The 60,948-nt window shown below is 45.1% G+C and overlaps 1 protein-coding gene across 1 annotated transcript; it reads right to left on the bottom strand.

The window, feature by feature from the left end:
- Positions 1-557: 557 nt before the first annotated feature.
- PAOX (polyamine oxidase) lies at positions 558-24,733 on the bottom strand. Its single transcript, XM_075288375.1, has 7 exons — positions 24,410-24,733; positions 22,381-22,864; positions 20,837-21,030; positions 20,148-20,403; positions 12,599-12,711; positions 5,686-5,843; positions 558-1,885 (listed from the first exon to the last, which is right to left on the bottom strand). The coding sequence occupies exons 1-7, from the start codon at positions 24,651-24,653 to the stop codon at positions 1,736-1,738; spliced, it is 1,599 nt and encodes a 532-aa protein (XP_075144476.1). The 5' UTR covers positions 24,654-24,733; the 3' UTR covers positions 558-1,735.
- Between the last annotated feature and the right edge of the window lie 36,215 nt (positions 24,734-60,948).

The raw sequence follows: 60,948 nt of genomic DNA, 5'->3' as shown, positions 1-60,948 counted from the left end.
AGAAGTTAGAAGACACCACTGGAACAAGACGCCGTGAATACCTCGTTGCAGAAGAAGATGGAGGCGGCACTGGAGAGTTCTCTGGCAGCATTGAGGACGCCCCCAGTGCTGTTTGAGCTGGGGGCCTGCCTCCAGTGCTGTGAGAGAGCTAATTTGCATACCGAGAAAAACCGGGATTGCAGGCGAACGGCGGCGCGGAGAAGACAAGGAAAGGTAGGAGACGAATAGCCTTTCTTAAGGCTATTACGACATGTTAGGGAGAAAAAAATGTGTTTAAAAGATAGGATCCCTTTAACGGTTTTGGAAATCACAGTGTGTCCGCTACATGTATTTTTCCATAGAATGGGCATGGGATTGACTAAAATCCCATCCACATTGCTTTGACTGTAAAACGCCACTTTTTTTCCACCGAGTTTATGCCCCCTGGGGCCCCTGACCATAGTTTTTCTTCCCTTATTAAAGCTAAGGGAAAAAACGTTCATTGGCTTTTCATTATGGAGTCACTTTTGTGAGACTAGAAAGATATCTATGTAGAGATAAATAAAACACTAATGATATAAGAATTTGAAGAAACATTTGTTTTATTTTAATAAACAACTGATATACAAATATAATGCAAATCTACTACAATTCAGTGCACTGTCATCTTTTCTACTGTAGTATATGTGCTGGTTGCTGCAGAGATAATAGTGGCATTAGTTTCGGCACCAATATCACTGCATTGACAGAGGGGCTGGCCTCACCACTGAGCCTCATCACTGGACAGTGAGAAATGCTCTCCTGATGTTTCACTTCCATAGCCTTGTGCTATCAGGTGGGGTGTTCCTCACTGCCCAACTTGAATTCAGCGTACTTGAAATTTTAGCCTGAAGATGCACCAAATCTATTTAGAGCTGCATGCAAATTTTGACGCATCTTTAGATGATGTTAAGGGGGCTGCCCTCTAGAGGGCAGCATACAGAGGCACTGTTCTCCTAATTACATCCTGGAGAATAGATTTGCATATTTTTTATCCAGAATCCCTAGCGGAGCAGGAATGACTTGTAAGTCTCCGTACTGCCTATGTAGGCACACACTCTCCCTAATGTGTATGATTACCCCCTGACCCTGGTCTATAGTCTCTCACTCTGTCAAATCAGTATCCCTGCGCTATGCTGAGGAGGTCCAAAAGACCTGAACAGCGCTGTCCATAGCTGGAAATCTGTTCCTTTTGGGATAGAAATACTAATTTGGCAATAAACTCCGCATCATGTTAGTAGGCTTATTAACTGAGTCATGCATGATATTAAGGGGGCTTCCCTCTAGAGAGCAGCATACAGAGGCACTGTTCTCCTAATTACATCCTGGAGAATAGATTTGCAAATTTTTACCCAGCATCTTTAGATAGTAACCAACCTGTAAGTAAAACCTATGCAGATATAAGATGGTGTAGATTTGTGCTATAAGTTTCTGCCATGAATTACAGTATATGTATTAGATGGAGCCTTGCTGCAACCCTCCTACAAACTCTTTTTTAAAAAGTGACAATGGTGGTTCAAATGTATCCATTTGCACAAATTTTTGTACAAAGATGACTAGTGCAAAAATTAGTGCCAGATAACTGATATAAACAGCTTAATAAATTCTCCCCTGTATTTTTCTCTTGCATTACTATATCAATATATTTTTGGCATAAAAATTATTGCTGTAAGATAATAAAAAACATGGATGCACTTTTATCAATGACTGTAGCTCTTCAGAGCTTAGCTTCGCTAACAGTGGCTCTTAGTTCTGGATATCTATCAATCAGACGCTGTGCTTCCCTCCAACCGGTCATGAGGGCTCCATGTGTTGTCGAATAGTAGTTTCTTTGTGTGGCTTCTCCAGCAAAAAGAACCTGTATTGGCTAAGGAAGACATAGAATTAAGACTAAGCATATATAACAAGCTATTCTACTTGTATGATACTGAAAATACATTGGTCATTAAAGAGGTTGTCCAGCATAAAATGATAATTTAATACTAAACTGAACACCCTCCCCCTGCCTAACTTCTAACTTACTTACCGTATATACTCGAGTATAAGCCGACCCGAATATAAGCCGAGGCCCCTAATTTTACCACAAAAAACTGGGAAAACTTATTGACTCGAGTATAAGCCTGGGGGGGGGGGAATGCAGCAGCTACTGGAAAATTTCAAAAATTAAAATGGCCAGAGTTTTTGGGTGCAGTAGTTGCTGGGTGCTGGGGAAGGGGAGGGGGTGTTTTGGTTGTCTGTCTGCCCCTTCCCTGAGCTTGAGGACTGGGGTTTTTCCCCCTACTTGGAATTCAGTCTGGCTGAATATAGGGGATCTGCAGTGCTCCTTTTAACTCCTTCCCGATGGAACAGGAGCACTGCAGATCCCCTATATTCAGGAGACCGGGCACCGTCAGACACAGGGATACCTAATGTGTATGTGTTTCACAGTCATTTTCTACTTTTATATGTATTCTAGGGAAAGGAGTGAATTATTATTATTTTTTCATTTTTATTTAAAGCTTCGTTTTTTCCCACTATTTTATGGCAGATTCTATACATTGATATCGCGGCTGGTCATAGACCAGCTGACTCGAGTATAAGCCGAGGGGGGCTTTTTCAGCACAAAAACTGCTGAAAAATTCGGCTTATACGCGAGTATATTACCAAAAATGTATATTCACCCAGATTGCCGGGGTGGTCATGTGGCCACCCCAGGTACATTTTCTGATTTTTCAGTGACATGCTAGAGGAGAAGGACAGAAGGATCTCCTGGGCCCAGAAGATTCAGAAAGGAAGACAGGTAATTATGATGGGATGGGGGAGTGGGCTGAGTTAGTTAGGTGAGGCTAGTAGGGGGATCTGAGTGAAGAGCAATGTATCATGGTAGTTGCAGTATAAGAGAGCAGGAAACTACCTCTGTAAACAAATGCAGAGTATGCCAGTAGCTCCCAGAGAAACCCAGAAATCACTCAAAACACTGCTAAAGGGATTTGGTTGCACAATATTAACTCAATAATAGCACTAACAGACCATTTAAAAAGCAGATTTTTTTGTCGGGAAAACACCTTGAGGAATTTTAATTTGCGTCAGGACAGGAGCTTTAAGAACGCTTTCTAAGTCACCTATGAAAATGCATACATTTTATGAAAACACATGGTTTTTCTGTTAATTTATAGCTAAAGGGTTTGTCTAGATGTAACTGACTTTTGGTTATTAAATATACAGATGTAATAGGAGACAGAATGTCTACACATGGTCCATAACATTAACACTTTAGAACTACTGGGATATCCTTGTGTGATAATGAGGTATAAGAGCAAATAGCCCAAAGGCACAAAATTCTTTTTACACACGTATGACATCACAAGGGCACGTATCCAGTGCTGGAATTTGGATGTTGTCACACTGAGAAATTTTGTAATAAAATATGTGTTATGAGAAACTGCATACATGCATACATGCTATGTCGTTGGAGTGTGGGAGGAAACCCGTCGTTTTATTGAAGATTGCGCAGCGTTTGAAATTGGTAAATAGGTATTTGTGGATGTACTCATAACATGTATTTATGAATTTGTGAACATATAATTTATGAATATTATTTTTCATATTACAGCTGCCCTTACATAGGGCAAATATTGTGAGGGGTATACAGGGCTGAACCTTTCCCCTTCGCCACCCGAGGCGAACGACAGAAAGCCGCCCCCCCCCCTGGAAGGAGGGGGCGGAGTGAGGGGGCATGGCTAAGCGAAGGGGCGGGGCTTAGCAGCGTTCACAGGCAGAGAGCAGGCACGGAGATGACCTGCTCTCTGCCTGAGCGTGAGGGGAGGCTGCTGGAGCAGCGCTGCTTCAGTGGCCTCCCCAATCCACCGCTCGGTGCTAAGCCAGTCCAGGACAGCTTGTCCTTCACTGGCTTAGGTAATCAAAAATGCCGCCCTCCCTGGGGCCCTGACATAGCGCCGCCTGAAGCACTCGCTTCAGGTCGCCTCATGGGAGGTGCCGCGCTGGGGGTATAGTGTATAATGTGCAGCCCATTTGTTTTCTTCTAAACTGTTGGAGCAGGTTAAATATTATATAGTTGACTACGGAGAGTACTGAAGGTATATATCCAACACATAGCTTGAGCCGAGTTCATATCTGCCTATCCATTGTTCTCATCTGTCAATGGAGCAGAACAATGGACTAGCAGACGGCTAAAAAAAGGTCAGGAACTCCATTGACCACAATGGCTTGTTTTTAAGTTGAAAGTGGTGAACGAAAGAGCAGAATGATGCTCTTAAACCTCTATTATTCCATCGCACAGGGGTTCAAAACTGGCCTGTGTGTCTTAATGAATTCCCCTTGGTGCGATTTTGGCTATGGATTGATAGATGATATTATTAAATATAGTGCTGCTATTCATTTACAATATGATATTGAGTTACAGTATGCTATAATAACATTATTGAGTCACAGTACATTGCTGTTTTTCAGTTTACAGTGTTGCGGTGTTATCCAGTTACAATATGGCAGTACCAGATTCTGGTACTGCATCGTGAGCCCTGCAAATCCCAATAGAACACAGTCCACATCACTGAACACCAGGACCTAGATTAGCCACCATGGCAACAAAAGTGATGTCCAATAAAAAACAATAGGATTGCTTATCTTCTTCATTATGGCGCCAGTACATGGGCATTAGTGACCGTGGGTAATGCTTATGTTTTTCTGCTATTTGCTGGGCTGCACCTGGACTTGCCATTGCTTGGAGATGCAAGTCCAGTTACAGCCCAGCAATTAATGGTGGACCATAAATGTTACCTGCATCTGTCACGTGTAAAAGAACCCTAACACTGGCGAATCATGCCGATAACTGGCAGCTTTTAATGGGCTTTCTTAATGTTGTAATATACTTTATTAGTAAATGTCTCCTTTCTGTGAAATTCTGCATTTCTTTATTTTTTCCATTGCTTCTCTATTGAACGCCGTTACCTGCTTATTATTGAGTACATTGTGAATTAAAGCTTAAAGGGGCTCTATCACTGGGAAAAGTCATTTTTAACTAATCACATCCTTGCATAGTCTTTAGAAAGTCTATTCCACACCTACCTTTAGTATGTAGATTGCTGCAGTGGTCTCTGAATAAGTCTGTTTTTATTCATATGCTAATGAGCTTCCAGCCAGCACAGTAAGTTCCCAGCAGCACTCGTCTCTCCTATCTCCTATGAGTCATCATCATCATCAGCCTGTGCTATGCTCATAGGAAACAACAGGAGAGGTGTGCATGATGTATCGTGCACCAGTCTAATTAGCATATGAATAAAAACAGACTTATTCAGAAACCACTGAGGCAATCTACAGACTAAAGGTAGATGTGGAATAGACTTTCTAAAGCCTATGCAAGCATGTGATTAGTTAAAAATGACTTTTCCTAGTGATAGAGCCCCATTAATGTGCATTTTGTTAGTATCATTTTATCATTTGATGCCTCGTTTTTTTTTTCCTACAGAAAATACATACAACGTTAAAAATATACATATATCTTGATTGATTTTACACAATTAATGATAATACTAAAAGATATAAATGTGTCCATTGATCCTTTTTTGCTGGCTTTTAATTTATTTTAAATCTAGTTTTCTTTACTTTCTACATAAGTACAGACTCAAGTACAGACTCAATAAAAATTAGCAGTGATACAACATACGTTACCTTTAGAGCTTCTTTGTCTGTAGGCAGCGGCTCTGCTAGGTTGTTCACATCTATACCAGAGCTGCCCACTGCTACATAGCTGTAGGAGCCACCAGTGTATGGCTGACTATGCCACTGAGAACGCAGAATGCTTATTGGTGGAGGCAGCTCAGGATTCCCTAGATTAAGTGAGAAACAATCATCTTACTTATGTGTTTCTGAAACAATGCTGAATGTATAAAAGAATTATTACATTGTATTAAAAATGAGTTACACAGAGACATGGTAACATAACGTCCACTGTCATGAGGCTGTTGACATGCTTTTCTCCTTCATGGAACAACATTTGTGTCCTACATAAACATTTATTGTATACCAAAGGCCAAAAACTCACAGCAACATTTAGGCTTATGCCCCATATTGCAAAAACGCAGCATTTTTGCAGTGGCAAAAAATGCTGTATTTAACAGTATCTGCAAAATGGATGGGATTGTGGATAATCTTATCCACACATTGCAGAAATAATCTGCAATGGAAAAAATTATAGTTACTCTAAGGTTAAGTTCAGACGAAGGGTTTTTGGACCGGATTTTGAGGCGGAGGCTGCTTGCTTCTTTTTTCCGCTAGCTAGGAGCGGGCTAGGAGCTAAGTCATTGGATTTAGTCGGTTATTGCACAAAGGAGCAATCACCAGCTTTTAAGCAGAAAAAACAGCACAAGGATTACAGCCACAATGCTGCCATAGATAAGTATAAGGAAAATGTTTGTACTCGTACCGTGTTAGCCAGTGGTTATGAAATATTAAAAAAAAAAAAAACTTGCAAGTCTTCAGTAGGTGATACCTTTTTTAATGGCTAACTCATAATGATGACATAATATAACGTTTCGAAGCTTACTCTGGGCTTCTTCTTCAGATATATCTAAAACACTTTCTGCAGGCTGCATATTTATGCACAACTGGACACATAGGGATAGGATTATAGGAGGGAAGAGGCTTATTACTATATACATATAAAAACAAATAATCAATTCCCAGTTGCCAGATTCTTTATCTTTATGGCTGTCTTAGTTCAGTGATTTGTATAGAATGACATGAACCCATGTGATGTATTCATATCCAGAGTCTTAAATAGGGTCATGCACTTGTATTCATAAATAAGTCGCTGTTTTCTTGATTTAAAATTCCCTCTTAAAATCAAAATTTTCATGTCATTGGTGATATTATGATCTTCCTGGCAGAAATGTTTTGGCACGGGAAGGTCTATTCTCTGTTGTTTAATTGTATGGCGATGTGAATTAATTCTCATTCTGAGTTTCTGGCCGATCTCTCCAACATACAGATTTTCAGTGGAACATTTGGTGCACATTATCAAATACACTACATTAGGTGTGTTACAGGTGAACGTACCTGGGATTTTATATTCCCTGTTAGAGTTTGGTATCTCTATCCTGTCAGTGGTCAAGAATTAATTCACATCGCCATACAATTTAACACCCTCACCCATTTTCTTCACCCTCCCCTCGACTCCTTTATAGTAACCTATTCACTGCCTCCACATCAGCAGTACGTCTTGGAAGATTCCATTACAGAGTACATCAAGAAAGGGGCCTTAGAGAAGGTTACCTCTTCAGCGCTCGGTTTAGGGGTCTACTCCCCAGTTTTCCTTGTCCCGAAACCTTCAGGAGACTGGAGGATGATAATAGAATTAAGATATTTAAACCGATTCTTGAGAAAGAAAGTGCTTCAGGATGGAATCAGTAACTTCCATAACCTTTTTTCTTCAAAGTTATGGTCACATTAGATCTAAAAGACTCCTACCTGCATATACCCATTTTTCCACCGCACAGAAAGTACCTAAGAATTGCCGTAGATTTCAAGTGTGGAAGTGTTTTACTACCGACCCGTCTCTAACCTCCCCTTCATCTCTAAACTATCTCTCTGCTAACTCTCTGCTGGACCCCTTACAATCTGGTTTCCGTGCTCTGCAATCTACCGAAACAGCTCTCACAAAAGTCTCCAATGATCTCCTGATGGCTAAATCCAATGGCGATTTCTCTCTTCTTATTCTTCTGGACCTCTCTGCAGCTTTTGACACTGTTGACCATCAACTTCTCCTCACTATGCTCCGCTCAGTCGGCCTCAACGACACTACGCTCTCCTGGTTCTCCTCTTATCTCTCAGACCACACTTTCAGTGTATCATTCTCAGACTCTGTTTCCTCCCCTCTTTCCCTTGCTGTTGGGGTTCCTCAGGGCTTGGTCCTCGGCCCCCTGCTTTTTTCTCTCTACACAGCCCCTATTGGACAAACCATTGCAAGATTTGGCTTCAGGTACCATCTCTATGCTGATGACACCCAATTATACACATCTTCCCGTGACATCACCCCTGCACTCATACAGAACACCAGTGACTGTCTTTCTGCTGTCTCTAATATCATGTCCTCGCTCTATCTGAAACTAAATCTCTCTAAGACTGAACTACTACTGTTTCCACCATCTAATAGATCTGTCCCTGATATATCCATTGCAGTCTCAGGCCTTACTATAACTCTTAGGCAGCAGACCCGCTGCCTCGGGGTCATGTTTGACGCAGACCTTTCCTTCACCCCTCATATCGAATCACTCGCACGTTCATGTCACCTCCACCTCAAAAACATCTCCAGAATACGCCCTTTCCTTACCAGAGATACACTAAAGACACTTATTGTCTCTCTGATTCATTCTCGCCTTGACTACTGTAACTCCTTACTAATCGGTCTTCCCCTCACTAAACTCTCCCCTCTACAATCCATTCTGAATGCAGCGGCCAGGCTCATCTATCAGGCTAGACGCTACAGCGATGCCACCGGTCTGTACCAGTCGCTACATTGGCTGCCTATTCATTATAGAATAAAATATAAAGTTATTACTCTCATCCACAAGGCTCTCCATAATGCCGCACCTCCCTACATTTCCTCCCTCATCTCTGTCTACCGCCCAACCCGTGTTCTCTGCTCACTCAATGACCTAACACTTACCTCCTCTATCATCAGAACCTTCCACGCTCGTATACAAGACTTCTCCCAAGCTGCACCCCTTCTCTGGAATGCTCTACCCCGGACAATCAGATTAACTCCCAATTTCTACAGCTTTAAGCGCAAACTAAAGACACATCTCTTCAGACAGGCCTATCACAATTCCTAATGTCAACCCTTCCGTACTACAATTAGAATCCCTAAATTTTAACCCTCCTCTGTCCCTGCTCCCACACTACCCCAATTGATATGGTGCCTTTTCAGCCTAACTTATCTGTTCAAGCTCCATCCACATGTTAAAGGTTACCACTAGTGACTGCTCATACAGTATTATTTGTGTAATGACAGTCATAATTGTCTGACCTCTGTATAAGCAATGCCGCCCCTGCTACCTCTTGTGTCACCCCCTCTACCTCATAGATTGTAAGCTCTCTTGAGCAGGGCCCTCAGTCCCATTGTGTGAAATGAAGTTCTTTGTTATGTATCTGTCTGTATCTGAACCCTACAAATTGTACAGTGCTGCGGAATATGTTGGCGCTATATAAATAAAATGTATTATTATTATTAAGTCACAGGGAGTACTTCCAGTTTGCCGTTCTTCTGTTCGGCATCTCCTCCGCCGCCTATACGTTCACCAAAGTGGTGGCTCCAGTCGCTTCTGCCCTCAGACTGCAGGGTCTTTGCATAGTTCCCTTCCTCGATGACTGGCTCATAAATGCTCAGTCTACTACAATCCTCCTTCAACATCTTCAGACAGCCATTTCCTTCCTACAGAGGCTAGGGTGGCTGATCAATTGGGAAAAATCGGAGATAGTGCCATCAACCCAGAGAAAGTTCCTGGGTTTCCTCCTAGATTCCGATGAGTTGCAGATCTGCCTGATTGTTCCACGAAAGCAAAGAATAACAGCAGCTGCCCGGTTCCTCTTCAGGACTCGCCGGGTGACCATCAGGACCGCAATAAGAATCCTTGGTTTAATGTCATCTTCGGCCTTGGCAGTCCCCTGGGCTTTATGGCATTTGCGTCCCCTCCAAATGGAAGTACTGAGTGCCTGGAACAAGTCACCACAGGGTCTAGACAGAAAGATCTGCCTCTCTCCCGATACCCGTCTTTCCCTCAGATGGTGGATACACCTGGAAGATGGAAGGTCCTTGGTTCAACCTCGTTGGACCCTGTTGACTACGGATGCATCCCTGCAGGGGTGGGGAGCCCATCTGGATGACAGGATGGTCCAGGGATTTTGGAACGACTTGGAGGTGGGAATGTCATCCAGTCAGAAAGAGCTCAGAGCAGTGTATCTGGCGTTGCTACACTTTTCCTCACTTCTCAAAGGGAAAACAATCAGGGTACGGTCAGACAATATGACCACGGTGGTGTACCTGAACAAGCAAGGAGGAACCAAAGCTCTTCTCAGAGTCTTGAGGATGATCTTCACGTGGGCAGAGAAGAACCTGACCTACCTATCCGCTGTTCACATCAAGGGCTCTCTGAACATAGTAGCGGATCAGTTGAGTTAGGGTATTTCCATATGAGGAGAATGGTCCCTCAATCCAGAAATATTCCAGCAGATCGTCGGGAGGTGGGGTCTCCCAGAAGTGGATCTGATGGCGACTCGACTCAACGCCAAGGTGGAGACGTTCTGTTCCCTATATCGGCAGGACAATCCCTTGGCCGTGGATGCCCTGTCATTCCATGGAGGTTCAGGCTGGTGTACATATTCCCTCCAGTTTCCATGATACCAGTATTGATACCAGTATTGATGAAACTCAGACAGGATCAGGTCTCTGCGATTGTAATAATCCCATTTTGGCCAAAGAGATCCTGGTTTGCACAATTCATGCAGATGAGTCAAGGCAATTATTGGAGGCTTCCCCCTCCCAGAACCTGATTACCCAAGGTCTTGAACCCCAGGGGGTCTGATCACTAATGAAATGCATTACAATGCTAATGCATTGCAATACATTGCAAAAAATTGTCATTTCTTTTGCAGGCTGCATAGACCAGCCTACAAAAGAAAATCACTGCAGACTGTCCGGGGAGCCTTTACAAGGCTCCCGGCTGTCATGCCAACGTGACGTCGGCCCTGGAGCATGCTCCAGGCACCAGCGATCACCGGCAAAATGGCGGTGCCCATGCGCCGCCGGGAAAGTGGAGCCTTGGTCAGCTTCGACCAAGGTGCCGGATGTGTTAATGCCTCCGATCGATGTGGGCACTGACTGGAGGCATTAGCGCTGCGTGTCTGCTGTGTAAAACAGTAGACACCTGGCAGCTATGGCGGCCGCCCGACTTCCGGGCGGCCGCCATAGTTAAACACCCAGCGTCCAACGTACTATTGCGGCGGATGTTGGGAAGGGGTTAAAAAGGCTATTCAGGTGCTGTTACAATTTTTTTAAAAAGACTCCCCTGTTTTTATTACATACCGGTAAAACTGATATGTAAATGAGCTTGTCTGTGCGGCCTAGGCCTTCCTCCAAGCCTCTGTGCACCCCCTGCATCATATCTTCAAACTGCCCCCTCTTTTACTCTGAAAATTTCTCCTCTTCTCTCCGTGTAACCACCTCCAGCGTCTCTCATCTCACTCCTGTACATTGAAATCTCGTTCATGCGCAGTAACGCTCCCTTCTGAGCGCTACTGCACATGCCCAAGCAACATTTACTTGTGGACAGTGGAAGAAAGCGCAATAGAAAATGAGATTTCAATGTACAGGAGCGAGATGAGAGACACTGGAGGCGGTTACATGGAGAGAGGAGGAGAAATTTTCAGAAGCAAAAGAGCTATCTGCTGCTTTCTGTATCTTCAGACCTTCATCCTGTCTCTGAAAGTTTTCCAGTAAGTGATTTCAGTTTCTGGGTCTGCTGAGACTAGTGTGCGCTGTGCGTCCGGCGCTCTTTGAACTATAACTGCCCTGTCCGACAGTAGCTTCAATTCCATCCCCGCCATTAGGTTCTGGTGAACATTTCTGCAGGGTTGGGTTTGGTGTGGCTTGGATTGTGCTGGACACTCAGTGCAGTTTTTTGCCATTTGATCAGTGTGTCTGACGCTAGGACTCAATACATATCTATATGCTGCATTTGATTCTTAAAGGGGTTGTCCCATCTCAAGAATCCTATCTATACTGCTAGCTTACGTGGATTTAAGACTTTTCCTAAATACATTGTTTCAGCAAAACTGCTTTGTTTGACTACTATGCTAGATTATTCACTTCATTGTTTACACTGTGTTTCCATAACCACAGACCCGGGGATGATCTTATCTCTCCGCCCAGGACAAGTGACGTAGCTCACTGCTCTCAGGAGGGAGGGAGCTGAGTGCTCGGGGGGAGCTTAGTGTTCGGAGTGAGCTGCTATTTCTGAGCTGTTTATCTCCAAGTTATATCAGTCTAATTTTACCTTCTCAGTAAAGTACAACATGTCACGAAAAAACAATATCAGAATTGCTTGGATGCGCTGTACTGTTACAGAATTATTCACTGATAAACTGACACATGGCAAATTTCCAAAATTTGGCTTGGTCATTAAGGTTCAAAACAGGCTGGTCACTAAGGGGTTAAATACCCCTTAAATGCCCCGTGGATGTCGGAAAAGGGTTAAAGACCTACTTCTGGCATTGACTTTAAAAACTGCATCAAAATGGCATTCAGGCCACACAAAAGGAAACTGCAGCAGGTTAGCCAGCTATATTCCAATGGCGTTGAAGCCTCCCCTATATTCTTGATTGGTGGAGGTCCAGGCATTTAGACCCCACCAATTTGCAACATTATCCTGGGTACTATCTCACGAGTAGGGAATAAGTTTTATTAGTGGGCAAAAACTTTAAAAAATAAGATATTGAAAAAAAACTACAGAGAAGTACAGCTGTATCTCCCAGACAACCCTGCAGTAACAGATAATAGAGTAACAAAACACTATATATTTTCATTTACCTGTGATTTTTCTGAAATGATCGGTCATTGAAGACAGAATTTCTTCATCTGTTAATGTTTCCACAAATTCAGCTTCTTTTCCAGTAATGAAACAACAAAGCACATGCCCCAGCCTGGCAAAGTAAAATATGTCAGACAGGTCTACACCATGAGGAGGCCTATATTCACCTTTCTCATTGGATTTCTCTAACTGTACACAATTTTTTTTTGGAAAGGGCATGTTTCTATTATGTATTTATGCTACATCCTCATACCTCCCAAGCGTCCCAAATTTCGCGGGACTTTCACAATTTTAAGCTCCTGTCTCGCGGTCCCGCACGGCTTCCCCCATGTCCCGCTCTGTCCCTGAGGTGTTTTACTTATTAACACGCTCTCCCCGATCACCCCCCCCTCCTCCCCGGCTCTTATAACAGATACAAGGTTGTAACTGGGATAAGGGTCAGTTCACACGTGAAAACCGCCTAGCTTATTTGTGCGAGGTAAAAAACCTCGGGGAGTTTTTTTGACGCTGTTTTTTGCATTCCACGCGGTTTTTGACGAGGTTTTTGACGCGGTTTTCGTTAGCGGTTTTCGCTAGGGTTTTTTTTTCCTATATGTGCTATAGAAACTGCAGGCGAAAACCGCGCGGTTTTTTTGAAAAAAACCGCGCTGTTTTCGCCTCCCATTCACTTCTATGCAATTCTTCAGGCGTTTTCCGCCTGAAGAAAGGTCATGTCGCTTCTTCAGGCGGAAAACGCTAGGAGGAAAAAAAAAGCTAGTGGTTTACATAGACCACCATGTTAAAGGAGAGGTTTTTGAAGCGAATTCCGCTGTCAAAAACCTCCCCTTTGCCCACGTGTGAACTAGCCCTAAGAGTCGGGGGTGATCGGGAGAAAGCTTATACTACTGTCATCTGAAGGACCTTGTGTGACATCAGATGTCACGTGACTATGTAGGCATGTCTTAGTATCTCATGCAATGCTGGAAGAGAAGGACAGATGTGTCGTCTAAGGTACTGAGAGGGGAGGGGGATGTGAGATGCAGGGTGGAGAGTGTGTGTCTGTCTGTGTGTGTGTGTGTGTGTGTGTATGTTAATACAACTCTGGATATGATTAGAATCAGATAAATTAATGCTGCTCTACATGTGAAGAGTGCAACATATCTGACTGCAGCTCTAAATGTGACTAGTGTAAGATATGTAAATGCTGCTCTGGATGTGACTAGTGTAAGATATGTAAATGCTGTTCTGGATGTGACTAGGGTAATACATGTCAAGGGAATGCCACTATAGATATGGCTAGTGCAAGGCCTGTGAATACAGCTCTGGATGTGACTAGTGTAAGACATGTATATGCTACTTTGGATGTGACTAGCAGTATAAGGTGTGTGTATGTGTTTCAACAGTAAACTAGGGGCAGAGATGGAAGGGGAACGTTATACTGAGGGCTGAGATGAGGGGGACATGAAACTGGGGGCAGATGGAGGGGGGCATGAAATGGGTTGCAGATAAAGGTGGATATAAAAACTGGGGGAGAGATAGAGGGGTAGAGGAAACTGGGAACAGATGGACGGGGAAATGAAACTGGGGAGAAATGGAGGAGGGACATGAAACTGGGGGTAGATGAAGGGGGGCACTTAAACTGGGGACAACTGGAGGGGGCATTAAACTGTGGAGGTAGCTGGAAGGGGATCTGTCTGCCTCTAGTTGCCGCAAGTTTAAGGTCCCCCTCCAGCTGCCCCAGTTTCATGTCCCCTGTAGTTTCCCCCAGGTTAAACTGGGGCACCAGGAGAGGAACTTAATACTTTGGGGCAGTTGGAAGGGAACATTATAATGTGGGGACATATAATGTACAGGTGACTGTAGGAGGATTATACTGTGTGGGGGCACATGGAAAATGAATGAGAAATGTGCGGAGTCAACATAAAAGTGGGCGGATCTAAATTTGCTGCGCCGCGCTGTGCGCCGCACATTTTGTCCCTCTTTCTGTTCTTCAAAAGTTGGAAGGTATGCATCCTGTGGAACAGAAAGGTTAGTAGTCTCATCCCAGAAGGACTTTTGCACAGTTTAGAAACATATAGCTGCCAGAGGAATCAGTTTCAGTTTTCTGTGCAACTTGGTTATAAAGTTATAAAGCGAGTGTGTGAGCTTGCGAGTGTGTTTTGATTATAAGTTGTAAGCCAATGGCTGGTGTAATACTGGAAGCGATGTACAGTACATCTCACCCAGATTGCTCAGATGGGTGAGATGATGGAAAATCCAGAGAGTTTTGTTTTTCAGCAGACAACTATGTTTGCTGAGCATTGTTTAGTGCTGTACACTGGGCTGGATTTTTAGGGAATGGCATGTAGGCTGGTAGTGGGACTTGCCATTCCCATCAGCTCCAGTCCACGCCTTGTGGACACTCCTGCGGGAACCCAGCTGTCTCGGGTTTGTCCTCGATAGCGAGGCATGAGAAGTCTGCTGGGAGAACAGACTATGGCAGAACTTGGCTGGAAAGCCAGAAGGGAGGTTACTACTGCTGGAGACGATCTTGGCTATCTGAATTTGTCTTTACACTAGGTGAGGTAACCAATTTCTGTTTAGTTAGGGCTAGTTCACACAGGGCCAATGGAGCGGATTTTGACAGCGGATTTCGCCTCAAAATCCGCCTCCATACAATGGAGGACTATATGAACTGCTAGAGTTCGATTTTCTGCTAGCTTTTTTTTGCCGCTAGCAGAAAAAAGAAGCAAGATGACCTTTCTTCAGGTGGATTCTGCCTGAGGAAAGCAATAGAGGTGAATGGGACGCGAAAAACGCATCGCGTTTTTTGTCGCATTTTTTTTTTTTCAAAACACAACCAAAAACCGCAACGCATTTTTTTATGGTCCATTCACTTTAGGGGAGGGGAAAACCGCCCGGCGTTTTCTGAAGCATTTTTTAAATCAAAAAACGCTCCAGAAAATGCTCCAAAAAACATGTTAAGGTCCAAAAACCGCTTTCTAATCAGGAAGCAGTTTTTTTCCGGAGCAAAATAAGCCACACATAATTTACGTGTGAACTAGCCCTTAGAGCCCAGACGGGCAGGTGTTTATTTCGTATTTTCTTTTGTGCTGCATCAACCTATGTGTGTTCAGAATACATAAAACTCAACACTTGGACTGTAACCTTGGAGTCTGTGTCATTGCCAACCACCCAGCACCCCCAGATCCTGACAAAATGAAACTTTTGGTTTAAGTGTGACTTAAAGGGGTTGTCCCATCAGAAGGATCCTATCTATAATGCTAGTTTATGTGGATTTAAGACTTTTCCTAAATGCATTGCTTTATCAAAACTGTTTTGTTTGGCCGCTATCTTAATTTATTCACTTCATTGTTTACACTCCATAGCTATGGCTCTTGCAGTTATCTGCTCATTCGTCAAGTGATGTAGCTGCCTGCTTTCAAGGGGGGAGGGGCTGGGAGCAGCTCTGAGCTGTTTGTGTCTTTTAAGTAGCGGAGCTTCTTAGATAGGGGAGGTGAGAGCTCCGGGATTTCTGAGCTGTTATCAGTCGGTTTAATTGAATTTGGCTGATAAGGGCTGAGATAGGGAGTCCGTTACCTCTGTATGTAATGCAAGGTGACTCAAATCCAGCTCTGCTACATCAGCTTCACACTGTGGTAATTCATTTACAACCAATCCCATGCAAGTGAAACCCCACCCACCAATGTGCCGAGAAAAGCAGGAAGTGAACAGAGCACAACAGCCTGCAGGTTAGTGAACAAGCTTCATGGGAATACCCCTTTAATGGCCGACCCAAAGTCCATAATGATTCAACTAAAATGGGAATGTCTGTACTGACATTGACTATTCTGGCCGTGTCCCTCATTTTGTTCGATCCTCTATGGATTTTCTGCAGACTGTCGATGTGCCTTTACAGCTTTAGACCTGGTTTCTTGATAAAGTCCTGGAGTCGCTGTACTTGAGCTCTACAGAAACACAGATCCAAGCCTACAGCTTAATGGAAGGAACTGCTTGTGAACAAATAAAACAGTTTTTAGAATTTGTGATTTTTGGGTTTTTTTTTAAGTTTAATTTAAACCACCAGCCCCTGGACATTGCAATGGGAAATCCAGCAGTCCTTACTTACACCAACTAGATTGGGGACTGTGATGCAGAACACACATTAACATCTTGTGCCGAGTAAAAGACACATGTCCTATTCTCTTTGCATTAGGCCATAAGCAGAGATTTTTTTATTCTGCCCCTCTGTGCCAATTCAGCCCTACCACCCCCAGTAGGCATCATTTAACCCCTTTATTCCACTTGTGACTTGCCACAGCAGCGTTAACAGTTTTTTTGGGGGGTATACACCGAGGACAGCTGGATTGAGCGTATATAGCCTGATTGAATTGCTGTGTATTCCCCCTTAGGTTTGGGGGGGTACAAACTGTTGAAAACTGGATTGAGCGTATATAGCTTGACAATTGCTGGGTATCCCACTTAGGTTTGGGGTGGTACACACCTTTAAAAACTGGATTGAGCATATATAGCCTGACAATTGCTGTGTGTCCCACTTAGCTTTTGGGGGTACAGCATTAAAAACTGGATTGAGCTTCTATGGACTGACTGACTTGCTGTGTATCCCACTTGGCTATTGGGGGGGTAAAGCGTTAAAAGCTGGGTTGAGCGTACATAGCCAGACTTCATGCTCTGTATCCCTGTTAGTTGTTTATGGGGGGACACCGCCTGCTAAGCTGGGTTGAGTATATATTTCTGGACTGAATTGCTCTGTATCCCTGTTAGGTGTTTGGGGGAACACTGCCTGCAAAGCTGGGTTGAGTGTATATCGACTCCGCTCCCTGCAGTATATAGCTCTGAAAAGAGCATTTGTTGTTCATCCGTTTTTCCCTGCCTATATGAACCTAATTCCTATCTAGCCCTCAGCATCATGTCTGTCCCTATGTCTGAAAGACAGAAAATGAAACGAAGATTGCAACCAATGTTTTTATAAATCAGAGGTCACATGTTTTCGGCATCCAATGGGTTTTTTCAATTTTTTTCGATGCCTCCGTTGTCGTAGTTCCTGTCCCACCTCTCCTGCACAGTTATTGGTGCAAAAAACGCGCCAGGGAAGGTGGGAGGAGATACAAATTTTTACTGCATTTGCCGCGTGGTATTCGATTGGAATCGAATATCTCGAACAGCCTGATATTCGATCGAATACCTATTCAATCGAACTGCGTTTGCTCATCTCTAGTGCTTATTTTTGCTTTTTTTTTTGTTTTGTTTTTGCTGTAATGATCCCCATTAGGCAAGATGTGGTCCATGCTTACCAATGCACTCCAGTGTACATCTTGCAGCATCTATTCTCTGCTTGAGCAACTGTTTGAGGGGACATACTGTTGCTTAAAATGTAAGCACATTGCACATTTGGAAGTCCAGATCATGGATCTACATGAGCAAATTGCAAGACTGAGATCCATTGATAACTTGGATAGGAGTTTGTTGCTGACAGAGCAGAAACTCGCTGGGGTAAGTGCAGGGGGTGATGGTAGCATGGAGGTGCAGGAATATGAGGCAGATTGCTGGGTGACAAAAATCAGCAAGGTAGAGGGAAGAATGCCGGGAGGGTAGTCCTGAACTGGCTTATCCCAACACGTTTGCCAAATTGGCAGATGCGGGGGATGTTAGTACAGGGGTAACACTGATGCATCAAGACACTTCCTCTGACAGCCAGGTAAAAGTCTGCTCCAGTAAGAAGGGGGATAGGAGCACAGAGAAGACTAGACAAGTGCTGGTAGTGAGGGATTCAATTATTATGTGAACAGAAAGGGCAATCTGTCACAAAGAACTGGATAGTTGAACAGTGTGTTGCCGACACATTGCAGATTGGGTTGATAGATTACTGGGTGGGCTGATGTGGATTCAGCTGTTCTGGTGCACTTTGGCCAAAATGACAAAGCTAGCAGTAGTTGGAAGGTCCTTATAAATGATTTCAGGGATCTAGGGGGCAAACTGAAGGCAAGGACCATTTTCTGAAATACTACCTATAGCGCAAGCCCCACAGGAAAGGCAGCGACAGATGAGGGAGATAAACAAGTGGCTCAAGAGCTGGTGTAGGAAAGAGGGCTTTGGGTCCCTGGAGAACTGGTCTGACTTTCCTGAGGGCTACAGGTTCTATGGTAGGGATGGGCTGCATCTCAATGGGGAGGGTAAAGCTGAGCTACAGAAGATGATTAGACTGTCGGAGTGTTTTAAACTGGGACTGGGGGAGAGGGTAAGAGATGTAGGGGGCTAGATGGTGTAGAAACGGAAAGAGGGCTAAATAATGTGGGGGGGGGGGGTTTAGAACCATCAGTAGACAGTGGAAAAGTAGGGACAAGGATAAATCCATAAAATGCATGTATACCAACGCCAGAAGTTTCACTAACAAGATGGAGGAACTAGAAGTGATAATGATGAAAGGAAAATATGACATGGTGGGGATAAGTGAGACATGGCTGGACTCTAGCTATGACTGGGCTGTAAATATACAGGGGTACAGTATGTTTAGTAAGGATCCACCAGTAGGAAAGGGGAAGATGTTTGCTTATATGTAAAATCCTGCCTTAAGCCAGTCCTGCAAGAGGAAATTTGGGAAGAAAATGAATATGTGATGTCCTTATGGGTGGAAATTAAGGTAAGAACAAATAATAAAATACTAATAGGGGGTTGTTATAAATCCCCAAATATAATGGAAGAAGCTGAAAATATACTAATAAAACAAATAGATGAGGCTGCAAAGCATAATAAAGTCATTATTATGGGGGATTTCAACTATCCAGATATCAACTGGGAGGCAGAAACCTGCAGATCCAACAAAGGGAACAGGTTTTTGCCAGTAATTCCACAGGGCTACTCCCTTGAAATATGTGTCTTTGTCACTACTGTTCATGTGTAGTTTTTAAACTGCTATTAGTATTAATTTTTTGATAATTCTTTAAATTTTTGACCTAATATGTTTTAAATAAGTGAAGTCCATATGCATGTACACGGCCTCTGTATGTTTTCCAGCTTTTATACACTTGAGAGGGCATGTTTTAAGCCCAAAATGCGTTGTGTGATGTCTGTTTAATAAAGTCATTTTCGTTCACCTACTTGTGGTGGAAGTGCAATTCCTACAGTTTAGAACTCCCAGTGAAGTTCAACTCTGGCCCTTGGTCTATATCCTGAGCAGGTAGAGCCTGCTGCAGCCCTTTCTGTGCAGCGCATCCAGATGATCAGCCCAGTCCAGTCCAGTTTATTATTGAGGAGCACGGCGTATAAGTATAGGTCTTGACTATCTCACTGATCACTTATATAATACAATGCAATATTTCTGAATTTTAGAGTAAAACTGGCAGGCAGCTTATTAGGCCCTCCATCCATCTAACCACATGGATGTTGCAGAAGAGCTGGTGACTTTTGGTGGTTATGCTGCTGGGATAAGAGCCATCAAGTACAGCTTTGCTTCTGCCAGTGATCATGACTGCACCCATAAGATCTCAATTTCAAAAATATACATAATGGAGCATGGTAGCCTCCCATGACATACAGAATTAAAGCCTCAAAATCATGTTTCTTACTTACTGTCCTGGTGGTTCCAGAACCACAAAACCAGCCATTTTTCTCATCCAGTTTTGCTTCAGGTTGTTGTTTGGTTCAATAAGAGGAGAATCACCTTCCCACGCAGTCTGGATATAAGTAGTGTTTGGGTCCCAAAAGGGTTTTTCAAATTCAAGTAAAATTTTATTAACGGTTCCAAATCCCAGATTTTTAATAGCCTGAATTTTGCTTGATGGAAGAGGAGGGTTGAAAAAATCCAGATATTGTTTCTTGAGAAACCCTGAAAACAAAATAAACCATCTGAAAATCTTAAACAGAAAAAAATTTACAGCCACTTTTTGAGATGAAACCGACCCTGCAAGAACCTGAGTACTGTGGAATACTCTGAAAACATAGGGGAAATGTAGTCTAATATGGCAATCATTTAAATGATACAACAACTTGAAATGGTTAGCTCATGACGGACAAATATCACTTATCTTCAAGGCCTGATCTCTGGGGGCCCGCCCTTCATTAGAACAAGAACTCTAAACATGCAGTTTCTCCTCACCAAAGCTTGAATCGAGTAGTTATCATGCATGTGTTCTGTCTTTCCATTCATTGTCTATGGGGCTGATGGAAACTACTAAATACATATTAAATCTCATGCCTTTCATGGGATAATTGCATTAATACAACATTAAAAAGTCAAAGTATATTCAGTATTTATTTACCTAATGGAACAGTGACAATGACATGATCCGCCACCAGGCTGTCGCCATCTTCACACTGCACCGTCACAGGATATGCATCAGACTTTTGGTCACGAAAAGCTCCATTCCAGTGAATGTTCTTTACTGGTTTGTTTAATATCACAGTGCCATCTGGTAATGGTGCCTTAATGTGGTTCACAAGACTTTCAAAACCTCTACCAAAAGAAAGACAACTATAAATATTATTCAGATTCATTGTCAATGGTTAAAGGGATAGTTCATGTGATTTATCTTGTGCCCACATGACCAGCAGCAGCAGAATTACTACAAGTCACAGGCTGCTTAACTGCTCCGCCTTATAAGACAAGTCGCTGTCAAGGAACCATCTATGTTCTGTACATGCATGAAATAGTGTGCTCAAGCTCCACCGAATTGGACTACAGGAAGAAGTCAATGGCAACTGAAGTAAAACAAGCAATTCCATGCATCTAGTAATATATCAGAATAATTGAGACCTTTAATTATTGTTAAGTTAGTTATTAGAGATGAGCGAACAGTAAAATGTTCGAGGTTCGATATTCGTTTTGAGTAGCCCCTCAATATTCGACTACTCGAATCGAATATCGAACCCTATTATAGTCTATGGGGGGAAAATGCTCGTTTCAGGGGTAGGCAATGTTCGATCAAATTACACTTGCCAAGTCCACGAGTGAGGGTCGGGCTGGATCCTCCGAGAAGTCTTCTCCGTGCAGCTTCCCCGTGGCATCTTCCGGCTCTGAATTCACTCTGCCAGGCATTGGGCCTGGGCAGAGCCGACTACGCATGTCCGCACTACAAGTGGGCATGCGCAGTCGTCTCTGCCCAGGCCCGATGCCTGGCAGAGTGAATTCAGAGCCGGAAGACGCCGCGGGGAAGCTGCACGGAGAAGACTTCTAAAGGTAGGAGAAGAACCAGCGTTGATTGGCCGACTGTATAGCATTTGGCCAATCAATGCTGGTTCTGCATCGAACTTTTCCATTCGAATAGCGAGTGGTACTTGATCGAGTACGAGTATTTCGAATGCCATAGTATTCGATCGAATACCTACTCGATTGAATACTACTCGCTCATCTCTATTAGTTATATTTGATTGTTAAAAGGCGTCTTTATAGTAACATAGGTGATAACTGCTAAACTGCAGGAATCCCAGTTCCCTTAAACCACAAAACTGAAGGAAGTAGCAGGGCGCATGCTCGACTGCCATTCTTCCTAACATCTAGCTGTAGCCTTGTGGCTGGGGTGGGATGTTGTCAAGGGATCTGTGCCATTCAATCTCTACAAGAAGTGACAGGGATAGCAGACTGTCATGCTTGGCTGTCTTTGCTAGTGCCATAAATTGTGAAAGGTGAGGCAGGAGACCTGAAGGCAACTGGTAGGAGTCCTAGCATTTGAACTTCACCAAACTAGCTAAAATCATTGAAATACCCCTTTAACGTATAAGATGACAGTTTTGAGGACGGCATATCCATTACATGCAAGGCAAAATGCACCCTGAAATGATTGTGTTTTTTCCTTACCATACTTACTTAGGAAAGGTGCAGTCCAGCCCTGGAAACATTGTGTATTCTCCAAAAGGGCACAATGCCACATCGTCCATACTATGGGATCCACTTGCAGAACACTCCACATTCAGCATCCCTCTCAGGAGAGCCAAGTTTATTTCCACCAATTCTTTATCCCACCCCTTTGAGTTCTCAACAATCTTTTGTCGCAAAAAACTTCCCACACTGGCCCCAGGTTCACATTCACCATCAGTAAAATTCCGGGTTTCCTCTAGCCAGGTGTAATACAACTCTGTAATGTTGGCAAATACTTCAGGGTTGATCTTTTTTCCAGAACTACTGTAGGTAACTAGGTTGTCAGGGGGTTTGCTGAACAAATTAATTTTTTGGTTCTCCTCAAGCAAGGCATCTGGGCTTAAAAGGCCAAACTGAGATGCCAATCGGAAAACTGGGTTGCCTGGAGATGGTCCATGAATCCATTGTGCACCGATCTCAACCAGACCTTTTGCTGCAAGAAAAGGGGGGGGGGGGTGACAGATATCATTTATGTTATTTCATTTTTGCAGAAGCAGTATACAAAAACTCTAGAGCCACTATGAGTCTATAAATCACTTGGCAATTCCTGTCAACAATACTGCTTTAAAGGGAATCTGTTGCCAAGTTTGGGATCACTCAACCACCCTACAGTTTAGGTTTAGCTTCCTGAAGTCCATCCTGGATTCATCTACTTAGTAATTTATAATTTTATTTTATTTTTTAGACATTGGCAATGGTCACTTTTAGAAACCTCAGCTACATAAAAAGTTGCACTGGTGACAAACTAGCCACAAACATAGTAACGGGGTTCCCTTTAATCACCTCCACAAAAACTCCAATTTAAATTAATTGTCCCCTATCCATAGCATGGAACGTGTGTGTGCAGGCCTGACCACCACTCAGAGTGGGGGACTAAACTCCTCTATTTTCCTGATTGATGGGATCCAACAGCTATGGATTTGGGATAACTTGTTAAAATGGGAATACCCCTTTAAGGGCTTATCGTAGTTAATTGCCCATCCCCAAATTCAAAAATGAGCTTGTGTGTTGTATAATGTTCCTGAAAACTTACTTTGATATTTGTTATGAAGTTATGTGCTCCTCACTAGAGCACTTAACTCCTCATTGCTAAAATTTTACTTTTTGGTGAAGCCATGCTCCTTATAAATGTGACATAAAGCATGTTAGACAGTTTTTTGTACAAATTCTACTGCACAATAACGTCAATAAATTATTCAATAACATTACAGTACACACAGACTTTTTTCAGGTCATGAGTATAAAAATTCAATTTGAGGGCAGAAGACCCGCCCCTGCGGTGCAGAAAAGCAGCATTTTTTTTTTGCAAATTTTGATAGTTAGTTTTTTTTTTTTTTTTTTTTTTAGCCAAAACCAGGAGTGGCTACAATCGGAATGAAAAACATAAAATAAGCTATTATACTTCTTCCTTATGCTGAATCCTTTCCTGCCTTTGGCTCAAAAAACGCAGCAAAATCTGCAAAAAAAAAAAAAAAAAGTTGTCTTACGCCAGTGTTAATAAATTAGCCCCATGGTGTTCAGAATGAGCACAGTATTAACAAAGTGATGCGGAATGTAAATTTTTTTTACATTACATTTTTTTCTAAAAACTTCCTTGCCTTTATAAAAGCTTAAAACATGGGGAAGGTGCTGATCGTAAATGCAGATATATGATAGCTATTTATAGTGTGCATAGACCCTAATATTAAGAAAATACCGCTACATTTAACAATTATTATATAAGCATTTTTCTAAAGGAATATTTACATGTACAGGTGTTATTCACGTTTATCATGAGTTTTTGAAGCCAAAATAAAATCTGGATCATAAAGAATACAAAGTATATAAATATGATGATGAAAAACATAAACATGAATATACTCTTAATTTTGGCTTACAAAAAACCTGATCAGAACTTGAATGTGTGATGCACCCCGACCATCAGGATTTATACCATTGCCATTGCTGCACCTGAGAGGCCCTATCTGCAAAGAATTACCGAAACTCTGCGTACGAATCCGGCCTCCGGTTCTCCCAGTGGCTTCTAGAACCTTTATATTGTGGAAGCCATGTTTGTGCAACTTCTCTGCTGCTCCGATGCCAGAGATCCCGGCGCCGATGATGAGTATGACTGGAGACCGAGGACCCAAGGCTTCCTGCTGCTCAGAGTCCAAATTGTCACGGTTGTGTGGGAGTGCAGATAGTGGCAGGACAAGGAGAAGGAAGAGGAGCCAGATGCCCATCTTTATAAGGTGGCTAGTTCCTTCTAGAAAGAGGCAACCAAAGAACGAGCCGTGTGTAGTGTCCCCTCTCCTCCTCACAGCTTTCTAGAAACAGTTCTGTCTCCACAGCTGCAGTGTCTGAAAACCGTCCAAGTTTGTCAAGTGTTTCCAGATCCCTGCTCTGTGCCTCTAGAGTTCTGCAGTTGCAGCCAAATGTTTAATATTAGACAATGAAGATTTCTCAACATCTCATACACTGTGGGTTTGTAGCTATGTGGCGTAGAGTAATCTCCTGTACTCAGGGCCAACAACATATTTATATAGTGACAGATTTGAGGCGGACACCTAAACATCTCTGAAACCCTTCTCTGAGGGTTCTCTAAGGGTTTGTTCACAAAAGGGATTAAAATTCACATTATATGTTGTGAGAGAGTGAAGGGTGTAGTCTGGGAAGACAAGTATATTCCAGCCAGGCACTTAAAGGGTGTATGGTAAAGGTTCACACCAGGGGGGTCAGCTGACTAATCAGGCCCTAATAATAGTCTGAGTGTGAAGACTAGCAGGGTGGCACCACACAGACAGAGCTGATCTCTCCATACAAAACCTACAGAGCAGGTACTGTGCCACCCGTTGTTGTTGCCAAGGTGGGAGACCAGGGTCGGACTGGGGTGTCTAGGGCCCACCAGTGGAATTGTTTCTAGGGGCCCACCGCCAGGTCCCTGCAGATCAGCGGTCCCGAGACAGGGTGGTTAAAGGTAATAACATGTTGGGAGCCATGCTACTCACGCACTATACCATGTGCAGTACATATACCTACTGCTACAGCCTGTATGGCAAGTGAACAGCATGGCTCCTAGAAATGTTACCATTACCCGTAGCTGAAGTGTCCTGGAAAAAGCTGATCTGCAGAGGTCCAGGCTGTTGTATCATCACATATGTAATATTGATGGCCTATCCTAAGGACAGACCATCAATATTAGAAACATGGCTAAATCCTTTAAAGGGGTTGTTCAGGAATTGGAGCGACCCATGTGCTGGGAGGGAGGTGTAAAATAAAAAAACAAATAAATAAAAAAAGAATACTCACCTGTCCCCGGTGCTCCGTTGTCCGCCGGTAGTGTCTATTCGGTTTTGTGCCGGCGCCTCCATGCTGGGAGTCCTGCACCTCATGTGATCGCTGAGACCAATTAGGTACAGGATTTCCAGAAATGAAGCCATGAGACCAAACAGACACAGGTGGGGACAACGGGGTGCGGGGGACAGGTGAGTAGGCTTTTTAAAAAAAAAAAAAAAAAAAAATATTTTACACCTCCCTGGTGGCCACAACAGCGATCACTCCAGTTTAGACAACCTGTTTTAAGGGGTTGTCTGGGACAAATATTTTATGGCCACTTCACTGGTCCCCCGTAATGTTTTCCAGAAGCCGTTTTGTTCCAGCTCCTGGAAAAAGAAGTGAGGTGCTCATTCTTCAGGTCATTTCGCCTCACGATTTGGCCTGAAGACACTCCCTCCTCCCATCTAGGCCCATTTATTGGGCCTAATCTGGAGCAGAGTGCGTGACTGGATACCGGTGCAGTGCACCGGCATTCAGTCAAGGCTACCTGTTTTTTGGTCCGGAACCTGAGGCAGCCTCCGCCTCAGGTTCCGGAGCATAAAACCCTGTGTGAGCTTAGACTTATACCTATAGGGAAACTGCAGGTGTTTCTGCAGATATAAGTGACATGCTGCGATTTCCAAAACCGCAACAGTTTTGGAAATTGCAGTGTGTCCGCCGTGTGTGTTTTTCTGCAATGTGTGGATGGTATTGCACTCACTATATACCTACACACTCAGGCCTGGTTCACATCTGCGTTCAGTAATCCATTCGGGGAGTCCGAATGGGGACCCTCCCAAACAGACTACCGAACGCATTAGCAAGTGGTATACAGTGAAAGCACACATAGACTATAATGGGGTCCATGTGCTTTCTGTGCAGTGTCCGCAAAGAACATGCGGACAGAAAAGTACTTCACAATCTACTTTCCTGTCCACATGACTCGTGCGGACACCGCGTGGAAAACACACGGACCCTATTATAATCTATGGGGTCCGCATACTTTCACTGCACACACCGCTTGCTAATGCGTTTGATAATCCGTTCGGGGGGGGGGGTTCCCATGCAGACTCCCCAAACAGATCACCGAACGCAGATATGAACCAGGCCTTATACATATACCATATATACTCACACATATACAATACTATAGCACATATACATTTATATACATTCATATACCATATGTCATATATACTTGTATGAATACTATATATACACACACATATATACATACACATTATAGCATACTGTATATACTCACACATACCTGTATACATACATACAGTATACAGGACACATACTTTACACAAATGTACACATATATACATATTAAACATACAGATTTTACAAAAAGAGTTTACTCACCTATTCCAGCAGTAGCAAACTCAGCAGACGACTCCTGTCTTCCCCACACGCTGCGATGTAAGAGCATTCAGTGTGAGGAGGAGGGGGAGAGAGGAAGTGCGTGCGGGCAGCAAGGGAGACCTCACAGGAGAGCAGCAAAGCAGCTGCAGGTAAGTGAAGGGAGAGGCCGTTAGCTGAGGCTGAAGCTGCACATGCTATACAGCTTCAGCACCAGCTAATAGGGGCCCTGTGTGTGGAGACAGATGCATTGGCCAGGTACCCGGTTGGGGGCCCCTGGCCATCCTGATCGGGCCCCGACCAATGCATCTGCATTGTTAAAATGAAAACTTTAAGTCGGGGCCCCCGGTGCTCCAGCGGGCCAGTCCGACCCTGTGGGAGACTGGTAGCCAGTCTCCTGTGTAGTCAGGGAAAAGTGTTCCTATGTTTAAGTCAGTTCTCAGCCGACAAGGTGTTTGTTTTTTTGTTATTTATGCCTTTGCAAAGGCAGTGTATGCGCTACATGTGAATAAAGCTTGAACTTGTGTGAAATCCAGTGTCTGTGTCCCTGTTTCCTGCACTGCTACAAGTATCTACCTGAGAGAATCTCCACAATGTCTACATCAAAACTTCCAACAAAAAACTGCAATCTTTTTTTCTAATGTGGGTTCATTGCCTAACTTCTGCATTTAGGATAGATTATAGAGGGGAGAGTTTAATAAGAAGACTAAATAAGATAAGATAATCCTTTAATAGTCCCACATTGGGGAAATTTCAGCATGTTACAGCAGCATAGTAATACAGGTACAGGATAATACACAGTAATATATTACAGACGTAGACACACATAAGCTGAGAAGAGAAGATATAATAGGAGTCCATGGCAGCTAAGGAAAAACGGAAGAGAAAGAGGAAGACCTCATGGTCACCGTCATAATCATTAGTTCTCTGTGCGCAGTGTTCTTCGCTTGGTCTGATGTAGATTATACAGCCTGTTCGCAGTTGGAAGGAAGGACCTGCAATAGCGCTCCTTCTCACACTTGGGGTGAAGCAGACGGTCACTTACAGTGCTGCCAAGTCCCATCATGGTCCCATATATGGGGTGGGATTTGTTCTCCCGCATGGAGGTCACCACAGGCAGTATCCTTCTGTCACCCACCACCTGTACTGGGTCCAAGGGGCTCCCCAGGACAGCGCTGGCCCTTCTGATCAACCTGTCAAGTCTATTTCTGTCCCTGATTGATATACTGCTCCCCCAGCAGGCCACACCGAAAAAGATGGCTGAGGCAACCACAGAGTTGAAGAAGGCCCTAAGAAGTGGCCCCTTGACTCCGAAGGCCCTCAGCCTCCTGAGCAGGTAGAGTCTGCTGTGGCCCTTTCTGTGCAGCTCCTCCAGGTGACCAGCCCAGTCTAGTTTATTATTGAGGATCACGCCCAGATACTTATAGGTCCTGACTATCTCAATACATGTTCCTTGGATCTCCACCGGGGTCGGAGCACCTCTCTGTTTACTAAAGTCCACCATCATCTTCTTGGTCTTCCCAGCATTAATCCTGAGCTGGTTCTGCTGGCACCATTCAACAAAATCCCGGTTTAAGTCTCTGTATTCCCTATCATCGCCATCAGTGATAAGGCCGACTATAGCACAGTCATCGGAGTACTTCTGTAAGTAACAGCTGGAGGAGTTGTGCCTAAAGTCAGCAGTGCACAGTGTGAAGAAAAATGGGGCAAGAACAGTACCTTGTGGTGCCCCCTACTACAGATCACAGTGTCAGACACACCATCTTGGGCTCTCACATACTGAGGGCGGTTTGTCAGGTAGTCTAGGATCCAGTTGGACAGGTGGTGGTCCACACCACCAAGGTTCAGCTTCTCCCTCAGTAGTCCTGGCTGAATGGTGTTGAACACACTGGAGAAATCAAAGAACATTATTCTTACAGTGTTCCCGGGTTTCTCTAGGTGAGAAAGAGTTCTATGAAGAAGGTGGATGATGTCGTCATCTACCCCAATGCCCGGCCGATTGGCAAACTGGAGGGGGTCCAGAGTGGAGCTCACTAGGGGGCGTAGGTGTGTCAGGACCAGTCTCTCTAGGACCTTCATCATGTGGAATGTCAGTGCTACAGGTCAGTAGTCATTGTAGCCCATCGGGTTGGGTTTCTTTGGGACTGGTACCACGCAAGATGTTTTCCACAGTTGAGGTACCACTCCCAGCTTTAGACTCATATTGTACATGTGCGTAATAATACCACACAGCTAGTCACTGCACATTTTAAGAACTCTTGCACTTATACCATCAGGTCCTCCGGCTTTGTCTGCTTTAATCTTCCCGACACACCTGAGACTCCTGGAGGATCAGATACAAATACAAGGATGATACATATGTTCCATAGGAATATAAATTGCTAAAACTTTACTTTTATTAGATACTCTTAAAATATGACAAACAAAAGTGATAAAAACATGTCCCACACCAATACCTGCTGTTTAAAAAGTGAACGATTGTGAGGAAAGGAGGTAGCACTGTAAGTAATTCGCCCTACAGTAAAGCACTATCTGCCTCGCTATTACAATATACAGTATGATGTGCACCAAATATTCCACAGATTTAAAGAAGAACAAGACCAAATCTTTGTAAGCCCAATGGAATGCTCCCGCACCCCTCTGAGGCAACTGGCCTAAAGCCACACCAACAGAGAAGGGGGGTACCGCCAGCCAGGTCACTGTTCAGATTATCCGTGTGTGGGTACCACATCAATAACTGTATAATTTGACCCTACGCGTTTCCTCTCTAAAGGAGAGATTCATCAGGGGTCTATTAACCAAGTCCTCACTGTCGGACAGAACAAGCAGTAAATGGACTGACCGCTAGCAGGACCACAGCTCAACAATCAGCGGTGAGTTGCCCTGCTCTATTCCAGGTATTTCAACTCCTTTCCACGCCCCTCCACTATCATATAAACCAATCAGCCTCATTGGTCGAACACACCCATGTGCGCATGCACACTAGACCATCCAATCATCTTGCTCCTACGAATGGTACGTCCCATCTGTTACCTCATTGGTTGTCCCGGGCGCTCCTACAAATTTGCATGCGCCAAGACTTAGAGGATATCTGTCTGTTGTTTGACAGATTACTATAGACATTCCACCCTCCGTGTCCGTGCATGCGCCCAGACTAGGTAAAAACTTTACTTCTTCTGACGCACCTTATCGGCGCTGGTTCGCTTGTATAAAACGCTACCTCTACCTAATCACAGCTAATAGCCTACAGTATGGATGAGGCATGGATGCACACAATAATCAACATTAATAAACATACCACTTATTTCATTACCCATATATCCAGGTAAGTATTGTATATTTAAATTGATTTAAATATATATATATATATATATATATATATATATATATATATATATATATTTATAAAAATATTGTTTTATATATATTTAAACTAAGTGTGCACCATATAGTGGGAAGTGTTACTATAACCTAAAACAATTATGCAGTGAATACAGTAGAGATGATATATATGATCATGTAACCATTAAAAAATCATCACAATAGTATAAATATAAATAAGGGCATTTTAAAACCCTGTCAAGTATTCAATGAAAACAATATTTTTGGTTTGATTGAATCATTCCTTTGTCTTTATACACAAATATTGTGGAACTTCTTCCTCCTCTACAAATGGGTCATTTTAGTCCAATGGGATCGTCACTTTGTTTGTGGATACATTACATTAGCTGTCACGGGTTAAGTGCGCATGCCTGGTGGTGCTTACGTGGATCACATGTCCCGGTTGAAAAATTGAGATAACTCGCGCACTCGCGTGAGAACCTCTCCTTCGGCTGTTCGGTTATGTGACCGGCTTTCGGACCTTAATGCGCATGCACTGCTATTTACCCGCGGCGTATGCTCGCTATGGGCGAGTTTAATATTATATATGTTGCGACCCTATTGGACTTTTCCCTTGTATGCCAGCATATAAATAGTGACCCAGTATGTCCCTTGACTCCACCTCCTGATGAAGGCTTTGTGCCGAAACGCGCGTCGGGTTATGGGTGGTGAGTGCCTGTCCCTGGTGGTCTGCTTTGTACCTCTGTTATGGGTAAGTATCTGCATGGTCTTGTTGGTATGGATGAGTGCACTAGTCCTTGACTTTATATATATATATGTGGATAACTAATACTTACCTATAAAGTCTTCTTAGTATTATGATGTGAGGCTATACTATAGTTATATGTGCCCTAGTACCTGACTAATCATATAAGGGAACTAGCAGTGCCTACAGGGACTGTATTTCAGCTGGCATTTCACTTTACCCAGTTTTCTGTATTTGTATATTTCTTCCTCGATATTGTCCAATTTCTCTTCATATTTTGTAAATTATAAATAACATTTTGTGAATTTTTAATCATTATACTGTGTATTTTTGTCATAGTATGTGTATACCAGATGTCATACTTATATACTTTATTGTTTGTTGTAGTTAATGATATACTTTACATCTACCTGTAAATAGTTCTATTAAATAATATTACTTGTCTGACCATAACAAGCCTTGATAAGGTTACATCAATGTCAAAGCTAAACCATATGGCTATTAGAATTTATAGAACTTAATAAGTCCATAGACAGCGATGCCTATAGATAATCAGGCCTTAATGCTAAAACAGTATTGGTACTGAAGGGGTTAAATCAGCTGCATATGTCGCCATGGTAACTGCATCCTCTTACAACCAATAGGATTGCAGGATAGGAATTTGAAAAATCAGTTGGTGCAGTCAGTTAGTGGAGGAGAGATGGCAGACGTCTGTGATCTTCTCTCTGCAGCCGGGATGGACCTTGTGGCCATGTCTTTGGTAAGTGACCGGGATCTAATCCTAATCCTGAGAATCTGAAGACATGACCGATCATTACACAGACTAACAGGTAACAGCTAGGGGGCGACTGTTATTACATGACCAGTATTAGTCTCTGTTCACATGAGCTTCTCTCTATTCTGCCCCATCATTTATAGAACAAATAGGAAACATTTATATTCATGTTTTTAATCATTTATAATCAGATTTCTTCCTGTGTCCAATGGCTTCAGTTGCCATCAGTTATCTCCGCTCAGTCAGGTTTGGGTTGTTATGGGGCAGGAAGAAGAGCGCAGTCAGCTCTGCTATTCCATATACAGTAGTTATAAAACTGAGAACCTGAAATCCTGATTTTATATTTCTACCATTAAAACCCATGACGTCTGTCCTGCCGTCTACTTTCATCTATTTGCCCCCATTTAATACATGGAGTAGGAATCACTCTCAGCACATAAGTAAGATATATCTGCAGGCTGACAGATGCCGAGAACATGGCTGCCGTATACTTGTAGTCAGTTTATAGACAGTAGGATTATTACACTGTGTAGTACGGGTAATATGTAGACTGTAATATTGATTTCTACATGGGTGATATATGTAGCTGTGAGGCAGTTACATCCATTAGCCGCTAGATGTATATATTAATAGTATTTACAGACATGTGGATCATATAGATGTCACATGAGTAATGTGAACAGACCTTACCACTATTAGCACTGTGTACACTTGGTTAATACCCTTCTGATCTAATACAACAGCAGCAATGTATATATATAGCTATTGGACCAGTGACTTATATTGTGCAGAAAATATTCTGTTTGGTACAAATAATTGATGGTACTTGTTACCTGATACACCTGACCCTAATATAAATGCTCATTTTATGATACCTTATTATATGACTTTTTATTTCTTCAATATGTGATAAAGTACAGTGATAGGGTGGGGGTCCTGAGTCCACCAGAGGAAATTATTGTGAATGTTCACCCGCTGCCGATACATAACATTTGTATGTTACATATTACTTCTACCATAAACTTTGTATCCGACATGGTTTTATCCTTATTTCTATGCAGGACAACTAACAACAAATTCATCGGAGGTATTTAAGGTACCATATATGTAATGTCTGTGCGAATGATGTCTGTGATCATAGCAGGTATGTCTATCTACATTATGGTGGCACAATGGAGCAATAATAATAAAACTGTATATTTGGCCCTATTCATGGCGTCAATGATCCTGTGATTTTGCCCATTTGAATTTGGCAAATGAGGGAACAGAGTAGTGAGGTATAGCATTGCAGATGGATTGTGCTAATCCACCTGTGATTGCATACTGTACATTTATACTTATATTGCAGAATTGACAAAGTGCAGACTATGATTCTCTCTATAAACAGCAGCAGTGTATGTATGTGTATATAATTTTATTGGAGAGGTATAAATAGAGGGGGTGTACGATGAGAGGAGAGAAGAGAAGAGTACTGTAGACTATCCTGGGGGTTCAGACTTAGGAGGTAGCAAACTAATTTAGGTAGCTAGGAGATTTTGCAATACTGTTGTTATGTCTCAGACACTGTTAATTTTATTTGTGTGAATTTAATAAAAGTTATTTTTTAGCCATTTATATTTGTATCTACACAGATTCTATCTATTGGTATAATGTTTGATTAGGTAGATGGTTAGTAATTCTAGAGAAGAGGAAAGGTGCGAGAAGAGGAGGGACAGGAGGAAAAGAGAGAAGGAGTAGGAGTAGAGGAGTGATAGGACAAGAGAAGAGTAGAGGTAGGTGTAGAGGAGGGGTAGGAGGAGATGATGGGTAGGAGAAGAGGTGCGGTATAAGGAGAGGAAGTGGTAGGAAAAGATGAGTGGAAAGAGGAGAAGAGGGGTAGGAGATGAAGAATGGAAGGGAAATATGGGATAAGAAAAGAGGTGAATTGAAGTGAGGTTGGATGAGGATAGAGAAAAGGAGAGGGGAAGAGGGCTTTGAGGAACACAATGGTGAGGAACTATACCAGAGAGAGAAAAAAAAGGAAGAGGTAGGAGGCTTGAAGGAGTAGGAGGGAAAAGAGAAGTGTTATGGAGGGGTAAAAGGAGAGGATAGGTAGGAGGACAGGAGTGATATGAGAAGAAAAGAGGTAAGAAAACAGGATGGCTAGTTGATGAGGTGTGGTATGAGGAGTGGAAGTGGTAGTAATAGAAGAATGGAGAAAGGAATGGAGAGGAGAGTGAAAAGAGGAGAGGAGGGGTATGAGGTGATAAATGGAAAGAAAAAGCATGAGAAAAGAGAAAAGGAGAGGGGAATAGGGCTATGAGTAGCAGTGTGATGAGGAGTGGAGATAAGCTATACCAGATAAGAAAGTGGAGTAGTGAAGAGGAGAGGTAAGAGGCTTGGAGGAGTAGGAGGACAAGATGGGTGAGTACAGAGGAGAGGTAAGAGGAGAGGAAGCAAAGGAGAAGTGTCCTGGAGGGGTAAAAGGAGAGGAAGGGCAGCAGGAGAGTAGCTGTAGTAGTTGAGGAGATGAAGAGTTAGAGAAAAGCAGAGGAAAAAAGGGGTAGTAAAAGAAGAGAGTAGTTATAGGAGGTGAGAAGAGTTAGAAGGATAGAAAGGGAAGAGTGGGAGGAAAGTAGAGGTTTTATAAGAGCAAGTGTAGAGATGAAGTAGGAAGAGATGAGAGGAGAAGAGGGGTAGAGGGAGAGGCATGCAGCAAGAGAGAAGCAGGAAAAGAGATAGGTGTAAAGCTGGCGTTGTAGGAGAGGAGGGCTAGTTAGGTAGGGGTAGGTGGTGGGGAATGGAAAGAAAAAGAAAGGAGAAGTGAGATGGGGATGGATGAGAAGAGAAAAAAGGAGAGAGAGGAAGAGGACTAAGAGGAGCAGAGTGGTGAGGATCAGAGGTAATTCATACCAGGAAAGATAGAAAGCTTAGGAGAAGTGAAGAGCAAAGGTGGGAGCCTTGGAGGAGCAGCAGGAGAGGAAGGGTATCCCCCTGACGAAGCAGTAGTGCAAAATGTATGTCAGGGCTCAGAGTGGAGGTCGCAGTTGGTGAACAAACATTTGTGCATAATTTCATGTCTATTTATGGTATATTCAATATTGCTGTTCTTGCTAAAAATTTCCTGTATGCCAAATAACATGTGATGGGAATAATGCTCTATTGCCATGGTCTATATTGTGATTAGTACATTATATAAATTGTATATCTACTATGACTTTCCCTAAGATATAGATATAGTTTGTGTTTTTCTATTCATGTGATCTATGTCTATGCTATATTGGCTCAACCTTTCCACTGCGACCTCCACTCCTCTGTGATGTATGCGGTTTATAATGTTTTGAGATGTCTTAACTTCCCTCTTAAATAATCATGTCATTATGTTAATAAATTATATTTGATACATTCTATGTTTTTGTATTATTTATGACTTTAACATTGATACTAGGTTGGAGTATATAGATTGTTTGTTTGGTATCTTTTTTACCAGCATCTAGTATTGGGATTGTTTTGGTTTAATATTGGTGAGGATCATAGGTAAGCTATACCAGAAAAGACAGAAAGGTTAGGAGAAGTGAAGAGCAGAGGTGGGAGGCTTGGAGGAGTAGGAGGAGAGGAAGGGTGGATTTATAGGAGAGGTAAGAGGAGATGAGAGGAAAGAGAAGTGTCATGCAGGGGTAAGATGAGAGGAGGGGTAAAAGGAATGGAGAGGAGACAAAAGGGTAGTAAAAGAGGAGAGTAGTTATAGGAGGAGAGAAGTATAGGAGGATAGAAAAGGAGGAGTGGGGGAAAGTAGAGGTAGGAGAAGAGGAGGTTAAGAAGTGGAGAAGTAGAAGGAGAAGAGGGGTAGGAGGATCGACAAGGAGGGGTAGAAGGAAAAGGGTGGATGGGTGGGATGAAGGAAAGTAGAGGTTTGATTAGAGGAGGCATCAGTGAGGAGGGGAGGTGTGAGGATAGCAGGGGTGAGAAGAGAGAAGGAGTAAAAGAAGATGATGGATAGGAGGAGAGGAGTAGTAAGAGAAGAGGTGGAGAAGGTGTAGAGGAGTCATGGAAAAAGATGAGGGGGAGGTGCGGAGGAGGATTAGCGGAAGAGGTATGGTATGGTGAAAAGAAGCAGTAGGAGAAGTAGAGCGGAGAAGGGTGTGTATAGGTAAAAGGAAGGTGGAGAGAAGGCGTAAGGGGAGAGGAGGGTTAAAAAGAGAAGAGAGGTAGGAAGAAAGACAAGAAGGGGTTGGAGGAAAGGAGAGGAGAGGAGGAAATGGTACAAGTAAGCATACGAAAAGAGGAGAGTCTTGGGGGAATGGGGCTTTTAAATTTGTATTTTAGTTCCGTTTCTGAGAGAATTGACATAGTTACCCTGTACGGTACTGTAGACTATCCTCGGGTTCAGACATTTGAAAGAATGAGAAAGTGGTAGGACAAGAAGAGTGGAGAAAGGCATAGAGAAGACAAAGGAAAGAGGAGAGTAGGGGTAGGAGATGAGGAATAGAAAGATAAGGACAGAAGGAAGAAGAGAAGTGAGGTGTGGCTGGATGAGAAGTGAGAAAAAAGGAGAGGAGAAGAAGCTGTGAGGAGCAGTGTGGTGAGGATCAGTGAGAAGCTATTCTGGAAAAGGGGTGAAGAGAATGGTAGGAGGATTGGAGGAGAGGAGGAGTGGGTTTAGAGGAGAGGTAAGGAGAGAGGAAGGGAAACAGAAGTGTTATGGAGGGGTAAGAGAAAAGGAGTTGAGGGTTTGGAGAAAAGGAGAGGAGAAAAGGGGTAGTAAAAGAGGAGAAATAAGAAAAAGAGAGAATAGTATGGGTAGCAGAAATGGAAAGTAGTTATAATAGGAGAGAAAGGGTAAAAGGATAGAAAATGAAGAGTTGGAGGAAAGTAGGGTAGAAGAGGAGGTGTAGAAGGAATGGAGAAGTAGGAAGGGGTGAGAGGAGAAGAGCAGTAGGAGAAGAGATAAAAAGGAATGGCAAAAAGAGGGCAAGGAGGAAAACAGAAGTTTAAGGAGCGGAGGCATAGGGGAGAAGGGGAGATGTGAGGATATGAGGGGCAAAAGGAGAGAAAGAGTAGTCGGAGAAGATAGGTTGGAGGAGTGGAGGAGAATGGTACGAAAAGAGGAAGGTGTGGAGGAGGGCTAGTTGAAGAGGTGTGGTATGAGGAGAAGAAGCAGTAGGAGAAGTAGAGAAAGGTCTGGAGAGGTAAGTGGAAGGAGAAGAGTAGGAGGAGAGAAGGGGTAAGTGGAGAGAAGAGTTGTTGTAAAATAACAAAAAAGGAGGTGCAAAAGGAGAGATGGGGTAATAGGAGAGGAAACAACGTGTGTCAAAAGGAGTGGTGGATGGGAGAGGATAATGGGGAAGAAGAATTGAGGGAAAAGATTGGTAGGTGGAGAGACCTGAGGTGGTAAGAGGAGAGGAGCAAATTAATAGAAAGAGAAGGGCTGAGACTAGGAGATGAGGAGGAGATTAGACTAGAGGTAAAGGGACAGGAAAGCAGGTGCAGGAGAAGAGGAGGTAGAAGGAGAGAAGAGATAGAAGGAGAGGATTGGTACTGGTTGAGGAGGGGTAAGATGAGAGGAAAAGAGGGTTAATAAAAGGAGAAGAGAGAAGGAATAGCAGAGAGGAAAGATGGGAAGAGGAGTTGAGAAGAGAGGAGGAATTGGAGGAGAGGAGCGGGTTGTGAGGAGTGAGAGGAGAGACAGGAGGAGAGGTCCAGTAAAAGGAAAAGGGGATTAAAAGAGAGAGGAGGGGAGAACTTTTGGAGGGGAAGGAGAAGAGGAGAGATAGGAGGAAGAGAAAGTTAAGAACATAAGAGGTCGGTAAAGACAAGAGAGATGCAAGAAAATGAAAGAGGAGGGTGTAGAGGAGGTAGAAAGTGAGGAGGAGGAAATGCAGAGGAGGGGTTAGAGGAGAGGAGAGGTAGAAAGAGAGGAGATAATATGCAGGTAGAGAAGATTAGGGGAGAGGTAGGAGGAGGAGAGACAGTGCTAAAGATATAAGAGTAGGAGGGTAGGAGAGGTGGAGTAGGAGGAGAGGTGATGTGGGAGGAGAGGACATAAGGAGAGAGAAGAAGAAGAGGGGTAGGAAAAGAGGAGTGAAGACAGTCTGACCCCTGAGACCCCCATCAATCCAAAGTCCTAATGCCTACATCTTGGCTGTATTCACAGCAGTGTTAAAACGTCCTTAGTTCTCAGGATCAGAGGGAGTCTCAGGAATCAGACGGCCAACAATCAGCAATGTATCCTTGTGGATAAATACTGATCGTAGAATAATGACTTTAATACTATAATATCTATCAATATCTATGTACACAGTATATGTTGGTGTTTGTGTTAAATATATATAACATGTCTATATTTAGTTAAACTTCTTTAATTTATCTTAATATAGAATATGTGTCAGGTTTTTGTTGTGTATATATTTATTGTCCACTTATGTAATAGGCACCTATATTTACAGTAAACAAGTATAGTATATATAGAGAATAAAATCTTTACAACGATGGAAAGATGGATAGATAGATAGATAGATAGATAGAGAGATAGAGAGATAGAGATATGAATATCTATAGGCGAATTACAAAAGTGGCACTAGATAATGGGAGAATGAACCTACTATAGAGTTATTAACAATACGTTGCAGTGCTGATTCTCGTTCCATATTGTTGTTTGTCCATATTCAGATTCTGTAAGGTGTGTACTGTATGTATATAGTTTCTATCATAAAATGCTGTATATTTAGATATTTTGTCTTTAAGGTGTGCTAATTATGTACCAATTGTGCCATATATTTAAACACATTTAATTCAATAAATAAAAATATATATCCGTCATAGTACGTTATGTTACTAGTATATTATAATATATTGTTATGTATTAGCCATTGTGATGTAATAGCAAATTTGTTGTATGACATGCTTCACCCCATCAACCACCTTAGTGGTCTTATTAGGATGGGTCCCTACACTAACACTTTACATATAGGACAAGAGATAAACTTCTTAAAGATTCGCTGTTACAATGCAGTTTTTAAGAATTTGATCTCTGGGGTCAGGTCTATAGATTAGAAGGGGGGGAAAATAAAGTCTTAGTGTAGGGACCCATCTGAATGAGGTCGCCGTGACGTGGCAGATGGGCTCGCACAATTCACCAAACTGTGCGCTAAGAACCTCACATTTATAACTGTAGTCAGTAATACATGAAAGTGTAGTCCAAGAATTTTATCATTTAAAGCTCCGCACCAGAGTGTCAACTCACTTGTCAGAACTGGGTCTAGGCTTTAGTCTTTGGTTCCTCTATAAACTATTCTGGGTGCATCAGTTCTGGGGGGATATGAAGCTGTGGAAGCAACCGGGGGGGACATGAAACTGTGGGGAAATGGGGGTTGAGCATGACACTATGGGGGTAACCTGGAAGGTGGGGGGACATGATACCGTGAGGGCAACCTGAGAGGGACATGTCAGTGTGACGGGACATAATACTGTGGGGACAACCTGGGGTGAGGACATGAGCCTGTGGGGGCATGCTGAGGGGGACATGTCAGTGTGGGGGGACATGATACTGTGGGGGGTAACCTGGGGTGAGGACATGACACTCCTGTAAGCACTAAGTGCTCTTCCTATGTTTACAGGATATTGTTGTGAAGAAACTGTCAGTTGTAAAAGAGTAAACTATTACTAAATATGACTCTATAGGATTAGATGGAAGTTTACAGTGAGTTTTGACCACAGAGGCAGGGCCGGTTTTAGGCAAAATGGGGCCCTGGGCAAGTTTTCAAGTGGGGCCCTAAATTCTAAGATACTGTAAAAACATCATAATTCAGTCACCGAATACACATATAATCACATTAAGCTATATTTTAATTATATTAAAGAAATTCAATGTAATATAAACCAAACATTATTAATAGAACTTTAAATTCTGCATCCTAATAACTTGATTCACATAGATGCATAAAAAACCCAAAAAATCACAGTGTCTACGCCACATGGGGCCCCAGCCTTAGGCCCAGTTCACATCTGTGTTCAGGTTTCCATTTGGGGAGTCCTCTTGGGCACCCCATGAACAGAAACCTATATGCATTAAAAAGTAGTTACTGAAGGAAATCATATTGAACCCCATGGCTATAATGGGGTCCGTGTGGTTTCTGCACAAATTATGCAGAGAGAAAAGTGGAGCTTGCAGGAAACCAAGCGGAAACCACTCGGATCCCATTATAGTCTATGGGGTCCGTGGGTTTCCCTGGTAACTGCTTTTTAATGCGGATTAGGTTTCTGTTTGGGGTGTCCCTGAGTGGACTTCCCGAACAGATATCCGAACGCAGATGTGAATGGGGCCTTAAAGGGGTTTTTGTTATACCAGGAGTAGGCAACCTTTTTTGTTTGGCGTGTGTATTTAAGTAAAAAAAAAATCACAGATGAGGTCCTCGGAGTGCCGCACACTTTTAATATTCTTGACACCTACACTAAAGTCATACCACAAACTGTAACATAGGGGTGCTGCCATACTGTGCTCCCAACAACATGTTTACCACTATTTGCCTGGATACGCGTGTACTTATCCATTAGAAACCATGTAAGTACACGTGTAACCTACAATTAGAGATGAATGTATGTGACTGGGAGCAGAGTGAGTAGGACGGGGACACACTATGTACCTGGATGCTGCATCCAGTCCCCGGCCACTGGTACTTTCACTTTTCTACAAGTGAAACGCAGATTAATTTCAGCCACTTTTAATTCCTGACTGTGCGGCAACAGCAAAACCACCACCAGAAATTAATGAGTGTCACACTTACCCCAAAGTGACAGCACTGGTACCTGGGAACTGGATTTGGCTATAGCCGCACCTGGGTACACAGTGTGTCACCACCTGAAAAGAAACACCCTGAGGCTGAGGACCCATGTTACAGAAACGCAGCTTTTTTTTGTTGTTGCAGATTTTGCTGCGTTTTCTTTTTTCAACCAAAGCCAAGAATGGCTACAAAAGTAATGGGAAACATAAAGAAAGTGCTTATACTTGTACCTTCTGCTCAATCCACTCCTGGCTTTGGCTCAAAAACTGCAACAAAATCTGCAACAAAAACGCTGTTTCTGCAACATGGGGCCTCAGCCTTAGGCCTAGTTCACATCTGCATTGGGTGTTTTGTTCAGAAATCCACTTGTGATCAGGCCCCAGCAGTCACATGGGCCGCAGCAGCGTAATGACACCAGTGCGCCCTGACGTGACTGCTGAGGACCAATCACAGGCCTCAGCAGAGATGTCGGGAAGATGGCCGAAGATGCTGCAGACAGCCGGAGCCAGGATGCCCAGGAAAGGTGAGGCAAGGTGAGTATCAGTGTTTGGTATTTTTATTGACCTTCCCTAGGCCTCCGATTATTATAGCCTAGGGTCTGAGGAAACCCCGGAATATAATAATAGCCCCGGAGCAGATGGGGGCTTTTGGGAGCATATAATACTGGGGGGGGGGGGGGGCAGAGAAACTGCTGGGCGTATAATACTGTGTGGGGGAGACAATGCTGGGCATATAATACTGTGTGGAGGAGACAATGCTGGGCATGTAATAATGTGTGGGGGAGACAATGCTGGGCATGTAATACTGTGTGGGGGAGACAATGCTGGGCATGTAATAATGTGTGGGGGAGACAATGCTGGGCATGTAATAATGTGTGGGGGAGACAATGCTGGGCATGTAATACTGTGTGCGGGGGGCCACTGTTGGGGGGAGGAGGACAAAAGTTTGCCCGTGAGCATTTTGTGGTCTCCGCAGCGAAACATTTTTTTTATAGCTGGACACAAAATCCTGCATGTCCAACTAAAAAAAAATGGTTTCCCCGCGGAGACTACAAAACACTCACGGACAGACACTTTGCAAACCCATTCAAATGAATGAGCTTAAAAAGTGACTGCTGGTTTCCGTCTCCTGTCCAGTTTCTCGGGCAGAAGACGGAAACCTGAAAGCGGTGACCGGGCGCAGGTGTGAACCCGCCCTCATGCCACTGGGTCCTTACTTTTATCCTCAGTTGTGAATACAAAGTCTGGTTATGTACATTACAGCTTAGTAACTCCATGCACCTCATAGTAATAGCAGTTAACCCCATCATGTCCCTCACATTAACCCATGTGCTTTACATAAGAGTTACTGATATGTGAGACATATGCAGGTAATAGTTATCTTCATCACTGAGGTGAACTGGAGGCTGGAGGAGGCGGGGCAATAACCTCAGGCTCTCATACAACAGCTCACAGAGCCTTCCCCAGAGACTGCTTGCACGGCCACTGCGTAGCTAGAAGTAACTACAAAGCCCAGCGGCCGCTGCACAGTGAGTGACTCTGCTCTCAGACAGTGAGAACAGAAAGTCCATAGGTTGCATAAAGACGTCAGTTAAATATTAGGCAGCACAGGGGGCTCCTTAAGCTGTGGGGGCCCTGGGCAATTGCCCGGTCTGCCCCCCCCCCCCTCCTAACGCCGGCCCTGCACAGAGGAATATATTCATTGGCACTTTGTTACCATATTTCAGTTCCATTGACATTCCAAGTAACAATGACTATTAGAGATGAGTGAACGCCGTTCAATCGAATAGGTATTCGATCGAATATCAGGCCGTTCGGAATATTCGATTTCAATCGAATACAAGGCCGCAAACGCAGTAAAAATTCGTATCCCCTCCCACCTTTCCTGGCGCTTTTTTTGCACCCATAACTGTGCAGGGGAGGTGGGACAGGAACTATGACAACGTAGGCAGTGAAAAAAATTGAAAAAAACCATTGGCTGCCGAAAACATGTGACCTCCCATTCATAAGAATAGTGTCGGCCAACTTCGTGTCATTTCAGTTTTGGAGTGATAGGGAGAGCTTGTTCTCAGGGCAATAAAGTGCTTTCATAGCTTTGGTTAGGCAGGAAATAACAGCTCTTTTCGAAGCTTAATTAATCTGCAAATCATGCAGCGTAGCAGCAGGGTACGTGCGCGAGGACGTGGATACTCAGCTGGATATCCAGTCCACAGTCCAGGTACTAGAGAGGGGCTGCCAGCAGTGTCCCTCGTCAGTAGCAGCAATGGACGTGGGCGAGGATGTGAATATTCTGCTGGGTATCCAGTCCACAGTCCACAGTCTCTTCACTTGATGATCTAGGAGATTCTAAATATTTGCCTTACAAACGGCGCCTGTGCACGGCTCCGCTCACCTAATACTCGGGTGGTCTAGATCCTTCTCGTGCCGATGCTTAAGCGCATGCGCACTTAAGCTCTGCACGCTTCGTTCAGATCTGTATAGGCTATGGGCTTCACTGCTTCCGTACTATTACTTGTGCGCATGCGCACAATACTCTTCTCCGTACGGGCATTACTGCGCCTGCGTGCGATGGACCAATTGCATTGGTCCACCGCATTTTTATGTCCGGTCTCAGACACAGTGTACTTCGCGCCATTCCTCAGCCATAGGCTTCTCTACAGCGCGTGTACACTGCTTGGTTACTTTGCCACTTCATTTACACATTGCGGGCTTGGTCCGGTCTCCTGGAGGTAAGTTCCCCTATGCAACGAGCAGCTTTCAGCATTGTTTAATTAGATTGACATTATGCTCATTATATGTGAAACTCCGTTACTCCTAGATTGGGTCGGACTGGCCCGCCGGAGCACCGGGGCATCCCCTGGTGGACCCCCGGGCCCCGACTATACAGCTAATCATTTTAGCATAGGCAGGGGCCCGATCATCAATGGGGTGGATCAGGTGGTTAGGGGCCTGATCGGGCCTCTGACATTTCAATTGGGCCCCTGCCCATGTCAGAGGAGGATTAGGGGAGGCGCTTAGGGCGCCTCCCCTAATCCTAATAACCAGCGCAAGGAGAGCTACCGATGTCCTTGCGCTTGTTCAGCCATCTACGTATCAGCGTAGGCGGCGTCATCACGCCGCCTACGCTGATACAAAGACGCCTGAGAGAAGAGCATGCGGCAGCAGCGGGAGAAGCAGCGCGCGGTCGGACGGTAAGTATAATAACTTTTTTTGTTTTATAATAGGCCGCTGCCTGCTGGAGTATCTACCAGCAGGCAGCGGCCTATTTACCAACCCGGACCTGCTCACTGCCGCACCCGCTTCCCCTTGTACTTTAGGCCACGGCGGGCGGTAGTGAATAGGCCCGGGCCAGGCCGCGATCCCACTGCCGCTAATATTATACTCAGGGGTCTTTTCAGGGGAGGTGAGAGAACATAATAAACAGTGTTACTCACCTCTCCGGGATCCGGTGTTACTCCTAGCTGGCTTCGGGGCTATATGGTAATGCCCAGACGTCACGTGGTCTGGAATATTACCATATAGGCCTGAAGCCTGTGCTAGCAGTACTATATAGGCCTGAAGCCTGTGCTAGTAGTAATAGCCTGTTACTGCTAGCACAGGCTTTAGGCCTATATAGTAACAGGCTGTTACTGCTACCACAGGCTTTGGGCCTATATGTTACTGCTAGCACAGGCTTTGGGCCTATATGGTAATATCCCAGACCACGTGACGTCTGACACATTACCATATAGGCCCAAAGCCTGCTAGGAGTAAAATCGGATCCCGGCGAGGTGAGTAACAGTATTTATTATGTTCCCTCACCCCCCCTGGGGCTCCAATTATTATACTCAGGGTCTGAAAAGACCCCCGAGTATAATAATAGTTCATGGGTGTGCAACTGTGGGGCATAATAGAGCTTGAAGGGTCCACTGTGGCCCCTGTAACCTCTATTATGCCCTACAGTGGCCCCCCTGCAACCTCTATTATACCCCACAGTCTATTGTGCCACTGTGGGGCATAATATAGGCTGCAGGGGCTGCTGTGAGATATATATATATATATATATATATATATATTGGGGTTGGATGTGTGGAGAAGTGAGGAGTCAAAGATGTCTGTGTTTCAAACTTTACAGAGTCAAGTCACAGCTGGAAGAAGTGGTCATGGCGGTCCAAAGGGAAGAGACGGGAAATGTGGGAAGACGTCTCCTGTGAGTATTACTGCACAAAATATCACATTGCATTGTATTTATTGTAATGTTGTGATTTATTGTAATGGTACTGCTAGCACCCCCAATCCCCCCGCTGTCTGAGGTGGACAATCGAAAGATGCCCCCAAATCTTTCAATTACTACAACTCCCAGCAGCTCCAGATGCCCTGGAACTGTTGAGAGTTGTAGTCCACCCACCCCATAGATAATGTCCCACTCTATTGTTATGCTGGTGCCCTTTTCTAGAGCTCCAGCATAACAATATCCAAGTTTCAGAAACGCTGAGGACTTAGGATATGTTCACACATCAGTATGCCATCCGTCCGTTTGAATTCAGTTTGACACTTCAAAACGGACTGATACACATACTGATCTCTACTCTGTTTCCAATTGCTACTTTTAATCCCCTTATCTGTCCTCTAGGGGAAGGACACTATTTGCTATTAGCATAAAAAGGTGTCAGTATACAATCAGTATGTGCCTCAGTCCGTTTTGAAGTGTCAAACTGAATTCAAACGGACGGATGGCATACTGATGTGTGAACATACCCTTATCTGCCTGACAATGCCTGAAAATGGCTGACACCTGGCGGACTTCATTATGTTAATGAGGTCTTCCACTGTCTGTGTGTAACCGCCATTTTGATTGTCCACCTCTCCGTCATTCTGGTCCCATGGTGGACCTGTATGACGGAGAGCTTGCCGCTGTTGTGAACCTAGCATTAGGCTATGGCTACACTATAACTTCTGTCATACAACCAAAGATGTGTTGCCCTGTGATTCTTTCACTCATGTTAGTGAATGGAGTCACATTGCAACCTGAGGGACCCAATGCGACTCCATTCACTAATGTGAAAGAGTCCCAAAGGGACACTGCGATCTTTGGTTGCATGAAGGAAGTAGTAGTGTAGCCATAGCTGTTTTGCACACTGTATTGTGCGTGAAAATGCACTTTAAACGTGTATAATGGCAAAAACTGGACGGGCGATATTACATATGGCAGTAGGGTGGGCCCCTGGAAATAATCCCACTGGTGGGCCCTAGGCACCCCAGTCCGACCCTGCCTTTCCTCATTATACATTCACCGTATCAACGGAGTACATTTTGCATCTATATGAACAGGTGAATTTTGTCTATTATTTTCTCTGTATGTTTTTGTTTTCCTGCATTGGCTTTATTCTTTCTTCGGATTATTTTCCTATGTATTCACAATCGTTGCCCTTGACTACTACATCTACATATTGGCCTTATCCTCATATTCTTGTAGCAAGCTGCCTTTACTGCACGACTGAGATTCTTGCTATACCCTGCACTATCTGTAGCATGGTTTAATTTATGTTTATGTTCAATTTTGTGTCTATTGTTAAGCCAGATATGGCTATGTTATGTTTGTATCATTTTGTTTTTCAACTTTATGTTTTTTCTGTTATTCCAAATGTAGAGTCTGATGAAGGTCCATGTGACCGAAAACGTTCACTACTTGACTTTACTAATAAAATTTTGACACTGATAAACGTGGAGTTCCAGTCTACAGTCCAGGTACTGGAGAGGGGCTGCCAGCAGTGCCCCTCATCAGTAGCAGCAGGGTACGTGCGTGAGGACGTGGATACCCAGCTGTATATCCAGTCCACAGTCCAGGTACTGGAGAGGGGCTGCCAGCAGTGCCCCTTGTCAGAAGCAGCAGGGGACGTGGGCTAGGACGTGGATGTGGATATCCAGCTGGGTATTCAGTCCACAGTCCAGGTACTGGAGAGGGGCTGCCAGCAGTGCCCCTCGTCAGAAGCAGCAGGGGACGTGGGCGAGGACGTGGATATCCAGCTGTATATCCACTCCACAGTCCAGGTACTGGAGAGGGGCTGCCAGCAGTGCCCCTCATCAGTAGCAGCAGGGGACGTGGACGTGGATATCCAGCTGGGTGTCTAGTCCACAGTCTAGGTACTGGAGAGGGGCTGCCAGCAGTGTCCTCCGTCAGTATGAGCAGGGGACGTGGGCTAGGATGTGGATACCCAGCTGTATATCCACTCCACAGTCCAGTTACTGGAGGCAGGCCAAGGGGACATGGGTGAGGACATGGATATTCAGCTGGATATCCACTCCAGAGTCCAGGTAGTGGAGAGAAGCTGCTAACACCCAATTTTCTCACCCTCCCCATACTCCTCCTCCTCCTATAACCCCAGCCCCTACTTCTGAATGTGAATTATTTTTTTTTTTGTATAATTTTTTTTTTCCATTATCTCCCCCCCCCCCCCCAGGGGGTTGCAACTCAATTTTTTAGGGCTCCAGCCTAAGCGCCTGCAAAATGATTTTTTAGGGCTCCCCCCAAGGGGCTGAAATCTAATTTTTTAGGGCTCCCCCCCAAGGGCCTGAAATCTAATTTTTTAGGGCTCCCCCCCTCCCAAGGGCCTGAAATCTAATTTTTTAGGGCTCCTCCCCAAGGGCCTGAAAATTTATGTTTTAGGGCTCCCCCCAAGGGCCTGAAAATTAATGTTTTAGGGCTCCCCCCAAAGGCCTGAAAATTAATGTTTTAGGGCTCACCCCCAAGGACCTGAAATCTAATTTTTTAGGGGTCACCCCAAGGGCCAAAAAATAAAACACTGCTGCTACAAGCTCTGCTAGTCAACAAGAGGGCCAAAAAATGAAACATTGCTGCTGCATGCCTCAAGTCACCCCAAGGGCCAAAAAATAAAACACTGCTGCTGCATGGCTCTAGTCACCCCAAGGGCCAAACAATAAAACACTGCTGCTGCATGGCTCTCGTCACCCCAAGGGCCAAAAAAATAAAACACTGCTGCTGCATGACTCTAGTCACCAAAAGGGCCAAAAAATAAAACACTGCTGCTGCATGGCTCTAGTCACCCCAAGCAGGGTCGGACTGGCCCGCTGGGGAACCGGGGAATCCCCCGGTAGGCCCCGAGCCTTGACTGACAGTGCTCATTTCCTCAATGCAGAAGCACTGGTCAGGGGCCCGATCGGGATGTCAGGGGCTGGTTCGGGCCCCTGTCCAGTGCATTTGCATTGATAAACTGAGCACTGCTAGTGGCAGGGTCCCGATCGGTAAGCTCGGGGCCCCAGGCTGCCGGCAGCGCTGTAATGAATAAAGAAGCACGGCTGATGGCAGTTTCCCAGGGCCCCGACACTTACACAGAGGGGCCTCCTGCCAGGGGTATACATTCCCTATTAATATAGTATACCCCTGGCAGGAGGACCCCTCTGTGTAAGTGTCGGGGCCCTGGGAAACTGCCGGCAGCCGTGCTTCTTTATTCATACATGGGAAGCACACCAGGGGCAGCAGCTATCCCTGCAATCTTAGGAAGCGCTCTCTCTGCAAGCCGGGACTTTCCCCCCTCCCCCTCCTCTTCAGAGTGAGTCATCGCTTACATCGGCCGTGTGGAGACAGAGGAGTCTGCTGCTGCTTCACAAATGTGAGTATATTTTTTTCTTTTTTTTTTGGTAAAATTTAATATGTATATGTGTACATTTGTTTAACCCTTAAAGAGGACCTTTCATCAGATTGGGCACATGCAGTTTTATACACTGCTGGAAAGCTGACAGTGTGCTGAATTCAGAGCACTATCGGCTTTCCCGATCTGTGCCCGGTGTAAAAAAGAAATCTATATGCATTAAAAAGTAGTTACTGAAGGAAACCATATTGAACCCCATGGCTATAATGGGGTCCGTGTGGGTTCTGCATGAATTATGCAGAGAGAAAAGTGGAGCTTGCAGGAAACCAAGCGGAAACCACTCGGATCCCATTATAGTCTATGGGGTCCGTGGGTTTCCCTGGTAACTGCTTTTTAATGCGGATTAGGTTTCTGTTTGGGGTGTCCCTGAGTGGACTTCCCGAACAGATATCTGAACGCAGATGTGAATGGGGCCTTAAAGGGGTTTTTGTTATACCAGGAGTAGGCAACCTTTTTTGTTTGGCGTGTGTATTTAAGTAAAAAAAAAATCACAGATGAGGTCCTCGGAGTGCCGCACACTTTTAATATTCTTGACACCTACACTAAAGTCATACCACAAACTGTAACATAGGGGTGCTGCCATACTGTGCTCCCAACCACATATGTTTACCACTATTTGCCTGGACACGCGTGTACTTATCCATTAGAAACCATGTAAGTACACGTGTAACCTACAATTAGAGATGAATGTATGTGACTGGGAGCAGAGTGAGTAGGACGGGGACACACTATGTACCTGGATGCTGCATCCAGTCCCCGGCCACTGGTACGTTCACTTTTCTACAAGTGAAACGCAGATTAATTTCAGCCACTTTTAATTCCTGACTGTGCGGCAACAGCAAAACCACCACCAGAAATTAATGAGTGTCACATTTACCCCAAAGTGACAGCACTGATACCTGGGAACTGGATTTGGCTATAGCCGCACCTGGGTACACAGTGTGTCACCACCTGAAAAGAAACACCCTGAGGCTGAGGACCCATGTTACAGAAACGCAGCCTTTATTTGTTGCAGATTTTGCTGCGTTTTCTTTTTTCAACCATAGCCAAGAATGGCTACAAAAGTAATGGGAAACATAAAGAAAGTGCTTATACTTGTACCTTCTGCTCAATCCACTCCTGGCTTTGGCTCAAAAAACTGCAACAAAATCTGCAACAAAAACGCTGTTTCTGCAACATGGGGCCTCACACTGAGTAAACGCTAGCTTATTTTGTAGAGTAAAATTACACTTGTAAATTTTGCAATCCCATTGACTTCAATGATATTTTTTTACACGTGTAAAAATACGCCTGTAAAAATGCGCTTGTAAAAATACGCCTGTAAAATGTCATTGAAGTCAATGGGAGTAAAGCGCTATCGGTCCCGGGACCGTAGCGCTTTAGTGTCAGAAGGGTGTTTCTGACACTTAGCCAGGGACGCCCTTCTGCCCAGCAGCGCCTATTGTGCTGTACTATGAGATCAGGGAGGAACGCCCCCTCCCCTCCTGATAATGCTCGTCCATGTACTGGGGGGAGGTAGTGTTCCTCACCGCTCAGCGTCATCACTAGGCGGTAAGCAAAGCCCCCTCACACAGTACAGCGCAATAGACGCTACTGTGAGGAAGGGCGTTACTGATTGACTGTCAGAAACTCCCTTCTGACAGTGAAGAGCTACGGTACCGGCACCGATAGCTCTTCACCCGGGGCACAGAACGGGAAAGCTGCACTGAATTCAGCGCACTGTCGGCTTTCTAGCGGTGTATTAAACCGCATGTGCCCCAAATGGTGAAAGGTCCTCTTTAAGGATTAGGCGCAACAGTGAGACGCAGTGTTTTTCATTGAGCTTTTGTCCCCAGCGCCCCGTTATCCTCCTGCCTGTGCCTGTTCAGTCTCATGGCCTTATTTTTGGAAATCCTGTATCTAATTGGTTTCAGTGGTCCCATGAGGTGCAGGACTCCCAGCATGGAGGCGCCGGCACGAGACTAAATGGACACTGGCGGCGGACAATGGAGCAATGGGGACAGGTGAAGGCGCTTTTTATCTATTTTTTATTTTACACCTCCCGCCAGGCACATGGGTTTATCCAATTCCTGGACAAATCTTTAAAGAATTGATCCATCTTTATAATATTGATGGTCTGTCCTTAGGATAGGCCGTCAATATTACATCTCTGATGATACAACAGCCAGGACCTCTACAGATCAGCTCTTCCAGGACAGTGTGGCTACAGGTAATGGTAACATTTCTAGGAGCTGCGCTGTTCACTTTCCATACAGAGTGTAGCAGTAGGTTTAGGTAGTATGTTGTTGCACATTGTATGGCAGGTGAGCAGCATGGCTCCCGAGATGGTATTACCTTTAGCTGCCCTGTCTCGGTATCGCTCGTCTGCAGGGTCCTGGTGGTGGGCCCCTAGAAACAATTCCACTGGTGGGCCCTAGACACCCCAGTCCGACCCTACCTGTACACAGTATTATTCTCCATAGTGGCCCCTGCACACAGTATTATGCCCCATAGTGGCCCCTGTACACAGTATTATATTCCATAGTGGCCCCTGTACACAGTATTATTCCCCATAGTGGCCCCTGTACACAGTATTATGTCCCATAGTGGCCCCTGCACACAGTATTATGCCCCATAGTGACCTCTGCACACAGTATTATGCCCCATAGTGGCCCCTGTACGCAGTATTATGCTCCATACTGACCTCTGCACACAGTATTTTGCCCCATAGTGACCTCTGCACACAGTATTATATCCCATAGTGGGCCCTGTACACAGTATTATTCCCCATAGTGGCCCCTCTACACAGTATTATTCCTCATAGTGGCCCCAGCACACAGTATTATGCCCCATAGTGGCCCCTGTACACAGTATTATTCCCCATAATGACCCCTCTACACAGTATTATTCCTCATAGTGGCCTCTCTACACAGTATTATGCCCCATAGTGGCCCCTGTACACAGTATTATGCCCCATAGTGTCCTCTGCACACAGTATTATTCCCCATAATGGCCCCTGTACACAGTATTACGCCCCATAGTGGCCCCTGCACACAATATAATGCTCCATAGTGACCTCTGCATACAGTATTATGACCCACAGTGGCCCTTGTACTCAGTATTGTGCCCCAAAGTGGCCCCTGTACACAGAATTATGCCCCATAGTGACCCCTGCACACAGTATTATGCCCCATAGTGACCTCTGCACACAGTATAATGCCCCATAGTGACCTCTGCACACAGTATTATATCCCATAGTTGGCCCTGTACACAGTATTATTCCCCATAGTGGCCCCTCTACACAGTATTATTCCTCATACTGGCCCCAGCACACAGTATTATGCCCCATAGTGGCCCCTGTACACAGTATTATCCCCCATAGTGGCCCCTGCACACAGTATTATGCCCCATAGTGGCCCCTCTACACAGTATTATGCCCCATATTGGCCCTTGCACACAGTATTATGTCCCATAGTGGACCCTGCACACAGTATTATGTCCCATAGTGGCCCCTGCACACAGTATTATGTCCCATAGTAACCCCTGTACACAGTATTATGCCCCATAGTGGCCCCTGTACACAGTATTATGCCCCATAGTGGCCCCTGTACACAGTATTATGTCCCATATTGGCCCTTGCACACAGTTTTATGTCCCATAGTGGACCCTGTACACAGTATTATGCCCCATAGTGGCCCCTGCACACAGTATTATGTCCCATAGTAACCCCTGTACACAGTATTATGCCCCATAGTGGCCCCTGTACACAGTATTATGTCCCATATTGGCCCTTGCACACAGTATTATGTCCCATAGTGGACCCTGTACACAGTATTATGCCCCATAGTGACCCCTGCACACAGTATTATGCCCCATAGTGGCCCCTGTACACAGTATTATCCCCCATAGTGGCCCCTGCACACAGTATTATGCCCCATAGTGGCCCCTGTACACAGTATTATACCCCATAGTGGCCCCTGCACACAGTATTATGCCCCATAGTGGCCCCTCTACACAATATGATGCCCCATATTGGCCCCTGTACACAGTATTATGTCCCATAGTGGCCCCTGCACACAGTATTATCCCCCATAGTGGCTCCTGCACACAGTATTATGTCCCATAGTGGCCCTTGTACACAGTATTATGTCTAATAGTAACCCCTGTACACAGTATTATTCCCCATAGTGGCCCCTGCACACAGTATTATGTCTAATAGTAACCCCTGCACACAGTATTATGTCCCATAGTGGCCCTTGTACACAGTATTATGCCCCATAGTGGCCCCTGTACACAGTATTATGCCCCATAGTGGCCCCTGCACACAGTCTTTTCAGACCCCAGATTATAATAATCAGAAACCCAGGGGAGGATACAAACATAAAAAACACTGTTACTTTCCTCTCCTGGGCTCCAGCACACTCCTGCCTGATGTCAGCCATCTCCAATGATGGAAGAGACATCACTTGAGCTGGGGCTTGCATCGCAATGTATAAGTATGCCACGAGTAAGCCCAAAGTCTTCTGGAGCCAGAAGTGAGTAACAATGTTTTTTATGCTCCCTCATCTCTCCTGGGCCTCCAATCATTACCTGAGGCCGGGTCCTGTGGCAGTTGCTACCATTGCTACCCCGGTAGTTACGCCCCTGCTACAAGCTCAGTCCCCTTTACTTATATCAAACGTACTTGAGATTCAAGATATGCCCCCTGGTGTCTACTATATTCGGTGGCTTTTGATGACTCAGTCTTCAGTCTTCTTTGAGGTAATATGTTGTGTATAGAAGAGAGGACGCGCAATGTTATTGTCCCCATCACAGAGACTGACCCCCATAACACTTTGGACAGGATTTATGTGTGATCTAATCTTGGTATATGGCACCTCCCATAGTCCCCAATCCTGCCACCATGTACACTTGGATCAGCAGCTGAATCTAGTTCTGGATTACTTAGCAGCGGCGACCACTCTCATCATAGCTAGTATGTAAAGACAGATCCAAATAAAAGACAAAAAACACCATATAGTTTTTTTTTTTCGTTTTTTTTTATTGAGTAGCAACATTGTAATAAAGTTATTACTGGACCTTTAACATAGAATAAATGGGTCACTGACTGAGAGGTCAGGCCGGTGGATACCATGGAGCTCGCTGCATTCTGACCACCATGTCCTGAGATGAAAGCCATCTGACCCAAAGGATCCAGAGGAAGGCGAAACGAACTCCCCGGAGCGTTATACCTCAGGGGGGCAAAAAATTCCTTCCTGACCCCACGTGTGGCGATCGGATATCTCCCTGGATCCAAACTGTCCTGCTGCATACTGCTTTATATTTGTATATTTTTACTTGTTCTGGAGATCTGACCCTGTAAGGAAAGAAAGAGACATCCTGCTCCTAGGAGCTTACAATCTAATACAATACACATTCTGCCCTTAAGAGCTTACAATCTAATACAATACATAATGAAATGATATTAATTATGTTAACCACTTCTGGACCGCCCATACACTAAAAACGTCCGGGAAATGGTTGCCTAGTTCTGACAGGACGTACCGGTACGTCCAATCAGAACACAGCAACTGGATGGAGATCGTGCAGCTGCTGAAGCTGGGAGCCGGCTGTAACTTCAGCCGGAGCTCCCAGAGAGATGGCAGGGAAGGTTTATTCCCTTCCCTGCTTTCTAGATCGCTGTGTATGAGCTCTGTATACACGGCTATGGGCGCCGCCATGATGCAGCCGGCCTCTAACCCGGCGGTCATGTGATCTTCCAGGCTTAGTGCCTTACAAGAGCTGCTGGGTCCTACAGGACCCAGATCAGCTCTGTAATTGTAAAAAACTGGATTCCTCCTGCAACTGAGGCTAAATGTACCAGCCTCAGTTATAGGGGAAATCAGCCTCCCTAACACAAAAAAAAAAAAGTGATTAGATGTCCCCAAAGGTCTCTTATGGCCTTATGGGGACACAATCTGAAAAAAAAATAAAAAAGTTTTAAAAAATGAAAATAAAATAATTAAAAATAAAAAAATCCGCTAATAAAACGCCGTTATGAAAGATTATAGCCCCACCCCCGACAACACCATACAAAATAAAAATTACCGTAACGGAGAGGAAAAACTGTTTTATAAAGTTTTTCGGTAGTACTTTGTGTTATTAAATTAAAAAAAAAAAAAAAAAAAGTGAAAACCAGACACAATTTCCCTCCTATTTTGTTTATATTTTCCCAGATATAAAAATTTTTTAAACACATTTGAAAATAAAAACAACATAAAATTAAAGCCCTAGGTGTCCCCGAAAAAAGACGAAAAATTAGTTGAATGAGACGTACGAGAAAAATGTTACAGCCCTCAAAACCGCACATACAAAAATCCCGAAAATATGTCTGGTCCTGGACCACAAATTGGCCCGGTACTGAAGTGGTTAATCACAATCACACAGCGCTGGCAGGCCTTAAGACCCCAAAGACTATAATGGGGTCCGCATGGTCACCTCACAGACACCCAGTGGACTCCATTATAGTCAATGGGGTCTGCCCATGTACGTTTGTTACCGTAGACACTGATCCGGCCTCTGTTGTTCAGGTCCCCCGGCGTCCTGAATAACGAAGAGAAAACCGCTTGTATGAACCTAATGTCAGCAAGATTTTGGGGGGGCTAATGGTTCAGTTCTGCGCCGCACCACGCAAGCCTCAGCCTGGTCTACCTGGTCATACTGTCCTCTTCAAGTGACCCAAGATGGAGTCAGTGCACAACGTTACACACTCCATTCTGATTGTGATGTCATGCGGAATGTGTGATGTCAGCTGCCTTGTGATGTCGTCATAGCTGCCACTGTTATTTTATGAATACTGACTAGAGATGAGCGAACACTAAAATGTTCGAGGTTCGAAATTCGATTCGAACAGCCGCTCACTGTTCGTGTGTTCGAACGGGTTTCGAACCCCATTATAGTCTATGGGGAACAGATACTCGTTAAGGGGGAAACCCAAATCCGTGTCTGGAGGGTCACCAAGTCCACTATGACACCCCAGGAAATGATGCCAACACCTCTGGAATGACACTGGGACAGCAGGGGAAGCATGTCTGGGGGCATCTAACACACCAAAGACCCTCTATTACCCCAACATCACAGCCTAACAACTACACACTTTACACACTCAATACCACCTCTCTGACAGTAGGAAAACACCTTGAAACATGTGTATTTGGCACTTGCAGTGAGGAGAGCTTGTCACCAGCAGTGAATTTGGCCCTTGTAGTAAGTTGAGGTTGGCACCAACATTTGTTTTGAAAATCAGGGTGGATTGAGCCTCTAACCAGCAGAGTTGGGGCAAATTCATGGTGGAGGGAGCCTCTAACCAGCCCAGTTTGGGAAAATTCATGGTGGAGGGAGCCTCTAAAAACCCCAGTTTGGACCAATTCATGGTGGAGGGAGCCTCTAAAACCCCAGTTTGGACCAATTCATGATGGAGGGAGCCTCTAAACAGCCCAGTTTGGGCAAATTCATGGTGGAGGGAGCCTCTAACCAGCCCAGTTTGGACCAATTCATGGTGGAGGGAGCCTCTAAACAGCCCAGTTTGGGCAAATTCATGGTGGAGGGAGCCTCTAAAAACCCCAATTTGGACCAATTCATGGTGGAGGGAGCCTCTAAACAGCCCAGTTTGGGCAAATTCATGGTGGAGGGAGCCTCTAAAAAGCCCAGTTTGGGCAAATTCATGGTGGAGGAAGCCTCTAAAAAACCCAGTTTGGACCAATTCATGGTGGAGGAAGCCTCTAAACAGCCCAGTTTGGGCAAATTCATGGTGGAGGGAGCCTCTAAAAACCCCAATTTAGACCAATTCATGGTGGAGGGAGCCTCTAAACAGCCCAGTTTGGGCAAATTCATGGTGGAGGGAGCCTCTAAAAACCCCAGTTTGGACCAATTCATGGTGGAGGGAGCCTCTAAAAAACCCAGTTTGGACCAATTCATGGTGGAGGAAGCCTCTAAACAGCCCAGTTTGGGCAAATTCATGGTGGAGGGAGCCTCTAAAAACCCCAATTTGGACCAATTCATGGTGGAGGGAGCCTCTAAACAGCCCAGTTTGGGCAAATTCATGGTGGAGGGAGCCTCTAAAAACCCCAATTTGGACCAATTCATGGTGGAGGGAGCCTCTAAACAGCCCAGTTTGGGCAAATTCATGGTGGAGGGAGCCTCTAAAAAACCCAGTTTGGACCAATTCATGGTGGAGGGAGCCTCTAAAACCCCAGTTTGGACCAATTAATGGTGGAGGGAGCCTCTAAACAGCCAAGTTTTGGGAAATTCATGGTGGAGGGAGCCTCTAAACAGCCCAGTTTGGGCAAATTCATGGTGGAGGGAGCCTCTAAAAAACCCAGTTTGGACCAATTCATGGTGGAGGGAGCCTCTAAACAGCCCAGTTTGGGCAAATTCATGGTGGAGGGAGCCTCTAAAAACCCCAGTTTGGACCAATTCATGGTGGAGGGAGCCTCTAAACAGCCCAGTTTGGGCAAATTCATGGTGGAGGGAGCCTCTAAAAAACCCAGTTTGGACCAATTCATGGTGGAGGGAGCCTCTAAACAGCCCAGTTTGGGCAAATTCATGGTGGAGGGAGCCTCTAAAAACCCCAGTTTGGACCAATTCATGGTGGAGGGAGCCTCTAAAAACCCCAGTTTGGACCAATGCATGGTGGAGGGAGCCTCTAAAAACCCCAGTTAGGCCAAATTCATGGTGGAGGGAGCCTCTAAAAATCTCAGTTTGGACCAATTCATGGTGGAGGGAGCCTCTAAAAACCCCAGTTTGGACCAATTCATGGTGGAGGGAGCCTCTAAAAACCCCAGTTAGGCCAAATTCATGGTGGAGGGAGCCTCTAAACAGCCCAGTTTGGACCAATTCATGGTGGAGGGAGCCTCTAAAAATCCCAGTTTGGACCAATTCATGGTGGAGGGAGACTCTAAACAGCCCAGTTTGGGCAAATTCATGGTGGAGGGAGCCTCTAAAAACCCCAGTTTGGACCAATTCATGGTGGAGGGAGCCTCTAAGAACCCCAGTTAGGCCAAATTCATGGTGGAGGGAGCCTCTAAAAACCCCAGTTTGGACCAATTCATGGTGGAGGGAGCCTCTAAAAACCCCAGTTTGGACCAATTCATGGTGGAGGGAGCCTCTAAACAGCCCAGTTTGGGCAAATTCATGGTGGAGGGAGCCTCTAAAAACCCCAGTTTGGACCAATTCATGGTGGAGGGAGCCTCTAAAAACCCCAGTTTGGACCAATTCATGGTGGAGTGAGCCTCTAAACAGCCCAGTTTGGGCAAATTCATGGTGGAGGGAGCCTCTAAACAGCCCAGTTTGGACCAATTCATGGTGGAGGGAGCCTCTAAAAACCCCAGTTTGGACCAATTCATGGTGGAGGGAGCCTCTAAAAACCCCAGTTTGGACCAATTCATGGTGGAGGGAGCCTCTAAAAACCCCAGTTTGGACCAATTCATGGTGGAGGGAGCCTCTAAAAACCCCAGTTAGGCCAAATTCATGGTGGAGGGAGCCTCTAAACAGCCCAGTTTGGACCAATTCATGGTAGAGGGAGCCTCTAACCAGCAGAGTTGTGGGAAATCAGGGTGGAGGGAGCCTCTAACCAGCAGAGTTGTGGGAAAGCAGGGTGGAGGGAGCCTCTAACCAGCAGAGTTGGTGGAAATCAGGGTGGAGGGAGCCTCTAACCAGCAGAGTTGGGGGAAAGCAGGGTGGAGGGAGCCTAGTATTAGCAGAATTGTGCAACGCTTATGGTGGATGAGTATGAGGATACGGAGGAATTGGAGAGGTTGAGCACAGACATGGAGTTTCATGTTGGGGTGCTTTACACAGGTGGGCACAAAAATGAAGGCTCTATCCAGTGGTGGTTCATTTTTATCAAAGTGAGCCGGTCGGCACTCTCAGCTGACAGACGGGTGCGCTTGTCAGTGATGATGCCACCGGCTGCACTGAACACCCTCTCAGATAGGACGCTGGCGGCAGGACAGGACAGCACCTCCAAGGCATATAGGGCAAGTTCAAGCCACAGGTCCAACTTCGACACCCAATACGTGTAGGGCGCAGAGGGGTCGGAGAGGACAGGGCTGTGGTCGGAAAGGTATTCCCGCAACATGCGCCTATACTTCTCACGCCTGGTGACACTAGGACCCTCCGTGGCGGCACTTTGGCGAGGGGGTGCCATCAAGGTGTCCCAGACCTTAGACAGTGTGCCCCTCGTTTGTGTGGACCGGTGAGAACTTGGTCGCCTACTGGAGGAACTGCCCTCCCTGCCGCCAACGTCACATGCTGGAAACATCTCCATCATATTCTGCACCAATTGCTTGTGGCAAGCATTGATGCGATTGGCCCTCCCCTCTACCGGAATAAAAGAGGAGATGTTGTTTTTATACCGGGGGTCAAGGATAGCAAAGATCCAGTACTGGTTGTCCTCCATGATTTTGACAATACGCTTGTCGGTTGTAAAGCACCCCAACATGAACTCAGCCATGTCTGCCACAGTGTTAGTTGGCATGACTCCTCTGGCCCCACCGGAAAGTTCAATCTCCATTTCCTCTTCATCGTCCATGTCTACCCATCCGCGCTGCAACAATGGGACGATTCGAAGTTGCCCGGAAGCCTCCTGTATCACCATCACATCATCGGACAACTCTTCTTCCTCCTCCTCCTCCATTAAACGCGATGAAGCGGACAGATGTGTGGACCTACTCTCCAGCTGTGACGGATCGGATGCTATCCCTGACTCCTCTGTGTGATCTGAGTTATCCCTGATGTCAATCAGGGATTCTCTCAGAACACACAAGAGCGGGATTGTAAGGCTCACCATCGCATCCTCAGAGCTCACCCTCCTTGTGGACTCCTCAAACACCCGTAGGATGTCACAAAGGTCTCTCATCCATGGCCACTCATGGATGAGAAACTGAGGCAGCTGACTTTGTGGCACCCTAGGGTTTTGTAGCTGGTATTCCATCAAAGGTCTCTGCTGCTCAACCACTCTATTCAACATCTGAAACGTTGAGTTCCAGCGTGTGGGGACATCGCACAAAAGCCGGTGTTGTGGCACATGCAGGCGTTGCTGGAGAGATTTTAAGCTAGCAGCGGCTACTGTCAACTTGCGAAAGTGGGCGCACATGCGCCGCACTTTCACCAGTAGCTCTGGAACATTGGGGTAGCTCTTTAGGAAACGTTGCACCACTAGGTTGAAGATGTGGGCCAGGCATGGAACATGTTGGAGTCCGGCAAGCTCCAGAGCTGCTACCAGGTTCCGGCCGTTATCACAAACGACCATGCCTGGGCCCAGGTGCAGCGGCTCAAACCATATTGCCGTCTCATCGAGGAGGGCATCCCTCACCTCGGAGGCAGTGTGCTGTCTGTCCCCCAAGCTGATCAGCTTCAGCACGGCCTGCTGACGTCTACCAACGCCAGTGCTGCAACGTTTCCAACTCGTAGCTGGGGTCAATCTAACAGCGGAGGAGGAGGCGGTGGCGGAGGAGGAGGCGGTGGCAGAGGAGGAGGCGGTGGAGGAGGAGGAGGAGGGGGGTGTTCTTCTCGTGTCCCTGCCAGGAATGTTAGGCGGGGAGCCGAGGTACACCGGGCCAGTTTGGGAAGCAGTCCCAGCCTCAACTACATTCACCCAGTGTGCCGTCAGTGAAATGTAGCGTCCCTGTCCGCATGCACTTGTCCACGCGTCGGTGGTCAAGTGGACCTTTGTGCAAAGCGCGGAACTAAGGGCCCGCCTGATGTTGAGTGACACGTGCTGGTGCAAGGCGGGGACGGCACACCAGGAGAAGTAGTGACAGCTAGGGACGGCATAGCGAGGTGCCGCAGTTGCCATCAGGTCCAGGAAGGCGGGAGTTTCAACAAGTCGGAACGCCAACATCTCCTGGGCCAGCAGTTTAGCGATGTTGGCGTTCAAGGCTTGCGCGTGTGGGTGGTTAGCGGTGTATTTCTGCCGCCGCTCCAATGTCTGAGAGATGGTGGGTTGTTGTAAAGAAGCGCCTGATGGTGCCTTTGATGGTGCAGGAGAAGGAGGTAAGACAGGAACAGGGGAGGATGAGGAAGAAGTCAACAAAGTGGCGGAGGCAGATGAAGTGGTGTCCTGGCTCGTCCTCTGGAGTGCATCGCCAGCACAGTCAGCAGTGGCAGTGGCAGAGGCAGAGGCAGTGGCAGTGGCGTGAACGGCAGGCGGCCTTTGTCCTGCCGTTGCTGCCTGCCACTGATTCCAGTGCTTGGATTCCAAATGACGGCGCATTGAAGTGGTGGACAGGTTGCTCTTCTCAGAGCCCCTAATCAATTTCGAGAGGCAAATTGTGCAGACAACACTATATCTGTCCTCGGCGCATTCCTTGAAAAAACTCCACACCTTCGAGAAACGTGCCCTCGAGGTGGGAGTTTTTCGGGGCTGGGTACGAACTGGAACATCTTGGGAGATTCCGGGTGTGGCCTGGCTTCGCCTAAGCTGCTGACCTCTGCCTCTAGCTACCCTTTTTGGTGCTGCACCTGCCTCAACATCCACACTACTTTCCCCGCTTGACATCCCCCCTGTCCAGGTCGGGTCAGTGTCCTCATCATCCACCACTTCCTCTTCCAACTCCTGTCTCATCTCCTC

Source organism: Leptodactylus fuscus, chromosome 10 (assembly GCF_031893055.1).
Source record: "Leptodactylus fuscus isolate aLepFus1 chromosome 10, aLepFus1.hap2, whole genome shotgun sequence".
NCBI lineage: Eukaryota > Metazoa > Chordata > Amphibia > Anura > Leptodactylidae > Leptodactylus > Leptodactylus fuscus.
The sequence above is the reverse complement of the archived record's forward strand: the minus strand, read 5'-3'. Positions and strand labels throughout refer to the sequence as shown.

Coding starts and splice junctions, on each gene's coding strand:
- PAOX (XM_075288375.1), bottom strand. CDS start 24,653: ATGGGCATCTGGCTCCTCTTCCTTCTCCTTGTCCTGCCACTATCTGCA. Junction 20,404..20,836: donor CATTGTCACTGTTCCATTAG/GTAAATAAATAC, acceptor TTTTGTTTTCAG/GGTTTCTCAAGAAACAATAT. Junction 5,844..12,598: donor TCATTTCAGAAAAATCACAG/GTAAATGAAAAT, acceptor CACTTAATCTAG/GGAATCCTGAGCTGCCTCCA.